Raw genomic sequence first — 72,089 nt, forward strand, 5'->3', positions numbered from 1 at the left:
TAATGCGTTATCATCATACAGTCATCGTCATGTTCATGGGCGACTTGGGCAAGCGAATTTCATCTCAAAATGGGCAAATATAGGAGGCAGCGTTTATCCTACATAGTCGAAGCAACGGGAGTCTCCGGACGACCGCTACATAGTTTTCAAAAAAATGAACCCATCCCATGACACTCTTTGTGAGATGGCTTCCGCCGTAATTTTTCTAAGAATTGTCTTTTCTTTCTGCAACAAAACTTATGGAAAGCTCCGTAGGAATGCGCAAGGGCACACTTTTATTCGTGACAATGGCAAAGACACATGTTTCTATAGAGCGTCGTGCGGCTTTGAAGAACCCCGACTAAGTGCTATTTTCGGTGGACTTACGCGTATGCAGATTTATGCAGCATCCAGTAACAAATAAAAAAAGCAAATAAATGAGACGATGTTACCAGAATGTCACAGTACACTTCCAGTGCTAAATATATATACCTTCTGCACCTCAGACCTTGATTCATTGAACTTTTTGAGTCGCAAGCTTGTACGTAGGCCGATCTGAGCCTTTGCGATTTCGAAACACGACGTGACTGCGAGGAGACGCGAATTCGAAGACACGACCAAAGATAGCAACAACATCAAGAATCAGTTCTCGCAGAAACCTTAGTTGTTTGTACATTTTGATCGCAGAAAGGGGCCTTTGCGTGTACATGGTGGTAATTGTCGGTCTTTCTTTGGCCTTCCAATTCGAAGGGCAAATAAACCTTGAAAAGAGGAAGCCCTATTGGCGTCGTCATATATCATTCGTCCCTACTGTCTGAACGCTTTCACAATATATTCGCTATATTAAAGCCAATGGTTGTGGGGTTGTTCATCGGGAATAGGGGAGGGAGAGAATGGCGTCGTTGCGGATCCTTCCGCCCATCGCGTATATCCGTCGCCCTCTGCGATCCGCACGATCTGTCCAATAAATCGTATTCCACTGACACGCCGAGGCTAAGCTGTAATAAACGAGTCATACGTTAAGGGGTTTCTCGTCTCTCTCTCCTGAGCAACAAAAGTCTGAGTGGTGACGTGTGGTTGAATGGTTCCGCATTTATTTAGAACTCTGCGAGAAAAAGTAGAGAGGAGAGGTCACAGCTACCAAAGTGGACGTTTGATCTAAGCAACTTCATGCAATACAGTAAAACAGATGGACATATCTATACAAGGTCCCCTTGAGCTGCTCTGCCTATTATATTTAGGTCTATAGTGTCATGATGTGTGTAGAGCTGGTTATCGCAGGAAACATGTCTCCCTACCCCCCCCCCCAAAAAAAAAGAAATGAAAGGAAAAGAAAGAAAGCAGATTCCAAAATAAAACTGCGATGAGAACACACGCTTTATTGAGCACCCTTTCTGACGGTTGAGCATTTAGCCTTTCCCAACGCCCTTGTGAAAAATATAAATAGCGTGTCGTTATTTCATGGCGTTTCTATGGTGCCTTGGGCTCTTCGAAATATCCTTATGCTCCATCCGAAATGACATCGCCGGCTTCTAGTGAAATATTCACGAGAATGTCTTGTTTGTTCGCTTTTTTGTTTCATTTTCTTCCTTTCCTTTTTTTATTTTGTGGAAAGTGCAGTCACATAATAACGTCAACCGTTACACAAGCTCCTTTGTCTTTTTTTTTTCCTTTTGCGCTTCGAAAGCAATCTATTTTAGCCCACATCTGATTGCGTCAACGTACACACGCGTCATGGTGACCACGGCTTCGAGAGAAACTTGCGAGGGCATACTTTGCATAACATGGCGCGTGGCCCACCCCGCTTTGCCCAGTGTGTTCTGTTTTGCGTGGCACGTCCGTGATGGGAACTGACAGTTTAAATTGCTCCCAGACGTGAGATGGGCCGACGAGTGAAATAAGAGGGGGAAGGTCACAAGGCGGAAAGGGAGCGGAATCTTTGGTTGGTTAATGCATGCGCTGTGAACGTGATCAGGCTGAAAGCATCTGCGTGCATGACACGTGAGCGCTTCTGTATCTAGACGCGCGTTGAGGCATTTGTATTGGAAAACGACTGAACGAGCGACCACTGTCCGTTGAACAGATTCTCGAGCATAATTTCAACCAGTGAAATCATCATCATCATCATCATCATCATCATCATCATCGGCCTGGTTACGCCCACTGCAGGGCAAAGGACTCTCCCATACTTCTCCAACAACCCCGGTCATGTACTAATTGTGGCCATGCCGTCCCTTCAAACTTCTTACCGCCCACCTAACTTTCTGCCGCCCCCTGCTACGCTTCCCTTCCCTTGGAATCCAGTCCATAACCCTAATGACCATCGGTTATCTTCCCTCCTCATTACATGTCCTGCCCATGCCCATTTCTTTTTCTTGATTTCAGTTAAGATGTCGTTAACTCGCGTTTGTTCCCTCACCCAATCTGCTCTTTTCTTATCCCTTAACATTACACCTATCATTCTTCTTTCCATAGCTCGTTGCGTCTTCCTCACTTTAAGTAGAACCCTTTTCGTACGCCTCCAGGTTTCTGCCCCGTAGGTGAGTACTGGTAAGGCACAGCTATTATACACTTTTCTCTTGAGGGATAATGGCAACCTGCTGTTCATGATCTGAGAATACCTGCGAAACGCACCCCAGCCCATTCTTATCCTTCTGATTATTTCCGTCTCATGATCTGGATCCGCCGTCACTACCTGCCCTAAGTAGATGTATTCCCTTACCACTTCCAGTGCCTCGCTACCTATTGTAAATTGCTGTTCTCTTGCGAGACTGTTAAACATTACTTTAGTTTACTGCAAATTAATTTTTAGACCCACTCTTCTGCTTTGCCTCTCCAGGTCAGTGAGCATGCATTGCAATTGGTCTCCTGAGTTACTAAGCAAGGCAATATCATCAGCGAATCGCAAGTTACTAAGGTATTCTCCATTAACTTTTATCCCCGATTCTTCCCAATCCAGGTCTCTGAATACCTCCTGTAAACAGGCTGTGAATAGCATTGGAGAGATCGTATGTCCCTGCCTGACGCCTTTCTTTATTGGGATTTTGTTGCTTTCTTTATGGAGGACTACGGTGGCTGTGGAGTCACTATAGATATCTTTCACTATTTTTACATACGGCTCGTCTACACCCTGATTCCGTAATGTCTCCATGGCTGCTGAGGTTTCGGCAGAATAAAACGCTTTCTCGTAATCAGTGAAAGCTATATATAAGGGTTGGTTATATTCCGCACATTTCTTTATTACCTATTGATAGTGTGTATATGGTCTATGGTTGAGTAGCCTGTACGGAATCCTGCCTGGTCCTTTGCTTGACAGAAGTATTAGGTGTTCCTGATTCTATTTGCGATTACCTTAGTAAATAGTTTTTAGGCAACGGATAGTAAGCTGATCGGTCTATAATTTTTCAAGTCTTTGGCGTCCCCTTTCTTATGGATTAGGATTATGTGAAATCAGCCACGTGCAATGCGAAATTAGCAGTTCTCTGGTTTTTGACAACGGCTGGCCTGTGTGAATGCCACTGAGGGAAGGCCGCTTGTTTCGAGTGTCTACGTTTTCACCTATATTTTCTATCAAAAGCGGCAATTAAAGGTGTTTTCAATCAATCCCAATATATATTTATCATTTCCTGTACTCTTGTTTCTCTGCTGACTTCCTTCAAACCTCACGTAAAGTAGTCAACTCAATGTCCCTCTACTTCATATATATCGCTTTGCTGCGCTTTTAAAATCTATTTCACTGTCTCGCTTGTCCCTCTCTTTCTCTGTCCATCCCTCTCTGTCTCGCTTGTCTGGGTATGGAGCGTGTCTGTCAAATTTTTATAACCATATTTTGTTATGCCTTTATGGAATACCGCTATGAATAGTTGCAAGTTAACTTCTGTCAAATTAACAATCGAATATGCACCATTATCATCCTTTACGGGAGCTTTCCTTCCGCCTGTTCGCGGCCACCGTGGCTAGGAGTGGAACTCGCGACTTCGTGCTCAGCCTTACTATATCCGGCCTTTGACAATGAGTTGGCTGCGTGGTTTGTTTGGCGGTGAATAACATCTGTGTTCTGCGACTGTGAAGTAGATGGACGTGCAATGCGCACCGCAAAAGAACTGGACCACCCGGAAAGACTAAGGAAAAGTCACATGCTAGCATAAGTCGTCACACTCACTCATGGATACATGAACTTATACCCAGTCACACTTATTTCAAAGCGTGAGAGGACGTAAGTACGAAGCTGGAGTGAATGTCACCGAGTGTGTGTAGGTGTGGGTGTGAACGTGAGCGAGTATCCGTAAGCGTGGGTAGGTGCGCGTGAGCGTAATTTTGCGCAAGTGTAGGAGCGTGTGATTGGACATGAGTGTTAGTGCGATTGAGTAGGTATGCTGAAAAAAATTAAATATTGTTTGTGTGAATGTGACTGAGTGTCCGCTTGTGCCACCAACCACCGACCTGTGCGATCTCCGCAAGCAAACCGGTTGCAGACCTTCTCTCAATGTGCTTTCGATCAGTCACTCTTTCGTCTTGCGTACGTTCCAGCAATATGTCGAAACAGGCACTGTCACTGTTGAGCGACGCAGTTATTTTTCTATTACAAACTCTGCGTAAGTGATGGTCGTCACCCTCAAGTTCACGAAGGGTTAGCATTCGGGGGCTTTAGTCAGCAAGCAAAGGTGAACTAGATCGACCTTTCATTTACCCAGTACAAGTGAACATTCAGCGAACTCAGCAGAAAGGCGTAGTCTGGGCTCGCAGAAAGAAAGAAGCCTGTATAAACCACTAAGAACAGCATAAATCGGATTCCCCGAGAAATGGCCGGGTAATGAACTCCAGTTCAAGTACCGTTTCAGGCCCCCACATTCTTAAACGGGCAACTTGTAGTGGGGAGGCCGGAGAAAAAAATGTAGTAGCATCGACATCCAGTTTCGACGAGAGCAGACTGAGAATGTTTGGGTATGGCCTAAGAATAACATTCACTTTTACGAGCACTGCGAAGCAGTCTAACTCGCCCTTTCAAATGGCTGCTGCTTCACGGGCTTTATTTCTTTTTGTCATCCTCACGAAGCTATAGAAAACTAAGAACGAGATCTGTGAAAAAGCCGAACCCATTGAACGTGAACTACTCTAATGAGGTCGCCCCATTAAGTCGAGGTGAACTAAAAGAAGAGTTTATTAATGTCTCGCAAATGCTTCCTGCCCTAAGTCGTCTGTTAGTATAACGGCGGATCGGAAAGCCACATGATGTCACTGGTCGGTATGGCGATATCGTTCAGAGTTCTAGATTTTAATTTCGAAGACTAAAGAGTCTGAAGACTCAGAAAAAGAGACAGGGCGAAACACAACAGCAGAGGTGCGCTTTTTTTTGTGTACTTAAACCCACTTAGGTATATTGAGGCATCCGTGAGGCAGAAACAGTTTTAAATTTAATAAAGTCTGTCTGAGCAGATGCTGCAAACTCAGAATAATGGTTGTGCTAATTTCGTCATAAGAAGCTTTTCGATAATCATTGGTTAGTACAACCCCTCAATTATGGCTACAAATAGAACCACAAAAATTCAGGAAACTTTCACTTGTATAATATGAGCACAGTCCTAACGCGCGTGTTGCACAGTGAAACATGCACGTGTTACAGCGCACCATAGAGCCCCGTCGCGTGTATTTTACGAGCCGTTGGGACGCCGAGACCTCACAGAACTGCACGAGCTGAACGGGGCATACATACAGAGCAATACGGTTTCGTACGGAGCAGGCAGTGTTGATCAAATAGCTCCCCGCTATGTGTGTGTCCTTAAGAAGGGCATTTAAGGTGCTACTTTCACACCTTCGCAAGTGCTCCTAAAGCGCAAGCTGAATTTTCTTCCCCTCTTATCGTTGTTCTTGCTTATGTAACTTTCATCACAATATAGCAAGAAGTGTTCAGTGACTCTCAGTTCTGCAAATTTTCTGAGGAATACACCTTGTGGACGCAATGCTCACGCGTAATCTACGTTCAAGACTACAGACTGGTGGGTTAGCTGGTACTGCGTAACTTCAAGCAAAACGAAAAAAAAAAAGCGTGAAGACAACAGAAAGGAACCAAGACACAGTGCTGTGTCTTCGTTCCATTCTGTTGTTTTCGTGCTTTCTTGCGCTTTGCCTCGAGTAATTAATGTGCGTGTAGCTGTTTCGACAGAACGGCTGCCTAACAACGAAAAGTCGCATTTTATTTAAGCATCAGCAAGCCTGAAATAAAAAAATCGGCGATCACGTTCAAAGCACGAGTAACCACTAATTAAGCTACACAGACATCTAACATGATATTGCGCCTGTGGCTTTCGCAAAAGGGGAGGATCTTGTTTTACTTTTGTTGCTTTCCACGCACGTAGCTGTCGAGCATTATGCTACTCAAGTGTCGTTGAACTTGGACGAATTGTGCTACTTTGCTGCGAACAACAGTTATGAACTAAAGAAATTGGCTGATCCTCTCTGTTAATTTACTTGTCAGGTTTCAGACACTGTGCGAGATACCTAAACTAAAGAAAAAGATATGTGGATCCCACGCACTATGGGAATCAATGCAAGCGAAGTTTTGTATATTGTTTCCTTTGATTGACGATAATTAGCGGTGATAGTCGGCGGCGAAAGTCTAATTTTCTTTTCAGCCTTTTGTCCAACACTTGACTGGGGAGTCGATGTTAAACGTTACCTTGCGTGCACCACTGCTGTTTGTCTGCATGTCCACAGTACACACAGGGTTGCTTGAGGCGTGGTTGTGCGTCATTGTTCATATTGTCTGAGAGGGTTGAACATCATCGTTGCCTCACATGGCACATCACATCGTGCAGAAGTGTTAAACTTAAATTCAAGTATGGGTCTATTTATCCAAGATAGGCTTGCACTCACAGTCGCGACAGTGCGTGCCTAGATAACCGTGAATAGTGTTGTTAACATTGTTGCGGGGTTCCCTAAGGCGATCGTTAATGCATCGGCCGGTTTGCCCGACAAATTCAAGATTGTATCTAGGAGAAAATCAAGCCTTACTAGGGAAATTACAGAGGCTGCCGCAATTTCAGGTACGGGAATAGCTGTGTCGGGTGTCCAGCCTTGTGTGAAAAAGAGCTGACCTACCTTGAATAAAATGCCAGGGTGCGATAGCCGTATGAGCAGGTTCTGTGCGCATGCGTGATCATTTCTTTTTTTTTTTCTTTTTTTTTTTTTGCCAAGTGCTCACTTTAAAACTAGCTGCGCATCAGCGAAATAAACATTTTTGCTTAAAGTCAGCGCTGTGTCTGTGTACTTTGTGTGCCTCCTCCGTCTCCGTCGGTTCCTGCGCTGTAGCCTTCCACTACGTTCAACCAACAAGCCCAACTATAGTCGCACTGCATTACTCGGAACGTGTATCTTTCACAACTTTGCTAGCACCTGATGTCAGTGAAGAACCAAAGAAGCGGCCTCTCTTTGTACCCTCGCATATTATGCACGCTTTCTGACCAGAACAGACGTGCGCAGCCCTTGTCTGTGAGATGTGCTCTAAGGAATTATGTTTTCTTCGTCTGTGTTCCAAACCAACCGTCTCAACCAAAATGTGAGGAAAATAGAAAGGCGAAGCTCGCGATCTTGACGGCCGCAAAGGAAGTGCCGCCAATTTCAAAGCCTATGAATGCCGGAAGCGCCGAAGAACGAGCGCAGCCATTCCGCGAAGCCTTTATATGGTACGGACGAATACTCTTTCTCCTCTCAAGTGCATCCTTCCGAGGCAACAAGAACCAGACGACAAGACGCGTTTATTTGTTTTTGTCCCTTGCTCTGCACACCCAGCGGCTCCCCCGGTTGAAAAAAAAGGAAAGAGGCGGGAGTGCTAGACAAAGTGGGGCCACCCCTTCTGCGTCCCGCGAGGCGGCTTCAGTAAAAGCGGCTGTTCAACTTCGCAGTCGTCTCGCCAAAAAGGGGCAACGAACCGTGGAGGCCGTGCGAGCTGCTGCCCGCATCTCCACGACCCTAGCTGGCCGTGGGGGCGCCCCTTTGCGGAGCAGAAAGATCAAGGGTGCGCAAACTAAGCCAAAAGGAGACGAAAAGCGAATATACAGAGTGTTGCCGTCGGCCGTCGTCTACAGCCGGCGGAACGCCCCATCTAAGAGCCATTGTGACATTCCGTCTTGCGCGTCAGTGGTCACCAGGTCTCGAAACGCGTGTTTGCCGCTCAAGATGATAATTAAGGGCCAATCACCAGTTTCTTCTTTCTCTCTCTCTCTTTCACTCGCTCTTTCTCGATCTCCTTCTATCACTCGTAGTTTTGAGCGACTCGCTGAAAGTGCCGCCGATGTTCAGGCAGCATGGAAATCAATTTGCCTGGATTGGCTTCTAAAGGTACTGCGGGAGAAAACGTTAAGCTGAACCTTCAGTTTGGGGGCACCTCTCTAAAGACGCGGAAACAAATAAGTCTCTTTTCTCGGCAACCACATCATGTAATTTGTCAAAGTTTGTCGCATTTAAAAAGACAAAAAGAAAATCTAGGCACTGTAGCAAGTAGATGTTTTATTTAAGCCGTCACTTTTTTTTATTAATATATATGCTTGAACATTGCAACATTTTGGAAAATGAAACTGTCAGGTTTACAACTCCATAACTCAGCATTGAAAAAGATATCACAATTTGTAAACTGCAGCTAACGCTATATCTAAAGCGAACCAAATTGATGTATCATAGACGACCTTTAAATTTACGACTGTCTTGTGAGTGGAGCTTTGGCACAACTCTCGTTAACATCGAAAGAAAGTCACTTAACTGTAAAATAATATTAACTTTCCGCTTTAGATGCTCTAACGGATGCAGTGTACAGAACTCTGGTATCTGTTCTTGGTGCATAGTTACTGATTTGTAAAGTTCGTGCTTCTATTATATGGAAACACAGCTATTTTCCGCAATTTCCTGTAAAATTAAAGTGAGACCTTAAATTGCGATTGTGCTCAATATAGTCAATAGAATTTACCTGTTTTTTTCTCAAGTGGAAGAAATTTCGTAAATATTATCCCGAGGTTCTTGCATCAAAGCGTTTCTGCCTTTTACATATATATGAATTGGGGGCATCGTAGTTGGCCCCTACCTAAAGCTTCCTCTTAAGCACCTGCGGATTGTTCGTCTAAGTTATGAAAACGTCTTTCTTGGCTAGGGAGATAGAGAGCGACAGACAGAGAGGTAGAAAGTGCGGGGAGGGCTCTTTAATGGATCCTGTGGACATTTGCTTGGTGCCATGGCTACTCCGGCTACTCCGGATGGATATGATGAAAAACTAAATAACATTCAGTGTACGACACAGGTACATAGTATGCAAAAAACGTATGACAACACTCAGCAGACTAAACTAGATTATTGTCTCTAAATTCTTTCCTACTGTCTGATGTATAATAACGCAACCAGAAGGCAACGCACATAGAAAATTATGGGGCAGGCTCGCCCAACATGCGCAATTGTGAAGACCACCACATGGTCGAAGGTCAGTGCTTCAGATCATACACTTCCCGTCTTACGACAGCCGAGTTTTTCTCACACCTTATGTATGGCGATGCATCTTATGTGCTTGACAAGAGACTTTCGTTACTGTTCAGTAAGTGAGACGAATACATTCATGAGAGGTTCGGCAGAGACAAGGTGGTAATGTTCTGATAAGGAAATGAGACGCTTAATAAATTGCTACGGTAGAGTTCAAATTTATTCTTTTCTCGTCATCAGAGTCCTAAAATAGCTCTCGAGACAGCCGGAGCAGCTGCTCTGCACCGTAATATAGAAGAGCAAGTCTGTACACTTTAGCTCGTAGATTTTACTGTATTCTGGCGAATCCAACACGCTAATTGCATAGGCGACACTTACCGCGCGTTATTTGTATGCATCCCGCTATGTGGTCAGGCAATAATATTCAGCCCATGCGTACCAAAGGAGAACGTTTCACTCGGGGCTTGAATTGGATGCACTGCTTTCTGCTCTTATTCCTAAGAAATGTGGCGCATTTCTGTGGCGTTTACTTCAGTGGAGCAATTTCCCGAGCTCATGAAGGTATCTGTGATCATGAAGCAGCAAGAAAAAGGTCTTAACTTGAGTGGGACGGACTGTCGACGGACTATCTACCTAGTGCAGGCAATATACCTTCATTGTCGGCGGTGGTGTCCAGTGGCAGCTAGCCAGCAAACCAGCATGCCCGACGACTTGGCCCGGTAGCTGGTATCGTTCTAAGCTCGCCCAGAGCCGTTAGACAATTTTGTCAGCCAACATCGCGAGCAGTCACTAGTTGTGCCGCTGCAAGGTTATTGACAATTATCAGAACGATTCTCAGCACATGTGCTTATTGATGTGTCTCCCTTACAATTCTGATAACTAGGGATAGACACCAGATGGTTAGTGCCCCCTCTCAAATCGCGGCGGGGTATCCGTAAATGGCCGTATCCGTGCTATATCCGTAAATTTAACCTATATTTTGTTCTAATTATTGTGATTCTGCTGCGAAAGACACCCCACAGACTATGTCGCAGTTCGTAATGACGTGGTGACAAGTGATATCGCAATCTCAATAAATTATCCCGGGGAAGGTAGTCGGCTTCGAATTAAGGCCCCCTCATGCATTTTCTGAACTGTCGCACACATTTTTGCGCTCGCTGCACGCAACGCGAAACCGTCTGAATCGTTAAAGCACGCCGCTAACGCGCAAAAGATAGCGCAGACGAGTGGGCTTGCAGCGTTCCTCTAAACCCCCAAAGCACTCCTGCGCATGCACATGCAAATGAATCACACCATAACCATACGTACTTCGCGCTGAGTGAACAAGATTGGGATTAGCGAACCTCGGGCATCCGCGCACTCTGCCGTCTGGGACGTAGAGATAAGCACAAAAGCAGGTTTGCATACTGAATGACCAGTTTCGCTTGCAATGAGAACTGCGAAATTTCTTGTGTCAATTTTTTCCTCCGCGCTAGACATTGTACTCTGTGGCGGAATGGTTTGTCACGATCAGGCGTGCAGCCCGACCATTGTTTTCTAGTCTTTACTTCGTTGTTTCTTGTTAGTTTATCCTAATTGTATTATTATTATTATTATTATTATTATTATTATTATTATTATTATTATTATTATTATTATTATTATTATTATTATTATTATTATTATTATTATTATTATTATTATTGTGGTGTTATACATGTCGCTGGTTCTTTTCCGCCTGAGCTGTCTCCGTCTGTATGGACGCCGAAAGAGAGGGAGAGAAAGATATACAGATTAGCTACGGTGTCATATATGTATATAATGGCAACGGTAAGATAAAATATAGTATTAGTGGGGCATACGTAATGACCTTGCGCGCACTATAAAAGTGAGCGTGCAAATTGCGCATCGCTAAAGGCAATGCAGAGTTTTGCGAATTTCGTGCGCACACTTTAATTTCTTATTTATGGTGGCTTTTACGTGACTTGCGTAACTAACATAATACCATTGTGGTGCAAGCACAGGTCGCGCGGGTGAATTTGAGTTTTCGTTCTTGAGGTTTTTATCAAATATGTACGCCACATTACCCGAAAAGGTTAATGCTTTAACATTTCTTAATGCAAACATTTGCCCTAACAAGCGTTGCTTCTGTCGCAACACTGCTGGCCATTTGATTACACGACACACAAATAGAAATAGTTTAATGATTGGAAAATGTAGAGAGGTCGGCCGGAAGATGGAGCATCTGGCCTGCTACTCTACGTGAGGGAAGGGGAAGAGGGGAAGAAAAAGAGTCACGATGGGGGATGATAATGGGAGGAACGAGGGGAAGGACACATTGTGTAACTGTTATCACAAGGGTGAGTCCAGGCCCGTGCCGCCTAAGAAACGTGAAAGAGCACGCATTTTCTCTATCGTCTGCCAACTGTGTGGCCATGCGCCTAGCAAGAGGTCCTCCTACAGTGGTCTATTACAAAAAGTTATTGTATTTTTACGTGAACTGCTCGGGTGATGTGCAGTCCAGTAGTTAAGATATAGGTTTTCCGACCCGTGGATTTTGCGTTCAAATGTTGTCGCTTTAAGGATATTCTTGTTCTTAACAGGATTTCCATTTTTTTAATTATTTTTTTTTATTCTGAGTTTCCTCTCTGGCTACCCATTATTCTGAGTTATGGGTGTCAATCACACAGGGTAAGAACTATTTACTGACACGTAAAGCTAAATGTGAAGTGCAGTAAGGGGATTTTCTAATGTGTTAGACCATAATTTCATTCTGCCTTGTTTCAGTTTACAGCAAGATCAATTAAATCGAAGTACGTATGCCTAAGGTTACGTTTCTCAGCCTTCAGTTCACATTAAAAGCCATCCAGATTACTTATCTACGCGTTTTGTCAAGTTTAACTCTGTACACTCGGTGCGTTCTCTTAGTCAAACGAGGCACGAATAGCGGAGTCTCTTTAATCGGCGCAGCATTACCGTCTTTCCCACTACCGACGTCCTTTCGCATCCGCGTTTCTTCCGGCGAACCCGTGTTTGTGTGTCGTCGCCCACAACGTTCCTTTATCTCTCTCCACTGCCAGGAGGAAGGACCATTCTCTTATCCACCGTGGTTGCGGTTCTAGCGTATTTGCTTGTATAGAGCACGACCAGGGTCTCCTGTCACTGGCATAATAATGACGCACGTGGAATGAGTGCGGGGGCCTTGTGCGCCGCGCGTGCGGTCGCGTGAGGGAACGCGCGTCCTTCTTTTTCCCGCGTCTCCAATGACGTAAGCGTTGACGTCAGCTGCGTATATCCAATCGATGGCCCGCGTTGGCCGGCGCGCACTGCGCCACGTCACGCGAGCTGTCTTTCCTTCTCGAAGGTTCCTCTCCCCGTGGGGAAAAGAGGCGTCCGTCGCGCTATTCTTGTGTGCAGCGTTGGCAACTCGGCGGCAGCGGTCCGGCAGCGGGAAAGTGCGCTGAACCATTGTACAGAACTAGCTTCGAGCGATGCGTGACATAGCGATTCTGTCACCTGCCTTGCTTTTAAATGCAGTTGTAAGATCCTAAATATCCGACGCACGCCTAAATCGAGAGGTGTTCAACTGAGACGCACAAATATTACGAAATTGGCTGTTCCATGATATGTTCGAGTCAGAACGTAAACCTAGATGATTTACACTAAAATCACATGTATAATGTCGCTAAACGTACGAATACTACACTGATGGCAGTGCGCGAAAGGGGAATTACTGTGTGAATTGGCTCTAACGGAATTCCAGAGTATAGTTTCTTTGAATTTGTTTTCTGTTTTTCTAAGACACCGAATCTGGAACTTTTCAACTAAGTATTCAAGATTGCTTTACAGGTTAGTCATTCCTTACAAGGAGTGAACAATGCGAATCGGTAAGGGCGTGCAATTCCAGTATATACTATTGAGCAAACTCGATGGTGCTTACTTTTATTCAGATCATTTCAACGAGAACTGCGCTTCAAATGATCGTTACAAGGGACTCCACCGCGAACATGGAATTGCCTACCTCTGAAATACCCTTGTAATATCTGTTGTAAAATGGATGCTGCGATTAAAATGATTGGCTTAACGATTAAAACAAATCCTGCATGTTCTTGTGCCTGTTTTTTTTTTGCATTTTCTCGCCATCCACGTGGTGAGAAGAACACCGAGAGAGATCTATAGCCTGCGGACACAGCACATTCTTTTTGTAGTTTTTCCGGCTCCGTGGAGCGTTCCTCAAAGTGCGGGTTCGTGAGTCACAGTGCTGGTTTAGTAAGACGACCAACGCATCGGAAAGCGAGCGGCATATTGTCTGAATCATACGTGTAGTTCCCGCAGCGTATTCTTGGCAGAAATCGACCCCACCACCGCGCCTATTTAGGCCAATGAAGGGCGCAAGATAGTCAATAAATAGGTCATTCGGAAAGCCGGAAAGGTGGAGAGAAGCCGTCTGTATTGAAAATTTACCGACCACTGTAGGCGCAGCTTTCAGTTGCCGTACGCTATTTGCCGCAAGAAATTAGTTCGGGAACGCGTACAGCATTTTGAAGTAGTCTTTGTTAAAGAGGGCATATAGGCAGGAATTTTATAACGTTTTTGTCGTAAGTACAAAAGGGAAAGGATATTCCGAAAGAAAGGAGGAATGAAAGAAGCGGTAGTGTAAGGAATAGAAAAATGAAGGGAAATAGAAAAGGAAGAAAGACAAGAAAGTTAGGGAAGGAGAATCGCAAACGAAAGAGTAGAGACCGACAGGGAAAAGGCGATATATTTAGAGAAAGTCACCGAGACAGAAAAGAAAAGAGGGAATCGGACGGATAAATATAGACAAAGAGAGGAAAAGGCTAGAGGGCACTTAAGGTTAATAAAAGAAATTCATGTTATGCAAACAGAATCCTGACTGATTCTTTTAAGGAATGGCACAATTCTATATTTCATGCCCCCTTGATATTTGTTGAAGCTTGGGGTGTTAGACTTTATAGTGCATACACAGAGACTAAGCAGCTTCATCAATTTTTGTTTTGGCTCTTCAAGAGCAACATTTAAGTTCGCCGACAAAAGCAGCCTTGCATGCATTGAACGCAACTACGTTAAAAGCCGGGGGCCATATGCATGACACTCACGCAGGTTGCTTGTTCCTTCGCTGCGGACATTCTTTCGTGTTCTTAGAACTGCGCTGCTTTAAGAGACAGGAACCGCTGGGGATGGCCTACTTCCACTGCGGTGTCCAAGATATATGGACACTTTACGGACATGCGCGTGTGTAACGAGAGGCCAAGGAACCGCCTCACCACTTGCATGTCGTTAAAGCGACATGCAAGCGTTAAAGCGACATTTTTCGTAATTACAAACCAACTACGTGCAATAATGATTCACGTTTGACAAATATGCAAGGCGTTTCGAACAGGACTCTTTTAAAGGGCCAGAAAGAGAAGCAACGTGCTTCCAGCTAATCTATTCATATTTGATGGATGAACGACGGAATCAGTCAATGAATGAAAGAATCTATCTATCTATCTATCTATCTATCTATCTATCTATCTATCTATCTATCTATCTATCTATCTATCTATCTATCTATCTATCTATCTATCTATCTATCTATCTATCTATCTATCTATCTATCTATCTATCTATCTATCTATCTATCTATCTATCTATCTATCTATCTATCTATCTATCTATTTCGCCCCTAATACCCCTCTTGGATTACGTCGTATATTTCAAGTGAAACCACGCACAGTTATGCACCCTCGATGACGTGGATCGTATAACTCGGCGACACGATACGCGGAAGGAACGCTTGAGTGAGTCACACTGTGTTTCCGAGGTTCTCGGCAGAATCGCATTGAGAAACCGCGCTCGCTCGCTGCTGTGTCACGTTAGGGCTTGTTTAACATCTCACGTCGCGTGAGCAACCACGCTGCAGCGGACAGGAACCCCCTGGTGTATCATTCTGTTCCGAAAGCACTACTTTGTTTTATTCTCGCCAGACCTTCCCAGCCCCGCCTGACAGTTCTCGTCGCAGGCGATGGGCTATAATTTGGCGCCGGTAAGTACCTGTCACGACATGCGAAAAGCACCAAAAGCCACGCGAATGTCACGCGTGTGTTTGGAACGACGGCGCGCTCGCCTAGTATGTTTTGACCAAGTGCTCCGACGAAGGGCGTCTGTGTCGGCTGTGTTGTTTGGTCGGAAACATCCATCAGCTGACTCAAGATTGCAGCTCGGTCACTCGTGCTGCATGAAGCGGAACTTCGGCGGCACCCGTTTGCTGCTGGGCATGTCAGAGCATGCCGGCGATTTCTCGTGCGGTGAAAGAATGCATTGGCCGAAACGCTTAAACATGTCGCCGTGCCGTAGATATGGTGAAACAGAACGCGTGATACAGAACGCGTAATGATTACGTCAAAGTGCACAATATTGTAGTACATTTGGTTTGTTGATAGCAGCTGTGAGGGGACGTGAACCGAGGCTTTCCCTAGATACTGCGGGGTTTGGATAATGTAACGGGTCTGTTTCAATTACTTGTCTTTCTGCACTCTGTCAATGTTCTGAGGGGCGCCTCGCCTTCGTTATCACTCCAATCGGCCGTTTGTGAGGGGTGGATGATAAGAAAATATAATCGAGTGAAAGGAACCGCTTCGTTACATGGACTCTACTTTATTTGGTTACTTTCTTTTTCTTTGGTATATTAAGTTCTCTATATTATTTAAAAACATTAACTGCCTCATCTCTGTAGTGTATAAAAACGGCATCAACTCTTGTGCAGTTAGCACATTCTTTTCTTATAAACTAAAACATGAATTCTAATGGAGAATAAAGTTTCGAGAGGAGGGATTCATGACTCAACAAAACAGCTAAAGCAAGCTGCCGCTGATAGTTACTATGGGAGATGGTGTGTGGAAGCTACCATTGTAGGCGCAGTAACCCATGAAAATATTATGAAAGGCCGCCACGAGTGCTCCATTTCTTGTCCTCAGTAAGTCAGCAGGCGCCAGCTAAATTATGTATAAGAAGAAAAAAAACAGCAGTGGCTCTAGCTGCAGCACGCAGAACGAGAAGTTCGGCCGCTTGTCGTACTCATTGTTAATGAGAAAACTGCGTCACTCTTTATATATTATTTACACTCTTGACATCCTTTAACAGTATGTGTACTTGCACCGACGGCAAGTGGGCAAGCCTCCTTGGTGCTCGTGTGTGTGTTTCTTTAATAACGTAATATTAAAGAAATGGCTGGTGCTTTTATGTGGTACCGCTACTACTCGTTGCCTAGAAAACTAAATGGAATCACAAAATTCACGGAACAGTGCTAACCACATTCAAAGGGCACGAACGCATGCACATTTTGGTCCTTTTATCGCAAATGGGAACCGTAAAATCATTGTCATTTGGATGAGATGCGTCCAAAAAGTGATGGCCAGGGAAAGCATTGTCCCCTGCGAAATTTCGGCAATGGACCTCATCCTGAACATGTGCACATACCTGATGGACACGTCCGTGAACGCATCTTAAACTGCAACAATCATTCTGCTGAGTCGTTTCCTGGGAAGTCTGCACCATTCTTACGTTAACTCACTACGGCGCAGTAGTTTTACCAAGACTACGTTAATGTGTAGAGCTTTGAAATGCCAGAGCAAGCTCTTGTGTTTATTTCTTGCTCTTCTACGACTGATGCCCACTGACTCGCTGTCTGTAAGCCTAAATTGTTATTGCTCTTCATACATTCATAACGTGAATAACTATAGATCTTCCTATTTTTATATATAGAAACTTCATTTGACAATTTCTATATGTAAAGGTGGGAAGAGCCTGCATGGTTATACTCGTCTTGAATGTATGACGAGCAATAGCGATTCAGGCTCATGTTGTTGAACTTGTTCTTTATTAACTGTCGAAAAAAGAGTATGCCTATTTAGACGTGCACCAAGTTGGTATTTACTTCCCGCGAAGTGGATCTGCAACAAAAATTAGTGCACAAATGGTAATGGGGAGTTTTGTAGCGCAAGGGAAAGGTATGACCAAATAAAACCAAATACATGGCAATTAGCGGTTCATCATTCGATAAATTATACATGACGCTATCTAAAATTACTGTAAAGAGACCTAAAAGTGCGTTGCTCTAAAGTACGTAAAATACCCCTATCAGAAAATATCATGCGCCACATGCCACATATCCAATAATCTCATATGATCATATGAACACATATGTTTCATACCGGATTTTTCAGCCGAAACTTTCAATTTTTTTTAATTGCCTGTGGCAGATTGCACAGTTCTAGTTTTTGAGCCGGCCTAAGTGAAAAGACGGACATAACTTGCATAAAAAATTGACATGCATAATCAAATAATTAACAAAATGTCACTAATTCACTTTAATCACTTGACGGCACATATTTAAATCTACTAATTATAGCCGGGAAGATCGCAAGGCGGTTCCACTTGGAACGAATTATCAGGATGCCACCAGTTTCGAGATATGAATTCCGGAAATTTGGAGAGAAATACATTGGTGTTCTATACTTTTCTGCTTCAATGCATGAAACAACGTTTTGTTAAGAAAGCAAGTAGAACGACAGCACATTTTTACCGCAAGCTTGACTGCCCATATCTTGTAAATGATGTCATCCACACAATTCTTTTCATGTAGATATGCCTTCCACTCTCACGCACTAGAATTTATAAATTGCAATATGTGCCATAACGTAATTAATTATATACTTAATTAGTGAATTATTGCTAATTAGTCGATTATACATTTCAATATTTTGTGTAAGTAATGTCCGCCTCTTCGTGTAGATCAGCTCACGGATTAGAATTGTGCCACCTGCCACAGACAACTAAAAACATTTCTGAAAGTGTTCGCTGAAACACCTTGCATATGTTCTTATATGACAATACGAGGTTGTTTTTTTTTTCTTGATTCTGAGGTTTAACGTGCCAAAACCGCGATATGATTATGCGTAACAAAAGCATGACAATGGCTGTAGCGAGGTGCGTTGTGAACGCGAAAGATAAGAAGGTTTGAGAAATTGCGAACGTTAAAGTGATAATTAAAACACGAGGAGATTATTAAACGCGAGCCACCTAGATAACTCATAGGTGGCGCAACTGGTGCAAGCACAAAGTTGAAGCAAGCACAAAGACGAAGCAAAATCTAAGCATTTTTTTATTGTAAAGAGGCTGTTTACCATCGTAACAAGTAAATTCTGGAATGTTCATTCACAATTAGTAGCGTGGTTGCGTATCGTTGATCTCGCTACTGAAATCTATTTAATTTCATAAGTATATGTTTAGGTGGATCAAATAAACTGCCCTATGTTATCGCATTATTGATCCAACATCATTGAATTTGTCTATGGCGTTTAGATAATTGTTTCTAGCCCCCATGAAGGCTTCAAAAATCTCGCAACGTTAGTGAAGAACAGGACGTGGAAAAGAAATCATAGCGCAGAAACATGCAATCACTGTATGCATATTTCCTTTCAATTACTTTTTCGCAAATTAAATGGCGGACCAATCTTGTTCACTTCCATGTATTTATTTTTCTGGCACTACGCATGTTCACCAGGAATTAACGTGAACAAACGAACAACACATCAGAAATTGATGAATAAAGGAATGATAAACTGTGTTGCGTCCCCAGAGCATGTGCTGTGGTTAAAAACCTGCATGTTTAAAGAGAAGTTCAATAAAGAGCGCAAATTTACTTCTGTTACGAAACACGGATGTCAAAATTGTCGACTGAAACACTGACCTCACAGAATGTTGGCCGAAAAGCTAATACACATCGCTTTTTTATGGAGCTTTTATGGAGATTGCAGATGAGCGTAAACCCTAACGTGTCAGCAATTCATGTTCAATAGAGCTAGATGATTTTCTGGTGGCCGTATATTACAAAATTATGAATGTCAGTAAACCAGTGCACTTAAATTTACATTCCCGCCAAATTTAATGGCTCGAGTTTTATCGATCGGTGTGTGCAAGAATAGTATTGTATGCCTTCGCTATGTGCCGCCATATAAAATAAATTTCGCAAATATAGTACTGGTGATCATATCACACGTTAACGCTTGTGCACACTGAATAGACGATGTCATTTATTTTTCTATTTTATTGGTTTGTTTCTCAGTTATAAATCTCCAGCAATTATTCTGTGTGCCGCTGGCGTGTTCAAAATAACCGAGAACTGTACCAGGCTTCGTTTAGGTTAAAAAGATGTTAGACCGAACTGGGCCGGGCCCGAAACTTCCGGGTCCGAGGCCAGTACAGGTCAGGTTTGAAAACTACCGAGCCGGGCACGGTTGAACGGTGCGTTGACTGGGGTCGGGCCCGGGTCAGAAGAAAACGGCCCGTCTGGCGCGCTGCCTTATGGAGCTACATTTTTGTGTCAGCGTCGCCGTTCCACTGAAAAAAAAAAACTTTATAGCTCCGACTTCTCTCTTTGTTTCTTTCAAGAGTATTCGTGTCATGAAATAATGATAAATAATGTAAAGAAATCATCATGGTCTAATGGTTACGGCATCGTTTTCCTAGACGCGGAGACCAAGGTTCGATCTCACCAGGAGGGCTGGTATTTCTTTTCTATTTTCCGTGTTTGAGCTATTCGGCATTACAGCAGCAGCAGAGCAACGGCATAAATATCCGGTAGGACTCATCAAGAAATCTTTGCTTTAATAAACGCGAATTTTTTGCTTATTGGCTTGAACATAGCATTCATTATTGAGTCCTGTCTTCGTGAGAACCAATGCAACTTCGCGGAATTGGCGGTGTTCTCTTTGTAGCCCTTGGTGTGACGCGTCACGGTTTCACGCATATGTAAGAGAGCGATTCACTGTAAAAACCGGTTTTCATCGCTACAACTTCGCGTCACGCGCCTGGTTCATTGTGAGTCAGAAGCGAAGTCACAGTCACACAGTCAAAGTTTAAAAAGCAGGTTCCTGAAATGCACGTTCCTGCGAGTTGCGCACCAGCAAGGAGGTATCTCGTAATGAGTGCAGCTTCATTTGTGCGCAACAGCTGATCGCTGGCGGCAAAAAGGCCACGGATTCGTTGGTGAACTCGTGCTTGGGTTTTCGAATCCCTCGTCAACGTACGGGCCGCGAAATATGACGTTTTGTAGGGCTCCATATTTATTTCGACTATGTACTTGGGGTCCTTTCGCGTGCGCCGAAATGTGGGTACTCGAACAAATGTACGTTCCTTCCAACCATGGAAATAGGGACCAACGCTGTTCATCATCAAGCCGGCGACCCTGTGCTCGACAGCTGAAGGGCACAGACACCGATCCACAGCGGTGGTTACGAGTTGAAACGCAGATTTCCACGGGAATTGCACGACGAAACGCCCGCAGCCTTTTCGCCCGATCTTCGCGCACTCAACTGTAACGCCGAAGTGATACGCGAACGGGCCGATTAATTGTTTATTATTTAATTCATTTACTAGATAACTACTTTGGTTTAACGCTGTAATCAACGCTGGGACTACGAGAGCTACGCGTTTCGAAGCAATCAAAATGCGGCTAAATGCGTCTCCCGTGCACGGCCGGCAATCGAAGCCGCCACATCGTGTTCAGCTGCAGAGGGCCATAGGCACTCAGCAACAAAGTGAAGCAAAAGCAACAAAGTGAAGACCATTATCTTTCATCTTATCTTACACTTGCTTTTAATGCCTGAATGATGTGATAAACGACCGATGCGCAAGAAGTATGCGCCTGTGAGGAATACCACCATTGGTACATCATCATCATTGCATCATCATCATCGTCGTCGTCGTCATCGGCAGCTGATGTTTATGCCCGCTGCACGAGGAAGGCCTCTCCCTGTGATACCCAATCACCCCTCTCTTGCGCTAGCTAATTCCTACTAGCGCCGGCAAATTTCCTCATTTGATCACGCCACCTAGTTTCCGGCCGTCCTCGACTGCGCTTGACACCCGTTCTCTAACTCTAACGGTCCACCGGTTATCTACCCTGCGCATTACATGGCCTGCCCAGCTCCATATTTTTTTTCTTTTTGTCGACTAGAATATCGGCTATCCGCGTTTGCTCTCTGATCCACACCACTCTATTCCTGTGTCTTAACGTCTAATATTTTTTGTTCCATCGCTCTTCGTGCACTCCTTAACTTGTTCTCGAGTTTTTTTTGTCAACCTCCAAGTTTCGGCCGCATATGTTAGCACTGGTAGAATACAATGATTGTACACTTTTCTGTTCAACGACAATGGTAAGCTCCCAGTTGGTTCTTTTGTAATGCCTGCTGGGAGCTCTCCAACCCATTTTTATTCTTGTGTAAATTTTCTTTTAATTATTAGACTCCCCTCGGAGTAATTGGCCTAGATAAACGTACTCCTGTACAGACTCTAGAGGTTGACTGGCGATCCTGAATTTTTGCTCCCTTACCAGGCTATTGAACATTACCTTTGTCCCACTCTTACACTTTCTCGGTTAACAGTAGTAAATAGACAGTGGCAAACCCGGATGAATAAATGTGCCTTCTTTCTAGTTTGTTTGTTTTCTCGTTGTGACAATTAATTCCGGTGTGATAGTACAAGTACACAGACGGTGTCGCACCACTGCCGTCACGGAGTAAGGTTGCCGTGCTGTGACAGATTCTCGACTCACGAGCGACTTAATCACGGCTATTCTCCGAGTCCCGCCCTAACGTGAAGAATGTAAAACGAAAGAACAAAAGGGCTTCATTTGTTTTAGTGCAGGCATAACGACACGGACATAGAAAGCACGCGAGGCAATCACACCTCATCGATAGAGAAAATAACCAGTACATAAGGAGTGGTAATGCACAGTAACTCATAAAATTTCTCTGCTATAAACTTGTCCCGTTTACTAAGGAGTCGTTCCCTAAACCGCGCGCGCCTCGAATACCGACATAATTGGAACGTCATATCGATGTCTTGCGTATTTCGTAAGGTATCGTAGTAAAAAAAAAAACAGTTTGCCAAAATTAATTTGCATGTAGAGTTGGAGCTTACTTCATGTCCCATTGCTCACATTTGGAGCGTAAATTTATTAGTTTTCCTGCACAGCGTCAAGTGATAGAGTGCGTATATTTTTTGAGCATATGCAGGGTTTCCCAGGTAATATACATACAGGTCCCACGTGACTTGAGTCGAAATTTAAATATATGCACGTGCCCCATAGATGGGCTGAAAGCAAGGTAATGTGGCTTTGTATCACTTGGAGATATTCAGATTATTTTTTGCAGTCCGCCTATGAGATAATTATTCTTAATTAATTACCTTCTGTATTATTATACTTAGATGAAAAGTGGCGACGAGAAAATTGTAGAGCAATATGAAAAACTCCCGATACTGCTTTCTGTTGCTCGATACCTGCTACACCAAAATGTTTTTTTTCCGAGCGTGAAAGAAGCCCACGATTACACGCAATGTGCATCCAACGGCCAGTCGGGCTGCAATTTTAGTATTTCCCGGTGACGGCAAACAACATTACCTTGGCTAGGTCCAGCTACGTGGCATTTGTGTATTTCTGCAGTTTGACTTAAATTACCTGAAACACCCTCTATGCAGTTGAGCAGGTTGCACCTTTGAGATTACGAGACCCTCACCCTTTACACATAAATACCTAAATAAGCTATGTAGTCGACGAGTATTTTTTTCTTTTTAACTGCAAAAGCATTGAAAAAGCACGCAGCACATGTGGACACCACACCGCCGCCAGACAGCCTGCTGCCTGGCTCTGAGCAACACCATCACTTCAGGGTAGTGCCGTTAGCCTGAAGATCAATTCAGAGATAGTCCGGGTGTCAGGTATCTGTGTGATAACTTTTATTGCAAATCATAATCACTCTGAAAGAAATGCACGATCCGCGAGACATATTTCAATAAATAAGACACGCACGATGGACATATCTGTGCACCGGAGGACAAGTTTCATATCTGTGGCACAAACGTTTTGCTGCGGGCTCGTAGAAGACTGAAAGCACGGCCTGCACAGTATACGCGACTTGCGGGCGACAATTTTTTCTAATCTGAAAAGTCGCATGCTCATTTAATTCTCGATTAGCTGAACTTTTGAGTACGTTGCTAATAATCTGTGCTGCGAGCTGTCTTTAATTGTGTTCACTGCCTAATATGTACTCCTAAAGCTAAGTCCCTAAATACTATAACGCAATTTTGAGTGATTACCATAAATATGCATATGACACGTCGAATAATTGAAAACAGAAAGATATCACGGATGCTACCTGCCACAGCGTAGAACACATGCATGGAACGCCCGACAAGCAAGCGGAAGCGACCATTCAGGTGGACTCCATCGGCCTGCTTCAGCCTCCCCGGTCAGGCGACTGTGGACATATGTAAATTATCTCCTTTCGTGACCATATTCCACAGACCATGCCTTGTCGTTTCAAACGTTTGTCATCTCCACTTACAAAAATACACGTTTTGTGAATTGCTTCCTCGCATATCCAAGGCACTCTCGTCTCACATGAATGACTACCTGAGGCACTCTTCCAAAGCACATGTTCTTTTAAAAACGCTAATTTTAAACTGTTCGCCTGTCTCCTGAAATTCCAATTTGAAGGTACGACAATAGCAGTCTAAAGGCGGTGACGCATTTGGTTCACAGCGAGAGATTCTATACATGCACTGCTGCAGAATAAAAACAATTTTGGCACACAATAGAAGACAGATAATTTTGAGCGTCCTTCTTTTATAGAAGAAGCTGGTCAGAAACTATGCACGAATGGCAGCAAAGGCTTTGGTGTGATAGCGAATAACTTAACAGAAAGGTTTTTATACCTTCATCGTGACAATGTGTAAGTCGCTAAGTCAAGCCATGCAATGATCGCCAACTAGTTCACGTGTGTGCCTTGCTACAGCGCAGAAATGAGTCGGAGTTTGGCGCTCAGTGGTCACGCAATTTTATAGTACGTTAACCGGAAAGAGATGCTAAACGTATTTACACCACGGCTCGTGGTTCCAGTGAAATTGACTAAGCGCTCGCATGTCGTTGATATCAGACCGCGATAAAAACAATGGCACACTTCTATGACATAGCTGCTGCTTAACTCGTTCGTCTTTTGCTAGAAAGAAAGTCTTGACACATGCTACCTCTGGTCTCATGCAGTTGCCACCAGTATGTAAATTTGTCCTGCTGTGCTCGTCTCCTGTTGATTATGAGGCAATAGTTTAAAAGTTAAAATACACCACTTTAGCGTTGCAGGAAAAAGCGCAAAGCTACGCTGGTCACAAATCTTCGCACTCGTGATCTCTCGCAAGTAAACGGGTAGGAATAACAACTAGGAACATTGCAAAACCAACAACAGTGACATTACCCGCACGCGTCGTTCTTTGCAAGAATAGGCATTTTGCATTTTTAGGCACGTTTTTTTTTTACACTTGATAACGAGATGACCGAGGCGTCATTCTTGTAGCGGAAGCTTGAAATGGGGGGTTGTAAGACCAGACAACCTGCGCACGGACAAATACGGTCGAAGCGCAAAACAAGCAACAAATATGTACAGACTATCCCTCGAGATCCCAATGTCTCATATTCCCCAACTCGCTCGCGCGGAAGCAGCCGACCTTGTGCAAACTGGAATGTTCTGGATGCCACACGTATCCCACTCACTAGTCGTCCATCGATGACGTCATCGTGTCGCTGGCATCTCCGATACGCACAATGCCGTTGTTGTAGGACGCACGCAAGTTCAGAGGATGCCACACCACAACACGAAGTCCAGCAGAGTCCGTGGCCGCCAAATGCTCACGCAGAAAGCACCCTGCAGCACGCAGCACTCGTCGCGGCGCGTACGCTGTAATGCTCTCGTCTTTGCGATCGGCCTGCAGCAGGCGGGACGAATAACGACATCGTGGGTGCCGCGGGTCAGTTGTATGTACAGTTGATGGAAGTGCTGCCCGCCCACCAAGAGACGTCCTAGAAAGGACAGCACTCAAGAGTCTTGGATCTTCGGTGCGTTACCGTGGGGAGCATTCTTGCACTCCCCCAGCCACTGGGCGCGCCTCGTCTTGTGGGTCTGTTTGGAACGAAAGAAGAAACAGATGCATATGTTTACCAAGATGCACATTCTTGACGTGCAAGCAGGGCGCTGCCTTGTGTATCATCACGTTCAAATATTGGTAGGCCACGATAGCAAGTGTAAACAAAATTCGTTTCACTAGGTGATTCAATTGTCTTCACAAGATTAAACGACAAGACTGACCCTCATTAGGTCAAAATTTATTTACCTCAAATAAAACGACTGATTACAAAATAAAAAAATGGATCACTCTGCGACCTTGATTTTGTTTCAGCAAGGTCAGCAGACCATCACAGTAAAACTGCGCAAACTTGACAAATTTATTAACAACACATTTGTTGGCTTCCGTAGAACTGATCCGTCATATTTATTGACAACGCATAATAATTCATGACTCAAGGAGATATTGAACAGATGGTTTTGCGAAGAATGCGGATTTAGGCGGAACCAGCAATAATTTGTGTGTCGTATCGAGAAGTAAAGAAGCCTTACAGCATCCAAGTCTCTGCTCCACATTCCGTCGCAGCTGCCATTGCAGTGCGGGCAGGGACGTTGCAGGGCGTATCCTCCACACTCGCTGCAGTCCAAACAAGCCTGATCCTCCGACCAGCTCACCCCACACCTGCAAAATGTACAACACATGTTTTAGTATGATTTTTCTCTGCCAAAGTTTTGATACTATTTTGCATACAGTTTTTTAAAAAATCACCATTAGTCTTGTATGACTTATTGGGAAATGTCTTTATTGTACTGGTAACATCCTAAACATGGAAAAGTTAAGCCAGAATAAAAAAAAGTGTTCGCAGGCAAAAGATTATCACTGTTAACCACCACATATGCCAACGGGTTTTTGGGATTACGAATTCGTCAATAGCAACAAAAACCACTCAGTCCTGTGAGAATTTTATTAATATGTGTCCTGTCGTACCAGTTGTCAGAGCGCCTTGTTTATGAGAAATTATCCGATCCTAGCATTAACCTGGAGTGATCACTGAAAGTTCCGCGAAAATTCACCGATGACATTGAGGCCCCCAGGTGCTGGCATATCGTTTTTGTTCTTGTTGCTACCATAAATATGGCCACTTCCAGTTAACAGCTCTTATAACTCCTGACATTTTATTTTGTGCTATGTTCTCTTTCTCGGCGTCTCCCCCTCCGCCATTTAAGTCCGGAATCCTAAGGCAAATCAAACAGGATGCTCGATGCCAAAACCGATTGATGACACTCTAATGAAGGAGGACATTCGTCTGCTAATACGACGAGCTCATGCTGCGCAATAGAATCACGAGGAACTCACGTGAAACAGCAGTTGTAGTCGCTCTTGAGACCCTCCAGTGTAATCGCGCCGGACGCGTCCGACTGCAGCTGCTGTTGGGCTCGATCCTCGATGCTGTCCCAGCAGTTGTCCCGGTCTGGGCACCGCGCGAACGAGTTGTGCGACAGTGCTACCAGCACAGGGTCCGACTTTGAATGCCGGATGCGTCGGTCTGTAAAGCAAATGAGGCGTCATGAGCGTCATTCCTGCCTATCACAAGTCATGTGCGAATATTGTCAGCCGTTCGGAGCGAATGACAAGTGTAGGTGAAATGTAATCGCGTTCCAAAGAGCACAATGACCCTGACAGCGCAAAACTATAGTACTATAATATATCAGTTACTTCTTTTTTTATTTAAATGAAATTTATTCTGAAGTGTCGTCGTCAAGGTGATCCTAGCTGATGTGCCGAAGTTATAGCAATGGTTCAGCGAGCGAGCGCGAAGTACTAAAAGTAATGATTCAAAATTCATGTCATATCCTAAGTATGCTGGTAACGCCTAAATAACGATGTTCAATAAACTAAGGCACGTTCTTCAAATTATAACGGCGTTTAGGTACACTGCATTTATTTCCTCTTCGCAATTTACAAGAAGGTAACGGTATAACGAGAAGCTGCAGTTTATAAACACGAAGAAAAAACATTTCTGTCACTCTACGACATCTGCTTCAAGCACACGTACTGCGCTTTTCTTTTTTAAATCTTTATTGCGAACTTCCACGAGTTGACCTCACAAACAGCGCAGACTCACTTGACGAGGTAATGAAGACGGAATGTGTATTTTTTTCCTACTTCTTGTCAGCCCATTATACTATGTTGTGGCACTGACAGAAGCTCTCAAAACGCCTTTTCCCAGAAACACCGAGCCGACCGAAACCAAATTACACCATCCGTCATCAAAGTGTTTCCGTGAGTTTATTTTCGAGAGCAGCTCGCGTCATAATGGCTGGCAAAGCCTCTAGAAAGAAGGCAGAAGCGCTGTCATTAAATCCAGTTGAAACCGGAACGTACACGCAGCAGCCATCAGTGCAACGTGCCCACGACGAAGCCCTCCCGGTTTCATCTTGCATCAATCAAACGGCTGTGGCGTTTTTCAGTGTGCAAGTGTCTGTTGTGCAAATTTTCTCCTCTCTCTCTCTCTCTCTTTAGCGATACAGAATATGCACAGTGCGCTGTAAGCAAAAATAGTAAGAACCAAACTTCTTGGGGCTTTTCCTAAAACCACGGCAATGGACAACGCATATTTTTAATAAATACACCCTTACATTAAACAATAATAATGAAAAAGTCTAGTTTGCGATTATAAATCGATGAAATGATGAAGTACTAATAACTTCGGTGTTTTAACACGTCAATCCAGGAGGTCCTTCCTTCGAACGACGTATTTAGTTGGAAACACTGTCAGTACTGCAACACTTCGCCATCTCTGCACAATCAAACCACTGTATAAGATCACTGCAGTCGCTTTCGAAAGGGGACAGTAGTAAGTTTTGGTTTTAGTGTCGGGCGCAGCTCGTGTGGGAGAGAGAAACGACAGAATGGGAGAACGAGAAATTTATCACATCTCTTGTTAGTGAATCATGTAGCTACCTTGAAAGCATGAAAACAGGACAGCCGACGAATCCCCCTCTATCCTCTACAGCACCACTTAAGACGGGGACAAGTACAATACTAGTGATGCAGCACATGTCCTCCGTTCTTTTGCTTCTCCCTCTTGCACATTGGAGCTCACAAATTTTGCCAATTTCCATTACTGATAACTTTGAATCCTACTCGTTTCACAGAGCGGGATACAATCAGGCACAGACAATAAAGTAATGAACCGTCGTAAGGCTAACTGCTCCGCAACCATTGCCTGACCAAACATCCTCCGCGAAGCGCACTTTTAAGTACATATAACCACTAATACTACGTTATTGGGTGACCTGAATAACAATTTCTGCTTGTCAGCTCAGCGACTACAAACGTTGAATTTTTTTGTATTTTTCTTCAAACTTCACCTCTAAGGACTGACTAAGTAGGTGCATCGCAACTACCATGCCGTGTGCACTCCCGACAACAACCGCACAAAAAAGAAGGACCTCGCTCCCAGCAAGTCGTCATTGCTTTAACCGGTACGGATCCTCTGCAGACAAAAACAAGCGCATGGCGCCTGACTGACAGCGCAGTGTGCTCGCAGCTGCCGTCCCTGAAACGCAAGGCACGAATGCGTGATCTCAGCCACCGTCGCACCGTTTGTTCAAACCCTGCCGTTTAGGCGGTGGGGCTCGCCTGCCGCGCGTACAGATAACATCCATCAGAGTTAGCCATAACTTCTTTACTAATACAGCATACAGTCATATGGTCGGGCACATGTGGAGTGACGCACATGTATCGTTCTTTTTCTTTATTGATATCGCTTTGTTTTTTCTCACTTGCTCGTATGTGTTAGTTTCCTCGTGCTAACTTTTCCCCCCCTTATCTTTCTTTATGCTATTTTTGCATTTTTGTTCCTGTTTTCGCCACAGTGAAATGGTGTGGCCAGAAGCGTGCTACCAATAACCTCCCATTTGAACACAGTTTAACAGTGCCTTATCTGCGCTAAAAACATCTCTTTGCGCCTCTCGCAGGTAAGACAACCGGCTTCCTGCGACAGCGCACTACATACGCTAACCCAATCTGCCGCCTTCCAGAAATCCCGCATGTGTGCTTTGTGCTACTGCTATTTCCTAAAAACGAAGAAGAGCGTGAAACCATGTCTGTTATAGAAAAATCAAGCTAAAACGCAACCGTGCTCTCTCACAAGCAAGGTCTCGATCCTGTTAGGAACTCGCAAAATATTGAGTCAATAGGATAACCTTCGAAGTCTCGAGTTTCTTATAAGCAAGTAAGACTAAAAGCAGACGAAGACAAAGAAGAGTGCACGTTGGCGTTCTGCGGGTACCTTTAACACACGGCTTATTCTCCATGAAGCAGAATATATACCAGAACAGAGCAGTAAACAAAATTGTAGGTCGAAAATTATTAAGAAAAACTACGAGATGCCAACGATCTGATGCGCGCAAGGCCTGCATGCCTACGTACACATATACGATATTGCCAATCCGTCCTTTCTTTCCCTCACCAACTTATTTGGCTGCATTCCGTATCCTTCACTCTCTAAGGTGCATTTCGTCGTGCTAAGAGTAAACAGTGCAAAGAACGTACGGTGCTCTGCTATCCTCTGCAGCGGCTGTGTGTTGCTTTTTTATCTACAATTCGGTTTATATGCACCAGCTCTACCCAGTCTCCACAGCGCAATTTCTCTTGCGCCGCCATTGTGGCTGGCCTTACAAGTACAGACTTCCAAAATCTATGGTTTCGTCCCTGCCAAACTACAAGTCAGCGGTAAAACTTCCCTGTTAAGCAAGTACTCGGCCCTTGAACTTAGAGTACTCCTGTTGCAATATTATCCGCACTATCGCTACCGTTGGCCTATTTGAAGGAAGTGCAAGTGAAAAGCCTATCGCAGCAGTTCACGTCATCCCCGTTTTCAGTCAGATGCTAACATCCTATGCCTGAAAATTTCCTTTCATTTCTTCACCTAGACTTCCGCCGCCCTCGACAACACCCATCCCCATTCCTCCCTTTCTTGGAAATAATGTTTAACGTCACGAAGTTTATTTCCAGCAAGCGTTACCAAGCGCGACATCCTTAGCAATGGGGGATCGCGGAAACAAGCAGCCTGTCGGTGACGAGCGGCTTCCCTGACATTTACTCTTACGCGTGTCCTTGAAAATTAGTCTACTTGAACGCGAGCACGCGGCGTCTCACTTGCAGTTAATATAAATAACCGACCATTCGCGGAGTGACTAGCGCTGTAAAAGGCTCGACGACGGCGAACTGCATTGGGAAGCTTCACCCTTAGCGAGAAGCGGCAATAGTATACGCAATGCGCTGTTCCCCTATCTGGGCCCCGCGTGGGACGAGCTCATCGTTCTAGGCCACGGGTTTGACGCAGGGTTGCCAAGCGTACGTATTTCATCATAAGTAGCAACGACGTTATGTCAAGCGTGGCCCTCGAGCGTGGGATGCGCTATGTTGCAGACAGCCGACACGCTCGGGCCTGAACTCTATAGCGAAATATTGCGCACGGAAAGAAAAAAAAATGAGTCAGCGCTTGCATCCGAGATGTTCTACTAAAAAAAAAAAAGAAAGAAATAAAGCGAGTCAGTTCGTTTCCTGAGCTTGGTGACTACACAAAGCGGAATGATTCAAGGATTGACCCAGCGGTCCTCGTGGAGGAGATAGTCAGAACGCTTGATGCGAGTTTAATGTGCCCTAATCTTCAGTCCCGAGATTTCCGACGTTCTAACATCGGTCGACATTGTTTTTAGGCCTTTTCCTACTACTACGCGCCTTTCAGTAACAGTTGCACAAAGAAGCAGTAACGACGACAACGCGCCGTTATCTCCGAAGAGCAATCGAGAATCTTAGAACGAACACCACAAGATTCGAGGTAACGACTACACTATACGTTGGAACCGCTTGTCTCCCAAACCGTCCTCGGAAGAAAGCTTGTTTCTCACTCTTCTTACTGTGCACTCCGCGTTCACAGTAATAAAGAGGATTGCTTTAGAAGGGCGAGAAGCGTGGAATATTTACCCGTGTTCGACTTCCTCGCGCATGTTGCCTATCGCGTACTCTGTGCCCATGGTTTAATAAATTGAAGGTACACATGCAATCATGCTGGGCGTTTTATCTGATTTTCTTTTTATTATTGTGCGCAGCTACCTTTAAGCAGACTTTGTGGCGATCATCTTACGTTCACATGCGCAGGATACTCACGTTCACATCTTTACACCCAAACATCTACCCACTTCTGCGTGTTACGGTGCAACAACCCCTCGATCGAGAGAGGACTATGTCGTATCGGACGTATTCTGAAAAGCGTCGCAGTCTTTCAAGGTCGTCGGTCGCGTCGGCACGCCTTTCTCTTTTTTTTTTTTTTTTTTTCGAAAGCGAGGAATGTCTGACGCCTACGTATACCATACGCACTAGGTGCACGCGGACTATGCGTGATCTCTGGAACCTGAAGAGACGCGCTGTTCTGCGTAACCTGCTCTGTGGCTTCGCTGGCTGTGTTTTTCCTGTTGGCATGATTTTAGTTTCTGCACTACAGCACGGCGTAGGAACGGCTGACAAGCGGACGGCTCAAGTTAGCTTGGCAGGGGGCCACGTAGGCTGACCTGCGATCGCCGAGTTCGCGGCCTCGCATGACGCCACGCGAGGACCAACTATCGCGCCAAAAGCACGCGGAGTCGCCTGTCTCGGCGGATAAGCCAGGCACCGTGATAGGCTCGTTGCTGCGTGTGGGACGAAGGGTTTTCGCATTTTCAGCGCGCTGTGGTATCTGTACTTCAGCCGAGCCACGACTGCACCTGGCGATTCTAGGGCACGCGTGGTGCAATGGTGCCAGGTCGCGCGCTTGACACAGTTGAAAGTTGCAGAGGAGCAAGCTGTCTCGTTAAATCCCCAGTACTATCCTGGTACCGTAACGGTACCAAGGTAACAGTGACCGCTTGTGCCGTTTCGTACCCGGATACCAACTAGGACGGCAAGTCAACGACGCCATTTCCAAGAAAGAGACAGAGAAAGAGAGAGGCAATTGTGCTTTCTTAATATCGTTACTACAAAGTATCTCATTATTGTATCTATGACTGCCACAGCTGTTATCGACGTCAGTCGTGAAATCCGAACGGAAGTAGTACCAGGGGCTCTCACCTTTCTTGAAGACCGTGGGGCGCGACTCGTGAAGCACCGGAGATGGGTAGCTCACTATAACTCCGCTGGCCATCGAATTATCCCACTTGGTGGACACAGGAACGTCAGGAAGAGCTGAACGAATTAGCGACAGGTGTCGACGAGGTACCGCCTTCGTGATTTCCTGCGATACTATCGACACTATAATCAATCCAAATTTCGTCTCAGAAAGCACGCGCGATCAAAACTGTCGGTTTTCTTGAAATTATCACGTGCGCGCTCAACGCTGGCTAGCAGACAACTGACGCACCGCGAGCGGAGCAGACGATTCATTTCGAGCGCGCTACTCGCGCCACGTCGCGGAGGATCGTGAAGCGCATGCGTAGCTACTCTTAGCAGGGCTGCGCCCTCTCCGACAGCCGGCGCCCCCCAACCGGAGTTCTCGGTGAGAAACGCGTGGTGTACGTAATAAGCTTCTACAGCATCTATTTTTTCATGGCCCAAAACCGGGAAAGACCGATCACGCCGGGAATTCTTTTCTTTTTCATTATTATTAATTTATTTCTATTTTTTTATTTTTCTGTTTTCTTTTCCTTTATTTATTTATTTATTTATTTATTTATTTTTTGTTAGTGAGAGAGGCGTAGTGGGGTCTTTCCCTCGATGTTGAAAGCTTTCGGTGTTAACGCCAGCTGCGACGGTTCGTTGACAACGTCAGCGCCTGGAGTCTGCACGTGTCGTTGGAGCGCCTCCCAACTATTACATGCTTCCGACAGAGAAACTGTGAAAGAGCACGCCTATTCTCAATACTGCTAGCTAGCAGTGTCGCACTAGCGGTCGTGGCAGTTTGTTCTGGAATGGTTTGGTTGAGTCAAGTTGCCGTGTGCACAAAATAAAAGCCTTCACATGGTTCGTTTCCCTACCTTATTTCCCCTTTCTCTGCCTCTGCCGCTTTGTTCTCTCATTTCACACATTATATTGTTTTCTGTCTGTTGGTCTGTCATTGCCAATCATCGTTTTGCATGCTAGAGCGCGCAAGCTGGCTGCGTTCTTGAATGCTCTTTGGCAACATTGAGCACGCTTTAAGTTTCCGCCCATTAGCACTGACGGGATTTTCCTTTTCCTGGGTTGCACGACTGGCAGAAATGACGTAGAAGCAAGGTATTAAATTCTCTCCAGCGTTTAAAAACACATTTATTGGCATAAAGGAACCAGAACAAATAAAAAAACGGGTACAATGCATCTGCAGAGCAACCATTAGGTTTTGTGTCATGCTGGCCTCGTCTTTAAGATGGCTACCTCGCCTACTTCCCCGCTTTCTTATTTCGTTTTGCTTCGGATCGTTCTGCCGCTCATTTACTCTCCTCCACTTTCCTTTTTTATATAGGATTCTGTTGACATTAAGAACAGAGGTGCCTAGTTTGTACTCCTTATCTGATGTTTTCGTTGTTGATGATGATGTGATGTTTTTGATGTTTTGCACTCCTTGTCGCATTTTTCTTGTTAAAGCGCTGAGAGTATCAAGAATATGACCATCTCTCACTGCGAGTTTTGACCGCAACACTAATTCTACGGGCAGTGGACAGTAATTCCACAGTGGCGCTCAGATCAGGAGGCTTGTGATACTGAAGGCGAGAACGCGCCTACAGAAAGACACTTGACCTGCGATCGAACCAACAATCTTACGCTTACAAGCCCAGTATTCCACCACTAATGCCACCACTATTTATAGTGCAGCCGAGTAGGTAACTGGGCGCTCAGGGACGCCTTTGGTTTTCTGTCGGGTTCGGCACACATGTACTACAGCGTCCAGTCGTACAAGCCAGCTGTTGTACGTTCATCTAGACGCAGTAATTTCGTTTAATGTGAATTGATTTCCCATTCACGACAGCGAGCATATTGTTAGGTCGAAACTTTGGAACGTTAAACTCCCTCGAATATCCTCCAAAGGAGTTGAGCGTATCAGTTTCTTAAATTTTATTCGTGCGTTCGACTGCTTACCGTTTCTGAAACCTCACTTTTCAACTTTTTCTCTCCGTTGTTAAAGGCTTTTTCACACTTACTAGAATCAAAAGAGTCAGCGACTTTGACTGAAGTAAAAATTAAACTAGCGCAATCTTGTTAGACTGCAGGAGGCCTTGTCGCCAGTTGCCTGCATATTGAATGGTAGGACAAGACATAATGGCTTATATTCAACGGTACAGAGATTGTTCTTTATTACAGATATACTCTGTATAAGGCGCAGCGCAATGTCGCTGCAGCAGAGTGAAGTGGTTGACGCAGCTGCTTCACAATTAAGAGTTCGTGAATCCCACGAGTCCGACAATATATGTCAGCATTCTTTCAGAATGCGGCGGTGAGTCGACATTTCATTAACGACGTGTTCTATCATCAGAGAACACTTCCCTCTCTTTTGACTGTAATCGAAGAAGACGCGAACACTGTTGCAGGTGAATGCTTTCTGGAGCTCATACACAGGTTCGCGTCCAGAGGTTTCATTCCTCTTAAATGCCCCACCGGCAAACCTTTCGTGGCCTTCGTTTCAAAGCGGGCCAGCTGAACGCACGCGACGATCTTGAGCATTGTCACGGCAATACCTTCATGCAATAACTATGTGCTTCGAACAGCACGGATTCACGGGCAGACATGCCACTTCTACCATGTATTACATGCTGACGCAGCGACTAGGTGAAACGCCGTGAGTGAAGTACCTAATCGAACAGCGAAACCACCTCTCGGAATGCGTACTCAGCGAGGAAATGACAGAGTGAGCATGTAGGCGTATTCGAGTGCGTGCGTGCGTGCGTGCGCGCGCGCGCGCGTGTGTGTGTGTGTTTGTGTGTGTGTGTGTGTGTGTTTTTAAAGCGCTGAGTTTGTCAAGATGATGATCATCTCCGTGCGTGCATGCGTGCTTGTGTGCGTACGCGTGTGTGTGCTAGTGTTAGAGCCCAGGTACGAAACAATGCCAAAGTATAGGTTACGGGAAGCGCCGTCTACTTAGGCGGGATGCTGCAGACGTATTTCGCGTAACTCGCACGAAGCAAGAGGACGTGCTGCCGGAACAGTGCGAAATATGAGCGCTGTCTGATATGGTAACTCGCGCAGTGTGCACTCTTACACGACTCGATAGGCGATGAGGCAGGCGCGAGCGGCCGATTACTCAACGAGCTGCCAGCGCGTTGACTGAAAAAGAAGAAGAAAGAAACCGTACTTGAGTCACGCCAGCTCGTTCCGCATTGGCAGCTGGCGGGTCTTGTGGACGATGTTATCGGCCGTGTTATACTGTTGCATTATGCTATACGAACACTTCTGATAGCACACATTGAACATGTCGAATTCTGAGAAAAAGATCGGCTAAGATCACGGTGGCTGTGTAAAAGAGTGTCTATATAATAGCCATTTAGGGGTTGTTCACGTGGACCTAGCTGCTCGATCAACAAAATGCATATCATCCTCTCGTGCTGAACAGCCGCCACTACAAGAAACTTTAATGTTTTCGCACATTCCATAGGAACCACACTTTTGCTGACCAGAGTACAATCACAGGTGTGGCTACTCCCCCTCGCCCAACCCCTCCTCCGAGGACTCCGCCGAAAATCTTGCTCTTTTGCCCGTCAGGCGCATAGCTTTGTATCACAATAAAGCGGGTTTTTTTTCAAATGGTGTGTTTATTTCTAAAATGAGACAGCATCAAATAAAATAATCATGCAGCTCATCCCAAGGACCAAGTAAGGACACCAGCTGGTTTGTACAGTAGAAGAAAAACTAAAGTAGAAATTAGGTGCCCGCACTACCGATATGAATAGGATTTCATATTGGAGCAAGCTTCGCGCATGCATGCGCATTACGTGATGTTCATTATCACGTATATTTTTTATAGTAGAAATCGGTTGATACTTTGATGTGCTCATGTGTCATGTTTTCTTTGTGTGTTTCGGCACTTGTTTCTTTTCTTTAAGTCCATAAAGTACTAGCTCTCTTGCGTTGCCTAACCTTGTTACCACCGCAAACTTACACACAATCATCAATGTAAGAAATATCCTTTCTTTTCATGAGCCATTACTAGCACAGATTTCATTTTTGAGAACGTAGGTTGCTGTTGGAGAAATATGGGAGAGGCCTTTGCCCTGCAGTGGGCGTAACCAGGCTGATGATGATGATGATGATGATGAGGTTGCAACACTTGCTTCCTTCTTGTCTTCACTTTTCTTCTCATTGATTTCTCCGCTGATCTCCGACCCTCTTCTCCATCGTGGCCATAAGTGCGTAGTGAGCTAATATTTTCCCTCGCAACCTGCATTTCTTGGAAACACATAGAGTGTTAAATTGATAGAGATCTCTAACTTATTGAATGACATTTTTGCACCAGTCATTTGCTCATGCAAGTCTTACGCAGAAGCTGATACGAGCCTGGCTTCGTTGAAATGCTTGCGCATGTAGATTTGTCTTCATAATTTCTCACATTAGGCCAACCCAGCCCGAAGCTTCCATGACAGTACAGGGCGGATCCTACGATGGCGCAGGATCATGCGCCCACGATGTCAATGTATTTAATCGCACGGATTCACTGTTCCGTTCTCGTCTGTGCCACCGTGCGTCACGCACTGTGGGACGCGGCCTTGCCAGTACTTTCGGAACTGTTTTACTAAACAAATTTTAGTGTCCCACAACTTCGACGGTGCGTTGGTGACGATGCGTCGTAGTCAAGAACTCAAAATAATTGACTGACATGATAGGTACAAATCCAAACAACGTAGCTACATCGCAAGGAGATGCAAACTTTTCCCGAAATCGAAGTTGATTGCCACAGCCACCACCGTTAATGACAATTTTGAGGTGAGAGGCCGACTGACTGGGCGAGTGCTCTAGGGGTCTAATCTGCGAGTTACTCTACGAGGGAAGTTCATGTCAATCTGGGACCATTTAAAAAAAACAAATAGAAGAACGAATTTTAAAGTGAGGAAAAGGAATTTATTTTTCCACATATCCTCCAGCTACAGTTATACACATATCCCAGCCTTTAACTAACGCTTGGAATGCTTCGGCATAGAAAAATTTCTTATTACCACGGAACCATTGTAGGACACCATTCATCACTTCATCATCAGTGTTGAAATGTTTTCCTCCAAGGAATTCCTTCAAGGACCAAAACAGGTGGAATCGCTTGGTGATAATTCATGACTATATAGGGAGGTGTGGTAATATCTCCAAGCCAAGTTTCTAGATTGTTTGGAACGTGCGTTGAGCGGTATGCGGTCGTGCATTGTCTTGCAAAAGGACCACACCCTTTGTGATAAAACCCGGACTTTTCTTCCGCAAACTCTTGTGCACCTCACACAGAACAAGGCAGCAATACTCACTGTTGATAGTGATACCATTGGGTAAGAAATTAACGTGAATAATTCCCTGTTTATCCCAGAATACAGTTGCCATCACTTTGCCAGCAGACGCAAGTGTTCGAAATTTCTTGGGAAGTGGTGATTCCGTATTATTCCACTGCATCGATGCTCTTTTGGGTTCTGGGGTGAAATGGTGAACCCATGTTTCGTCACATGTCATGATACGATTCAGAAAATCCTGGCCTTCCCTTTCATAGCGTTCCTTCAGTTCTTTACAGATTTCAACTCTTCTGTTGTCTGTCAAAAGAAGACAGCTGCTTTGGGACCCAGCGTGCTCTCACTTTTCGGAACAACGAATGATCATGAATGAACAGTGTTTATTGTTCCTAACGACAAATTACACACCCTTGCAATTTTATGACAGGTTATGCGACGATTGTCCACGATCAGCTGCTCCACGCACTGAATGTTCTCAGGAATGACTACCGTGGGCTGTGATCCACCACCACCGGGATCTTCAGTAATAGAGATACGGCCATCTTTGAAGCGCTTACATCATTCAAATGTCATACTGCAACTGAGTGGCTCATCACCGTACTGAGCCTGAAGCCTTCTGTAAATTTCAGCAGGTTTAATGCCCTCCTTCACTAAAAACTTCATCACAACACGCTGTTCCACGTAGACGTTCACACTGTTGGCCGCCATCTTGAATAACAACCTATTCAGAAGCGCAGGAAATGAGCGCCGTCTACCAGTAACAGGACACAGGTGAAAGCTTCTACTGGATACAAAACCTCCAGCTTAGGCGTACATTTAAACCTGGAAAGAAAGAAAAGTCACGGATTGAGTTGAACGACCCTCGTATTTAGGAAAGAAATTTGATGCGGCACAATTGTGTTGAAAGAAAAAAAGACGTCAGTTTTCTATGTACACAAGAACTAGCAAGCGTGCATCCTTAGTAAAATGCATATCGTTCAAGACCAGATACCATGCGATTGATTGATTGATTGATTGATTGATTGATTGATTGATTGATTGATTGATTCATTCATTCATTCATTCATTCATTCATTCATTCGGTGAATTAGACATTTCTTCGTTAATATATTTTTTTCTTTCTCGCTTTCTTGGTCGTTTATTCGAGGGTCGTGACACACTGCCCCGGGCCAGCCGTATTTTTTCCATCCTTCGCATGCGAACGCTGTTGCAAAATGTAGTGACCATTCGCGCCTCAGTCTCTCCCGACGAGGCTTCGAGCGCCTGCGAGTGTACAGTTGACGACAATGGGTCACGAGAAACGACTTTTCTCCGCCCTCTCTGCCTGTAACCCGGTTGCCTTTATGACTGCCGTTCGTCACGCTCACTCCGTTTGCATGCATGCCCGGCGGTCGATTTCGGCCACGACGCGTTGCGCGGACGACCCCATTCGTGGAACGCGTCGCAGTTTTTTTCCGAACGTCAATCTGTGACGCCCTACGCTCCCGATGACGTCACAGTGCGGGGCGTACCATAGCTGGAAAAATCGCAGTGCGTCTTCCACCCTCGTTCCCTCTATGTTTCACTGTTGCAACAGTCAACATATCGGCATTGGATTCGCACTGTCGGTTTCTGCCCACCGTTACGGTGTGGCGTGAACAATCGTTGTCACCGCCATAGCAGCTCCTCATCCTCAGCATACAGTGAAGGAAAACAAAGCACCGAAGAAAACCATTGTCCCTGAGGGTCGAACTGTTTTAGTGGGTCCCCATGTGTCGAAGACACGACGAGAGGTTGCCGGGTTATCAGCTGGATACGCACTTTCGGACTGCGGAATTTTTTAGCTGACTTGGAAGCCAGGCGAAGTAATGATACGTTGAACTTCACATCCATTGTGCAATATCGCTCAAAGGTATTCATGCGAGCCACGCATAACGTGTAGCCTGACTTTAAGGGATATCAAAGATGGGAAAGTTCTGAAAATACGACAGTAACATTTTTATCACATCGTACAGTTTCAGAGTACCACATATATGCTTGAAGTAGCCGCCCCGACTTCAGCTCAAAACGTTTCCAGAGTAATAATTTTGCTCACGCTGAAGCCTTTGAACGTTTGAGCGAAAAGATACGCAATGCCTTGCAAATGTTGCTTTGGACACTTTAGTGGCCGCAGCTTCGAGACGATGCCGCCCGCATCAACAGCAAAATATCCTACGTTCCTCCCTCCCGCCCGCAAATATCCTCCCTCCCGCCCGCAGTTCAAAAAAAATTGAAATTTAAACCCTTTCATAGTATAAAAAGAAATAAAAAAAAATATAAAGTGATTAATTGATTCCGAAATCCCTCTAAGCGGAAATCTGAAGCTACGGACCTTCTAATATTCTCATCAAAGTAATTATAATGTGCCAACTTAACGGAGCAAGACAGTTCAAGTCTCCACCACAAGTTTAGTGAGTTCCTGCCCAACATTTTGGCAGGAAAGGTACGTGAAAATTGGCCATAGAACGTGACTGCGTTTAGGAGAGTGATAAGGCTAATAAGCAAATGCAGATTATGCATAATTAGGGTTATTTATTGGTGTTTTACGGAAACATCTGTCGAGTCCCATCGGGAAAATGAAGCGATGGGATGGCTCACCCGCACAGTAAAGCGCTTTTGCTTCGCGCGATCGCTCTCATCTAAATACCTATCGTCCATACGGCGCACATGTGTTGTGCGCGTGATATTTCTTTCCCACCAATCTTGCAGCATGTACTGTAATTTTCAATCAGTTTACAGAATGCGCAAGTTCCTCCGTTCAAGCGGTTATACTGCGTACCGTCGCGCAGTATAATCGCTTGAATGGAACTCCCATCCATGTCTCTGACCACTGGTATTTTCCCGGGAAAAAAAGTGGCCCGCGTGGGAAGTTTCGTTCAGCGCCACGGGACGGACACGGAAACACGCCTGCTTCAGTCGGCGTGTAGGCATTGTGTGCAGACTCTCTTCTGTTTGCATCTGTGCACTCAGTGCCTTCTGCATAGGCGCCGGCGCATTTGATCCACTCGCGCAGCCACACGCGCCATCTTTGTTTTTTTTTCTCTTGTCGTGCGTCATTTGTGACGCACTTATACCCTCCCCGTCCGTGTGGAAAGGGACCATAAATACAGGTCCTTCTCTTTCGGCAGCGAATTTTTTCCCTTACTTTATTTAGCCTTGTGTTCATGTCTATATTTCTTGCCCTGTACGTTTATCTGCGTTTTCAACCGCCTATACTTAGTAAAATATTATTTACTTTTATGTATCTTTGCCATTTATTTCGAGAATTCAGGCTAGCAGGTTTAGTAAGCGCAGCTTTGTAAAGATCGGAAGAATAAAGTGGCACTCAAGGCTTTTATCGTTGTGACGAAGCTAAGCTATTACGATTCTTTAGAGCAATCTGGAAGTACCTTCGCGTAGCGTCCTCGGCCTATACGCAGCGTACATGGAAGGGTCGCAAAAAACTGCGCAGTTGCTATCATATACACGGGCCGTTTTCATTTGTCATATATATATATATATATATATATATATATATATATATATATATATATATATATATATATATCGGCAGTTGTAGGCTGCGGACGCACGTATGGAAAAAAGAACGATGCTTTATTTCCAACGTTGCCACCGGCGTCCGGCCTTTGTCAGGGAAAATGGCAAAGGCTGGACCCCAGCCTTCGCCATCGCCATATATATATATATATACATACGTTCCTGCACTTGAACAAACTTCGTGTGAACTTGAAATGACGACCTTATGTGAGAATTTCACAGCCACCGTCTATCAAAAATCTGGCGTCCCTCGGTGGTGTGATCTTCCTTCGGGTAATTTCGTGATGTTCCTTCGTGTAATTGCTTCAGATATTTCTACCGTCTACGTGTCATCGCGTTCAGATCATAACTATAAAGTTGGTGTGCCATTTTGTCGGACTAATTCCTACAGCGAATCTTTCATTCCAAAGACTAGCAAAGAATGGAACCACCTTCCCGCTTCCATTGTCGCCATCACCGACATCAACAGCTTCAAGACTGCCATTCACGAAACATTTTGTTAACTAGTTTTTCTTGCTTGTTATAACTGCATTTTTTCTCTCGTTTAGTGTGCAAATATTTTTATTCACCCCTCCTTCCTGTAGTGCCCTCGGGCCTTGGAAGTATGCTAAATAAATAAATAAATTGCCGTACAGTTCGCTATCACTTATACTGCTTCGGCTTTACAGCGAAACTGCAACCCCCCCCCCTCTCTCTCTCTCTCTCTCTCTCTCTCTCTCTCTCTCTCTCTCTCTCTCTCATTTTTATTTATATGCAAGTCCAACTATAAGCGTTCCTGCGCATGACTGCTGTTAATTCTGACTTCGAGTGAATCTGGCTTGGCCCCGTTTCGGTTAAGAGTGAATTATACAGGGTGCCCCAACGATCCTGCACCAAGACATAGAAAAGAGCAGTTGCGTTACTGGAAGGAGACATAGTGCATATTCTTTCCTGTAGAGTGGAGTAACCGCCAGTAATTCTTTCGTTAGTCAGATTTGATTCGGTAGTTGCAATGAGTTATCTAACTCGCCAAGTACTGTCATAATTATCAGTGTCAATGAGGCATTTGTAGGTACCCCCAAATGACATCCAAGTGCGGTGTTTTCAGCGACGTACTATTGCGTACAATTTTTTTCCAACTGTGAGAGACCCCACGAAATATGAAAAATACCACGAGGCTGCGCTCCCACCCGCCATTATAAGCAGCGCCCTTAAATAAACTGGTTGAAAGCAACTGCATTGCCTGTCGCAATCCGAAGAGACGGCGCATCACCTTGACTATGGTACGGAAGAAGCACCAACAGCAGGTCTCACGACTTCGCAACTGTTCCTTCCTCTCATTTATATGTCACACGTAATATTCGTCTCTCAAGGCCGACTGATCACATTGATAACAAAAGCCCCTTGATAATGTGGCCGAAGTGCCGCTCTGACCACGCACTAAGCGCGAAAAGCAATGCAATAGGCATAGAATGTTTCAAAATCCCGGCTTTGCTCGCACCGCATCGAAAAAGTGCGCGCGCAGCTATATTTGGCGCCAGAAACTTGCTTCAGACCAAAGCCAAATTAAAGTGACAGTATTATTTTTCATGAGAGTGTATACGTGCTGCAAAAACTGGTTCGTGGCAAAAAATAAAAGCGAAATAAACCGACCGGGAAGCGACCCTTGTGTAGAGAAAAGGCAAAACCGATGCGTTCAAGAAAGTAAACATACCTCTTCTAAATGAGCCCAGTTGGCAATCCGGACGTTTGCGCAAAAAACAAAACGAAAAAAAAAACATCAGATTTCGGTGTGCCCTTATGATCTATGAATTCGTAAGTGCCGTTGAACACCATCTGCTGCCTGGAGAACGTGTTCGAATAGGCCTCCTTCTGCAGCTACGCAATACTGAGTCCGATTTATCACGTCTTCAGTAGCTTTCTTGATGCCCGACGCTGGAATTCTACGGCAGACATCCGTTGTCCTTGCCTTGAGCTAATCTGACGGCTATCTCGATCACGTAAGCACTATCTTTCACATAACCCGAAAGAAAGAAATCGAGTGGAGAGAGGTCCCGGCCAATTTTCAGGCACGTGCCTTCCAATCTATTGCGCAGGAAAATTCGCATCCAGCTACCTTCGTGCTGGCTGCTGCTGTGTGCTGGTGCTCCATCTTACTGATACTACAGAAGTGAAATACGTGACAGCGGGACTTCGCTGAAAAACTCATCCACCACCCCTTCAAGGATTTCCTCTACTTAACGATGTCCAGTCAGTGTTTGGTCGGAGAATATGGGACCGATTATAACACCGGTGTAAATTCGACACCACACATTGAACGGCCTCTGGTATTGGTGCCGATTACACTTTACCCATTGTGGATTGGAGCCACTCAAACATTGCGCATTATGGTATCTACCTGCCCGTTTCTGCAAAAATTGGCTTCACCTGGGCACATGATGTTTCTCAAAAAGTTCGGTGACTCATCGGCTTTCGAGAGGACGCAATTCGAGAGATCTAGACGATATTACAGGTCCTTATCTTCCATTCTTCGAGCATTGGTGCCGGTTAAGGTAGTACGGTCGAGAGACCGTCATTTAGACTGTTTAAAACTGATGAGTTGGAAACTGATACCTGTGCTGCCACGTCCTGCACTCTAGCATGAGGGTTTGAGGCCATGAATGCTAGAAAATTCATGCGTAGGCTAGGACCCCAAGATGGAGTGCCCTCCCGTAGTCGGTGCCTATGGCTGCTATAATATTATAGGCACAAGGAATAAAGCCATACAAGAGACGTTGAAAAAAGGACAATAAATGCGCAAATTCATTGCGCAATACTTGTGTCACACTGGTCTGAATGCGTTTTTAAAGTACATATCTGCGACCTTAATACTGCATATTCGCGCGGCAATTTCCCAAATAAATAAGAGAGCAAGACTATGAGAGCCGCCGTTTACGTAGCAACAAGTCTGCACTGTACACAATAAAACCTAAAAAAAGCCAGAGCATGGTGTTATGCATAACTTGTGCGCGACATCACGCTACTCTGCCGATATTTTAGATTCATGAAACCTTTGAAGCAACTTGTTCGAATGAGCGCATGCTGCTGCATGCCTTATGGTCGTCTCTTAAGCACGCATGTTTCACGGAGAGCAAAGGTGTGTCTAAAATGACGTCACGGTGTTTGACGCTTTTCCTTACTGCCTACAATTATCCAGCGCGTCTTCCCTGAAAGGACGCGCCTCTGGCGCAGCTTCCGCACGACTGCGCACGACTAGACCGACAGAGAAATCCCGTCTCCTGGGAAAAAGAACCTGGCGGAGAAGCATCGGGCAGCGCTGTGGGACGGTGCGGACGAGCAAGGAGGCCATCGATTGCGGAAGCTGAGGGTGACGTCAATGCCCACGTCACACGAGACGAGGGAAGCGAGGTGGGGAAGAAAAGGACGCGGCGCTGGTAGGACGCGGCTGTCGTGCCGCGGAAGCTCCACAGGTGGCCGCCACTGAGATAAAAAGAAAAATATCCACAGCAAGGAAGCTTGAATCGAATATTAACGCCGTGCGTGCGGGAGAATCGGGTTGGCCGCGCGGTAAGGCGCGCGTTAGCACTGAGAATTAAAACAAAGTGATATCGACTGTAATCTAGAAGTGACGAACTGATAAGATAATTAAGGTGTGTGTGTGTGTGTGTGTGTGTTTGTGTGTGTGTGTGTGTGTGTGTGTGTGTGTGTGTGTATGCGTGTGTGGGCACGAACATGCATACACCTACAAACAAGCCCACACGCACATAGAAAAGCAGGCGCATAGACACCCGTACATGTTCTGTACGCATTCACACACACGCAAGGACGCCTGCACGGAACTGCGTAAAAGCCCAGGCGGATAGTACTCCCACTATATTCACGCGGAAATAATCAGCACCACTCTCAGCTTTGGGTCGTGTATGCGCATTGATACTTAGTGGTTTCGGCTGCCTTTTGAGAATTCCCTTTCTGTGCTTGAAGCTGTTTGCGCGTAGACAGAGCTGGCAGCAGAGTTTTCCCGACGTAGGTGGCTTCACTGTCGCCTGCTGCTGTGTTCACTTGCCTCTGTCTCTGCCCGATCTTTTCCATTAGCGTTGGCGCAGAAAGCGTGGGCACTCGGACACAAAGTTGGAGTGAAAGTCCCTGGCGAAGCGTCAGCGTATGGGCATTGCTTACAATAAGAGGATAAAATGAAAGTTCTCTTCGTTGTGGAAATGAAAAAGGAAAGGAAGAAAGAAAAAAGAAAATACCCTTTTAGCAAGAGATGTTTCCAACATAGCATCTAATTGTTGAAGGATATAATACAAACTCCTTCTTAATCAAGACAGCTACTAGAGTGGTGTTCCGAAATTGTATTCCGAGACTTGAAAGACATGGAATCGTAATATCCATTGATTAGGTTCGTTATACGTTCATTTTTATTGAACATGGTTGTGGCACGAAGGCGACTTTCCAGCGTCTACGCGGAAGCAAGAAAAGAAGTTACTGAAAGTATTATGAAAAAGAAGCCATTCAATAAAGACTAGTCATTCTAAATTAGGATTCCGGACTGCTTATCCGTATTTCAGGCTGAATTTCTAGCTGTGGTATTAGTCTTACATTAGCTAAATTCATCAATATCGACGGTAGTGATAATAACGCATTCTTTATCTTTGTGTACATTGCTCACAACAAATAGGGGTGCTAGCCTTTTACGTACACTTCATTTTCTAGTGCCTGGTCATAGGGGATTATACATGAACAAGATGGCTCACAGCCTCGCGAGAGCGGCCCTCAATGGCCCTGCACTATCATTACTTCCGGCATCAGCTTACCTAACTACTACTAGATACAGGAGATATGCAATTGCTGTAGACTTTTTGAATCCAGCGATAGCAGACTTTTCAGAATATCGACGCCTCATATTCCCTTGGCACAAAAATTCATTTCACACCAGAAAAACTGAACTAATTTATTCGCGAAGTGCAGTGCGGAATTATGCAAAGGGTAAAGTGTGTGGTGAGGCTGTGCGCGTTCTGTGCTCGGCTGACCTGAAACGACAGAATCTGTATGTTAGAATCAAGTGGTTCCCGGCGCACGCGGGCAACGATGCGTCCGAGAGGCACGATAACCACAACGAGACGGCACACGCAGTGGCGCGAGCGCTAACCAACCGCGCCGCTGCAACCGACCGTCCGACGTGGTGTAGTGCCAAGGACCGCATGACGACGTTCAATGAACTTACACAGTTCCACCGCCTGGCTCGAAGGACTTTCCCACCCCCGCACCCGGGGCTGAGCCGAGCGGAGGCGGTGCTGTTCAGACAGTTGCAAACTGGTTCTTTACCCACCCCAGTGTTAATGACTCATCTATACCCTAAATTATATGTGAGTGATGTGTGCCGCGTGTGCCAGCGGGAGAGGGCCACCCTGACGCACATCCTATGGGATTACACCAAGTTCCCCAATGAGGCTTCGACAAGTACAACGATTCCGCCGCGACTCGCGGCTGCGGCGGAATGCTACGACCACGAAAGTCAAACCTGGGCCGTCCAGCAGGTCTCGGCGGCTCTTGAAAGACAAAGGCCGAGCGAAACCGATGGAACCTTGCCCCTCAGGGCGACCGACCGCGGGAGTAACACGCGCTGGAGTTGAGTAGAGACCACCCGCTGAGAAGACGTCAGGGCCCGCGTCACGGCGCCATTTAGTCATGGTGTCGTTCTGCAGGCGACTACATGAAGTTGTCTCTCTCTTACCCGGTTACGCTGTCGAATACCATTATTAAACTTTTATCGTCACAGGGCTGGTCTGGCGCCCTCCCCTCTGTGTCCCTTCTGTGCAGTAGATGAAACCAGCGGTGATCTTTTCTTATTCTGCTGCCGTTTTTCCGCTTTAAGGAAAAACATTTTAGAGCCAATGTTCATGAAACTTGATTTGAATTTCTCCATTTTAAATAACCTTTCTCTAAGAGCCTCCTCTCTTGGAAACAACCACAGGGATTTTGTGCTCAGCCGTAGAGGAATTCATAGTTGTTTCAAGACGTTTTTCTTAAGTTTCTCAAACATTATTTTTATCCGTTTCCACATGACACTTTTGCCAATTTTGGTACTACCAATATCTTCCTAATACTGTCTAAATCTGGGCCAATCCTCTCAGTTGGTAAGCAGAAGTAAATTCAAACCAATCCAATCCAAAACCGGAGAAGTTTACCTGACACCACGCCTAGAATGATATACTCTGGATGAAAACGATCGGAAATGAAATTATAAGCGCTCATAATAACACCGAGAGTTGCCAACTGTACCGAATTTTTCCGGAAAGTCTCTAATATGGAAACTATGACCTGGGGCCCCATAACGTAAAATTATTCCAATATGTTTTCATTCCAATCTCCTGACGTCAAATGTGCGTAACCGCCGACGCAAGCATTGGGCGGTGACACGCAGGGTTGTTTAAAGAGACCACTCAAATGCTTTCCTCGTTTATAGGAGGTCACTTTTGTTTGCTTTAAAAACGAATAACATTGCCTACACTGAGCGGCTGGTCTTATCTAATTGGATGATAAGAGGCGAGGAGCACGGCTCCAGTGGAGACAGATTCGATGGGGCCGAGCGAGTGCACTGAAGATCGATAACCGGATGAAGAGGGTGGTGCGGCGTCTGCGATTGGTCCGCTTTCCCTTACTTAGCTCGGGTTGGCTCGTGAAAAATCGCGGCGGCAGGCAACGGAAGGTTAGGAATGCCGCTAAAAATGACCATCAGCAAAGAAAAGTTGACTGAGCGAGGTTGTAAACGTGCCAGAAGTGCTCGAAAACATTACAGAGCCACGCAAAAAGTATTGTGCGCAAACAAACCTATGCTCTCCGGCAGGTGCGAGTAGTCACTGTCTGAGCGATCGGCGGCAGCCGTCTTTTATTCCTTTCGGAACGGGACAGCCTGCGGCTATTCAGAGAAAAATTCAGTTTTGTTCGGCATTTTATTGCATTTTTAACGCGTACACGTCACTCTGACGCGGTGAGTTTTCGCGGTTTTGTGACGTCGCGTGACAGGCAGGTGAAGTGAGTGCAGCCCGAAAACTTTTTATCAATATCCGAGGGCTAATCGCGAACCAGGGTAGAATCACAAATACCTATTTTTCTTTTGTTCTTTGCAGTCATGCATAATCACTGTGTTCACATCACATCAGATGGGGAATTACCGCGGTTTTCGGGACGTCGCGTGACAGACAGGGGAAGTGGGAGTGGTTAAAAAAAAGTTGTTGGCCAATGGCGGAGGGATGATTTCAGAATTGGAATAGAAAAGTTGGGAATAGCTTTACGTTATAGCACCCCTGAGTCCCGACTTGATTCATCCGGGATGGCAAAATGTCCCGACTTTTTCTTTTTACTACTGAATAACAACAACAAATAAAGGAGATTTCCTTTTTGTAAAGCCTGACAATTTAGTTCCTCCTTCTGTTTTGTTTTCTCTTGCATTAGCCCAAACGTAAAGGCGGTTTCGTTTTAAATGCGATTAGAGTACTTTACCCATTTTGCGGCATGTCTGTTTGTATCTAACCTTTCAAACCCAGTGACCAAGTTGTCCGCTAGCTTGCGCCACTACGTAAGTGCTGGCTGCTGTCTACCGAAGCAGGCACTTCATGGAGAGCCATTAAAATGAAGTTGCAGCCAGAATACTAGAGATAATACGGAGTTTCAACTAGCGTGTAGCTATTATACTACATATACTGTGTCGGGGTGTCATTTGGTATTGTGATTGGGAGCCAGGTTGCTACGTCCTGCGTCTGCCTTAGCAATACGTGCGTCGCTACATTACTTTAATGCTAATGACATTAACGTCAACATTCATCATCGTGAGATTGATACTGCCAGAATTTTTTTTATCGTGATGCTTTAGCTGTGTTGTATGCTCTAATCGTTCACATCCCACCGCCTGTAATAGTAGCGGTGGCAGACGGGCGCTACTGTAAATTTATTCTAAGAAATCGCAACTATCTAGGACGGAAGAAATTGTGCAACATTATGGCACGTACAGGCTGGTAGCTCCTGGCACTGACAGGGTCGGCCATCGCCAACCGTGCTTTGTAACGACTGATTTGATTTTCATTTTTCTACTTTTGTAATCTGTCTTGCCGAGTGGTCACTGCTCGTACTAACAGCATCACGGCGATGGCTGTGTCGATGAGGAACGGCGAAGAATAACAGAAAATGAGACCGATGACACAGAATGTGTGCGGGACTTCGGCATACTACACCGGGAAACACTTTGGCGAGACGAAACCCTGCTCTGACGCAAGGTGAAACATGTTGCTTGCACCTCGTTTTGTAGTTACTTGATGCTCAGTTTTCTGCCTGCTATATTCAATTGAAGCCTTATTCGAGAAGCGTTAACAAAACCCTATGCGCATCTTCTTATCGATTTGTGAACAGGGCACGCTTGCTTTTTATATTGTAGGCATTCAAAGTGGTTGTTGTTCGCCCTATTATGGAGCAGAATTACAGAAGCAACATACTCAGGTCGGAGCTTACTTCTTAGATGAGGCAATGTGCAATGCTCACAACCCGAAACTGACGTTCAATAGCATGGCCTTTATTGTGTCGCTATGCCTGCCTGCGAGATCTCAAAGTTACTCGAACACTACGACAGAGTCATCTCCGGCTGATCATCGACGCGTGATTTTGATTAAGCGATTTACAATTAGATGTTTTTACTCAACTGCGCGACCACATCGATGACAGCAGGGCCACCGGCGAGTGGCACACAAAACGCATCTGGCGCCGGCACAGAGAGCGGAACGAGCTACCGAGACGCCGTGCGGCACGACCGCCCTTCCATGTGCTCCGATTAGCGCGATGCTTCACATAGCAGGAGTGGCAGCAGGCAGCGCAGCCGGAGCAACAGCCAGCCTCGCAACCACTCCAACTCCAAACAACGCAGTGACCAAGTGGTATCGCGGAAGGTCGCCTGGTCAGCCAATCCCGAGCCCAAGCCCACACCCACACGACCTCAACAGGACGCAAACCAGGTAAGGGAGCTCGCTGAAGATATTAGAGCACTGAGGCAACAGCTAGAGGCAGCCAAAGCCAAAATCAGGGCCCTAGGAAGTAGGCAGCCAATTGGAGGCGCCTCTATGACACCGGGTGTACGCGAAATAGTGGCCTGTGTTCGGAAAGATGAGCTTGAATTGATCGAAGCTGGGCAGACAAACAAACGCAAAACGTCAGTGCGGGACATACCCAAGGAGTCCGAAGTCTCAAACCCTACGGACAGAGTAGATAAGTAGAAGGAGCAATTGCTCAGCTAGCTGAGACAGTCTCCAATCACATAAAATCCACCGCAGAATTTCAGCAGGTGGTAGCCCACGAGCTTACCAGGATAAGCGCTGTGTATGGAGCCGAATGTACCCAGGGCCTTATACAAACCCCGGAACACGAACAACTTGCCACCACAGCCACCAAAGTGCTCAACACTACGGGCTTCAAAATGACATCTGTATTGCCGGCAAGGGCAGAACCATACACAAAAAAAAATGGCTGAAACCATTAAGATTATACAATGGAATTGCAGATCCTTTAAGAAAAATGGCTGTGGCTTAGCTAAGGTTAAGCCCAGGATGCGAAGCATACTGGCCTTTATTTTAGTTGTTGAACCACTGTTTAGCCTGGTGAACTGCTGTTGCTTGGCTATATTTGGTTGAGCTAGACGAAGAAACAACTCATGCGTTACTCTGCTTCGCCTTCAAGAGTGGAACGCGACAGCGTTCCCGTCGACCCGCCAAGGGGTGTAAGACAATGGGCTACGGCGCAGCGACTACGCGCCCCGCATTGGACGCGGTGAGCGTCGAGCAACGCAGCGTTCGGCGCGGCAACAAAATGTGCGCCTGAGCAAGCGACGCACGCCTGAGCCTTAGAAACAGCTCTTTTCTAAGGCAACACCGCATTCACTAGAGGCGCTTTTGTACCGCTTTGAATCATCGTACTCGTGGCTCAGTGGTAGCGTCTCCGTCTCACACTCCGGAGACCCTGGTTCGATTCCCTCCCAGCCCATCTTGCAAGAGTTGAGCCAAAGCCACCTAGAAACAAGCGCAGCTGCTTATATACCGCCGCGACGGCGCGAGCGACGGCGCGAGTTGGAGCCCTGTTTCTCCTCTGTCATGACGTCACGGTGTCACGTGGTATTGAAGGCGACACCGCCGCGCCTGAGGAGCTGGGTTGAGCTCTAGTAATATGCTTCGCATAAAAGCGTGCAGCACTGTAGCTCCAACTCGCTAGCTTTGATACTAAGGTAGATGTTGTAGCCTTACAGGAAACAGGCACGCAAGTCAAAATTACTGGGCATACAACGTTCAATGAATTAACTGAAGCCGACAAAAGACCTTCTACGGCATTTGCGATACAACGCAACCTTACGGCAATGCAAATCGTTCTGGAGGAAGACAAAATTCCTTACATGTTTGTACAGCTACTGCCTAGAAAAAAGGAACACAGATGTGTATTCATCCTTAACTTGTACAGCTCCCCGAAATGTAAAAGCAACAGAGTTATTGCCCTCCTGAAAAAAAAGCATGCAAAGCCGCAGAAAAGGAACAAATCGTTGTTGTAGGAGATTTTAACGCTCCGCACACAGTCTGGGGATGCCAAAATTGCACTAGAAAAGGCAATGCGCTATATTCAGTGATAAATGACTTAGAACTTACACTCACCACTGACCCAGATAGGCCCCCGCGTATTGGCAACAGTGTAAGCAGGAATACCACACCCGACTTCTGGTTCGTCAAAAATGCAAATGAGGCTCTTTGACATAACACCGAAACTAGTCTTGAGAGCGATCGCTATATCGTTGTTATCACTATCCCTTCCAAAAGGCATAAAAGGAAAATGAAGCTAACTCCACATACCAAATGGGATGTAGTCCGATATGTAAGTAACCGCAAACAGCTAACCGACATGGCAGACCTCACTGTGTGGACGAATGAGCTTATCCAGGATCTGGACAATGCCACCACCATGGCACCGATAGAAGAGGAAAGCCCCGTGCCAGACTCAAAACTCCTAGGTCTATGGGAAAAGCATCAAGACCTTCAGCAGAGATGGCTAAAGAATAAGATCAACCGCACGCTGCTCCATGAACTCGCCGCGCTAGAGAAAGAGATTCAGGACTACTCTAGCGAGCTCAGCATTATGCAATGGAACCAATTATGCGACAGCATGAATGGACAGTTGAGCAAAAGGAACTCCTGGACCCTGCTTAGACACATGCTAGATCCATAACACTCTAAAAGTGCTGCTCATAAAACGATTAAGAAAATCGTACACAGCTTCCCGGGAACAGGCTCTGATCTCGTCAACCTCTTGACCGGGCAATATCTTAACACAGAACGGGAGCCGGGTGCATATATAGAGTACAGAGGAGACAAAAACACAACATTAGACGAAGACATCACCAAGGCCGAAGTACGCGCCGCTCTCAGCTGCCTACGCGCGACATCGTCAGCCGGTAAAGATAAGGTCACCAACAAAATTCTCAGGAATCTAGATGACCCTACCATAACAATGATCACCAAGCTTTTTAATCAGCACTGACAAAAAGGTACACTCCCGCAAGAGTGGGAGCACGCTAGCGTCGTCTTCATTCCTAAACCGGACAAGTCACTCAGTCTAGAGAACCTCAGGCCCCTTACCTCTTGTCTTGGTAAGGCTTTGGAGCATGTGGTTCTCAATAGGCTGGTTGACTATGCCGAAACCAACCAACTCTTCCCAGAGACAATGATCGGCTTTCGACCCAAACTGTGCACACAAGACATACTGTGGCAAGTACAAAATGATATCCTTAACCCAGCGCCTATACACGCAACTCGAACAGTGTTAGCATTAGACATACACAAAGCGTTTGACAATGTCTCACATCGAGCCATTATAGAAAACGTGTTCAACATGAACGTAGGTAAGAGAACATATACATATATTACCACATTCCTCAAGGGGCGTTCTGCCACCGTAAACATGGGATATATTGAAAGCAAAACCATAGAGCTCGGTACTAGAGGTACACCACAGGGAGCAGTACTTTCTCCTTTCCTCTTTAATAGCACCATGAGTGGCTTATCCCGACAGCTCAAAGAGATTCCTCATATCAGGCATGCCATCTACGCCGATGACGTAATGATCTGGACGGGCACTGGGCCGGATGGAGAAATTTCAGAACCACTGCAGGCAGCGGCTGACGCAGTGCAGAAACACGTTCGCAACAATGGCCTCAGGTGTTCGCCGAAAAAATCAGAACTGCTTATAGTCCGGAACAAAAATCCCGCAAATCCGGCTGCCCATATGTCCGCATATATTCAGGTGCAGGTAGCTGCGCAACCGGGATAGGTGGGCTGCGCTCTTGGGCAGCCCCGAACTCAACGACCAAACCCTGGCCATCCAGAGTGCCCGCGATCGGGCCGTCAAGCTCGGCTTGGCGGTCCCTACGTGGGACTAGCCGGGTGGCGCGGGGTCTTCCCTGCGTCTTCTCTGGACCGAAATAAGGTTACTTCACTCACTCACTCACTCACTCACTCACCGGTCCCACCCGTTCCTAAAATCAGACCGTTAGGATTGTGGATCCAGCAAAACACGCACAACCAAGAAGCCGTAGCAGGACTCCAAACTATAGCTGGGAAATTACAGAACCTTCTCAAGAGGGTCTCCAACCGACGGCACGGAGTTAACGAGAAAGATGCCTGCAGACTAATCCAGGCTTTTTTTCTGAGCCGAGTGGCGTATGTCTGCCTTTACTTGCATCTCAGGAAGAGGGACTTGTAAGGCATTAGCGGTCTAATCCGAACGTTATTCAGTCAAGCTCTTGGGCTACCAAAATGGACTAATACGAAGGCACTCTTGAGTCTAGGGGTGCATAATAACGTTGAGAAAATCATAGAGGCTCACAAATGGACTCAAACAGTTCGATTATCCGGCGCACACGCGGGACAGCGGATCTTGGACAACTTGGAGTATCGCCCAGCCTTAGGCATCCCGCAGCGACAGCGGATACCTAACACTATCCGGACTGTTACGTTTCGCCTACGACGCGCGGTTTAGCCGGCGCGGCTGCAACAAAGCGGCAGACATTTTGGCCCGCTCGGCGTCGCCGCTACGCCTCCCCGCCAAGCGCGTCCAGGCATGTTCCGATGCCACGTGTCTTCATGTGCGTGTGTGAGTGTATGTGCATATTGGTGCCCACGCTTGTCGAAGCGCGGCAGCCGGGGAGAGGAGCTCCCAACAACTGTGAAGCGAGGGGGTCTGACAGGCGCCGACACGACAGTGTGAGCCACCTTCCCCTCCCCATTGTGCCCGACCGGCGGCGACACGACAGTGTGAGCCACCTTCTCCTCCCCATTGTGCCCGACCGGCGGCGACACGACAGTGTGAGCCACCTTCTCCTCCCCATTGTGCCCGACCGGCGGCGACACGACAGTGTGAGCCACCTTCTCCTCCCCATTGTGCCCGACCGGCGGCGACACGACAGTATGCGTCACCTTATCCCATTGTACCCGAGCGGCACAGCCACGTGCTCGTCTATAGAGGGGTTCCTTCTTGCCCTCAACTGCGAGAGTATAAAAGCAGCTGCCCCCGGACGCCAAAGGAAGGGCTCCGATTTCTTCTGTTGAGTAAAGTGCACTCCCGTCTCTCTACTTCGGTCAACCTGACCGCCAACTCTTTGCGATGTTAGAATAAACAAGTTGTTTTGTTGTTACCAGTCGACTCATGCTTTGCCGGGACCTTCGGATGCTTCCAGTTGTACCCCAGGCCGCCAGGCCAACGCTACCCTTGGGGCTTGCGACCCAGGTGCAACCACGGGCGTCAGCGCCGAGTTCCCAACAACTCGCGCCACCGGTGCGACTACAACAACTGTCTGCCAGCGGTGAGATCGCGACAACGGAGGCCAGCAGCGAAGAGATGCAGTTGACTGTATGCTGAGCAGCTCAACAACGATCCGGGAGCAGTGCAACGAGCCCTGTGTGATGACTGGTTGCCTGCAGCGGAACGACTGCGCTGAACTCTTGGCTGCGAGGTTTGGTGAGTGCGGGACTTTCTTCTTCTGAGCTTTGCCAGGCTTTTGTTAGTGTCAGAAACAGAGCTGGTAATTGTGGTTGTCGTTGCTGCCGGGTTAGATTGCGGCAAGACAATAATAGGCAGTAGAGAAAGCAGCATTCAGAGCAGCCATGGATTTGAAGTCGTTGCGCAAACCGAAATTGCTGGAGCTTGCAAGAGAGTTGGGTCTGGATGTCTCAGACAAACTCAGAAAACCTGAACTGCTAAGGGCAATTCTTGAGTTAGAAGCTGAGGATGACGAGCTGTCGGAATGCCTTGAGACCATTGAGGAGAGGGAGACTGCAAAAAAACAGGAGCGAGAACGTAAAGAACAAAAAGAGAAAGAAAAAGAAGAGCGTGAACGTAAAGAACAGAAAGAGCGAGAGCAACAAGAGCGCGACCGTGAACACGCTTTGGAAATGAAGCGTCTTGAGGTAGAGATGGAACGCCCTCGTAATGGAAGTCAGGCACACGGTGCAGGAGAACGAGTATTGTTCAAAATGACTGACCTGATGCGGCCGTTTAAGCTTGGAGAGGACATTGGTTTGTTCCTGGTTAACTTTGAGCGAACGTGCGAGAAGCAGGGGTTCTCTCGGGAAACGTGGCCACAGCGCTTGCTCACTTTGTTACCCGGCGAGGCGGCCGACGTAGTCGCTCGCTTGGATAGAGAGGAGGCAGAGGATTTCGACAAAGTGAAATCGAGTCTGCTAAAAAAGTACCGGCTGTCAGCGGAGGCGTTCCGTCGGAAGTTTCGGGAAAATGAGAAAGGCAGAAGTGAGTCATATACGGAGTTTGCGTACAGGCTTATGTCAAACATGCAGGAGTGGCTCAAAGAAGAGAAAGCGTTCGGTGACCACGATAAAGTTCTGCAGTGTTTCGGGCTAGAACAGTTTTATAGTCGGTTACCTGAGAACGTGCGGTACTGGGTCTTGGATAGGCCAGACGTTTGTACGGTGGCTAAAGCCGCTGAGCTAGCCGAGGAGTTTGTGACGCGTCGGGCTCGCGGAGCTAAGGACGGTCAAAAGGGTGAATTTGGCTCGAAGTTTGAGAGGCCGAAGTTCACACCCATGAGAGCAAAGGGGAACACACGTAGTGCGGATGCGAGTGAAAGCAGTGCGACCGAACCTAAGGAGACGGCGGCAGCCGAAGCCGAACGCAGAAAGCGGTTCGAGATGAGGCAAGCGCGCGTTTGGTATACATGCCAGAAGCCGGGTCACTTTTCGGCGCAGTGTCCGGAAACAACACCAAAAGTTGTGTTTTTTTCATTATGCAGCACTGACGAGAACATGAAGCTTCTCGAGCCTTACATGCGAGACCTCCTCGTGAACGGGAAAGAGTGCCGAGTGCTTCGCGATTCCGCAGCAACGATGGATGTAGTTCACCCCTCTTACGTAGAGCCCCATATGTTCACGGGCGAGTGCGCATGGATCAAGCAAGCCGTGGAAGCTCATAGCGTGTGTCTGCCGGTAGCAAAAGTGCTTATTGAAGGACCTTTCGGAGCGCTTGAGACGGAGGCGGCAGTGTCATCTATGCTGCCCCCCCAGTACCCGTACCTATTTTCAAACAGGTCCGATCACCTCCTGCGCGAGAAGGGGCTTTTGTTTGGTGAGGCTAGCGTTCAGGCCTTAACCAGATCGAAGGTTCGGGAGCTCGCTGCAAAGGCGGTAGTTGCGGGGCCGACGTTATCAAACAATGAGAAAGGGTCAGAGGCGCAGCAAGCCGATATTCAGAGCACGCCCGAACTGAATAAACTTGAGTCTGTAACGTTAAAGGCACCAGATACCGGAGAGGAAAATCCCGATGCGGGAAAGTTAGAAAAGCTATCTGCAGATTTGCTCATCGCGCCTACGTCAGACGGACTTGATAGGTTGCTAAAAGTCAGCCTGTCGGCTTTGATAGCCGAGCAAAAGAAGGATGGTAGCCTAGAAAACATACGCTGCAATGTCAAGGAAGGTATCGCCAGGAAAAATGCGCGTTTTATGGAAAGAGGTGGAGTCCTGTACCGGAAGTATCTAGACCGCAGAGGAGTGGAGTTCGATCAGCTGATCGTTCCTCAATGCTATCGTCAGGATCTGTTGCGCTTGACGCATGGGGGTTCGTGGTCCGGACACCTTGGAGTTAAGAAAACTAAGGACCGTCTCTTGCAAGAGTACTATTGGCCAGGGTGTTTTCGGGACGCAGACCATTTCGTGAGGACATGTGACACCTGTCAGCGGGTGGGCAAACCAGGGGACAAATCGAGGGCGCCGTTGAAGTTGGTACCTATCATTACGGAGCCTTTTAGACGGCTCGTTATTGATACAGTGGGACCTCTGCCGGTAACAGCCACGGGGTACAGACACATTTTGACTGTGATCTGCCCAGCGACAAAGTTCCCTGAAGCAATGCCGCTTAAAGAACTCAGCTGAGTTGAGATAGTCAATGCACTACTGTCCATATTTGCGCGAGTTGGTTTCCCTGCGGAAATCCAATCAGATCAGGGCACAGTGTTTACTAGCGCTTTGACGACAACTTTTCTCGAAAGGTGTGGGGTAAAGCTGTTACACAGCTCAGTGTACCACCCACAGTCGAATTCCGTTGAGAAGCTCCACTCCGTCATGAAGCGCGTGTTGAGAGCATTGTGTTTTGAACATCAAACTGACTGGGAGCTGTGTCTGCCTGGGGTGATGTTTGCATTAAGGACCGCGCCGCATGCGGCTACGAGGTTTTCGCCAGCTGAGCTGGTGTACGGTCGCTCGCTTCGGTCTCCGCTTCGCATGCTTCGAGAATCGTGGGAAGGCAGGGGCGACGACCCAGTCGTGGTGGAGTACGTGCTTAAGCTCCTCGAACGCTTAAGAAGGGCACAGGAGTTGTCAGGTGAAGCAATGGCAAAGGCCCAGCAGAGGGCCAAGGTTTATTATGATCGGACAGCCAGGGCCCGTCGTTTTGAGGTGGGCGATGAGGTCATGATATTGCGCACATCGCTAAACAACAAACTAGACGTGCAGTGGGAGGGCCCAGCACGAATTGTTCAGAAACTGTCGGACGTTAACTACGTGGTAAGTCTGCCAGGAAAGCGGAAAGCACAGCAAGTTTACCACTGTAATCTGCTCAAACCTTATAGACAAAGGGAAGCAGTGGTGTGCATGATGGTAAACGTTCCTGAAGAGCTTCCGGTCGAGCTTCCGGGACTAGGCTCAGTGACGAACAGGGAAGACACCGGTCAAGTCATTAGTGACTTAGTCAGTGGAGCATCGCTGTCGCGTGAGCAGAAAACCGAACTACACCAGCTCTTACAAGAGTTTCAAGGTCTGTTCTCTGAGAGGCCTGGTAGGACTTCTGTCCTTACTCATGACATAGAACTTACCTCCCCAGAGCCGGTACGATCCAAGGCGTATCGGGTGTCACCCCGCCAGAACGATATTATGGAGGCTGAGGTAAAGAAAATGCTACAGCTCGGTGTTATTGAGGCAGGTGAGAGTGATTATACCTCCCCTTTGATTTTAGTTGAGGTACCGGGCAAGGAACCTCGTCCTTGCGTCGACTACCGCAGGCTTAATTCCATCACTAAGGATCAAATTTATCCGATCCCTAACATCGAGGAGCGCCTTGAGAAAGTTAGTAGCGCTCAGTTTATTTCCACCCTAGATCTTGTCAGGGGTTATTGGCAGGTTCCACTTACAGAAGAGGCTAGTAGGTATGCGGCGTTCATTTCCCCAATGGGAACATTCCGTCCTAAAGTGTTGAGTTTTGGTTTGAAGAACGCGCCATACTGCTTTTCAAGCCTCATGGATAAAGTGTTGCGGGGACAGCAAGAATTCGCTTTACCGTATCTAGACGACGTAGCGATATTCTCCGCATCCTGGTCTGAGCATATGGCACACTTGCGGGCAGTGCTAACCCGCCTGCGCGAAGCGGGCTTGACAGTAAAGGCTCCTAAGTGCCAGTTAGCACAGGCCGAGGTTGTCTACCTCGGTCACGTGATTGGTCAGGGTCGTCGCCGCCCCTCTGAAATAAAGGTGGCCGCTGTGCGAGACTTCCCGCAACCGCGCACGAAGACCGATATTCGGTCGTTCTTAGGTGTCGCCGGCTACTATCAGAGGTACATCCCCAGGTACTCTGATATCGCGGCTCCCCTGACGGATGCTCTAAGAAAGACAGAGCCGCAAACAGTCGTCTGGGACGAGACAAAGGAAAGAGCTTTTAGCACCCTAAAGAGCGCCCTAACAAGCCAGCCTGTGCTACGATCGCCAGACTACACAAAAGGGTTCGTAGTTCAGTGCGATGCTAGTGAGCGAGGCATGGGCGTTGTACTGTGCCAACGGGAAAAGGGAGAAGTAGAACACCCCGTCCTGTATGCTAGTCGTAAGCTGACCAGTCGTGAGCAGGCGTATAGCGCCACCGAGAAAGAGTGTGCATGTCTCGTGTGGGCCGTTCAGAAATTGTCATGCTATCTAGCCGGCTCGAGGTTTATCATTGAGACGGATCACTGCCCTCTCCAATGGCTGCAGACCATCTCTCCCAAAAATGGCCGCCTCCTGCGCTGGAGCCTCGCTTTGCAACAATATTCCTTTGAGGTGCGTTACAAAAAGGGGAGTCTCAACGGTAATGCCGATGGCTTAAGTCGAAGCCCCTAACGTAGGAATCAGCCTCAAAATTGTTTGTTACTGATGTTTTTCTTCCTGAGGCAGGATTTTTAACATATTGTTTTTGTGTAGTGTTTCAAAGTGATGATATGCTTTCTAGTGCAATTTTCCAATTTGTGGACGCGTTCTGAGTGCTGCTAGAGTACTGTAAGGAACTAGGCAGTGGTATAAAAGGGGAAAGAGCCTGGCAGGGCTTAGTGAGGGTTGTGCCGTGCTTGCTGACTGAGCGGTTGAGTTTGAGCGTAGTTCTAACGCTTGCCGGGAACGAGAACAAAAATGTGAACTCTCCCGAAGTCACTTTGCAGTGTCCCGTGCGAACCTGAACGAGAGAACGAGGCCTTCTCTGTGCGCTGCGCTCAAGAAACGTCGAGGGACGCCCGACTTCGGTTATGAGCATCATCGAGCGACATCCCTCCGGACAGCGGATGCAGTCCCCTGTCCATCGGGATCTCCTTCCCCCGGCGGGGCGGTCTGTTACGTTTCGCCTACGACGCGCGGTTTAGCCGGCGCGGCTGCAACAAAGCGGCAGACATTTTGGCCCGTTCGGCGTCGCCGCTACGCCTCCCCGCCAAGCGCGTCCAGGCATGTTCCGATGCCACGTGTCTTCATGTGCGTGTGTGAGTGTATGTGCATATTGGTGCCCACGCTTGTCGAAGCGCGGCAGCCGGGGAGAGGAGCTCCCAACAACTGTGAAGCGAGGGGGTCTGACAGGCGCCGACACGACAGTGTGAGCCACCTTCTCCTCCCCATTGTGCCCGACCGGCGGCGACACGACCGTGTGAGCCACCTTCTCCTCCCCATTGTGCCCGACCGGCGGCGACACGACAGTGTGAGCCACCTTCTCCTCCCCATTGTGCCCGACCGGCGGCGACACGACAGTATGCGTCACCTTATCCCATTGTGCCCGAGCGGCACAGCCACGTGCTCGTCTATAGAGGGGTTCCTTCTTGCCCTCAACTGCGAGAGTATAAAAGCAGCTGCCCCCGGACGCCAAAGGAAGGGCTCCGATTTCTTCTGTTGAGTAAAGTGCACTCCCGTCTCTCTACTTCGGTCAACCTGACCGCCAACTCTTTGCGATGTTAGAATAAACAAGTTGTTTTGTTGTTACCAGTCGACTCATGCTTTGCCGGGACCTTCGGATGCTTCCAGTTGTACCCCAGGCCGCCAGGCCAACGCTACCCTTGGGGCTTGCGACCCAGGTGCAACCACGGGCGTCAGCGCCGAGTTCCCAACAACTCGCGCCAGCGGTGCGAGTACAACAGGACCAAGATTATTATCCCCCTTCTTCTGAAAAACATGAGCACTGAAAACAGCGGTAGACTCAAAGCTAGAGCGGCGACACTCTGGCAATGCTACAAAAACCAAACCGCCGTATACGTGGATGCTGCTCGCACCAGTGATGGTCGACACTCCATAGCCGTCACTACTGGCGACGGACACACCATCATCTGTGCAACGGTAAACACATCTTCCATTGTGGAGGCGGAAAGGCCGCCATTGCCATGGCACCTCCATCCCGGGCACCAAGGTTACTATGTCCGACTCGAAAACAGCGATTCGTAACTATACCTCGGGTTTCATTTCCCCTCGAGCATTCAGAATCATCAACAAAGAACTCAATCAATTGAAGTTTGTGTGGGATACCCGCTCGTGCAGCAACCCTGGCAATGAGGCAGCCCACCTAGCCACCCGAGCAGCGAGTAACCAGGAGGTGGGCTTGTCCGACGGGGTTCACCGACATGAAGGTATCCACACCTTTAACGAAATGATCGTTTATTACCGCGAATCGAGGCGAATATATCAATCCCCGAACGAGACACTGAAAATAAAGAATACCGGCCACTAACCTCAGGAGAGTACAGACTAGGTCTGTACTTAGTCCAAAAAGACTAGCTGAAATGACCGGTGCTGAATATGCACCAAACTGCAAGCAATGTAACTGCCCCCTGGTGGACCAACATCGCATCTTGTGGGGATGCCAAAAGAACCCTCCCCGAGAGAACGCTTTACACGAGCTCCTTCACACGAAGAGTGGGAGGTGAAGACGAAAATGTCCAACCCGGAAGGCCAGATACGGTTGGCGGAATGGGCTGATAGCGTCGCGGAGAAGCAGACGCCACGCTAGCCCGCACCGATGAGAAAGAAAACTCCACTCAACCTTGACAACAAAAGCTTTTACCTCTCTTCTCTCTCTCTACTCAACTGCCATGCGAAGTTACATATCAACATGCAAATGCCAGCGTAGTCCACGCGACGTGTGCTATAGAAACAATATTTCTACGTAATTTTATATGCATAATTAATCGAATAGTTATATCGATCGCAAGAGATCGCACGATTGATCTCCGGTCCCTTTTGGGCTTCTTGCCAGTGGCTAGGGTGCGGCGGTATTTTCCGTATCCCAGCTGGCTGTTCATACCTATATGCGGTGTGTCATGTGCAATTCTGGTTACGACGCGAGCGGGGAGCATGACGTTCACCTACGTTTTCGAAATGACTTAACGACTGGCCTAAGTACTGACCACCGTACAGCCGAGAGGAAATTCTGCCTGGTAGCCGCAAGGTCATTTCTTCGTTTCTTTCCGTCTTTTCTTTCTTTATTGGTTTATTTAAGCCAGAATCGGTAAAAATTAGTAAACCATCGCCTTGGGAAACAGGGCTAAAGCGTGAGGAAAATCCTGACTGGGCCGTGCCACCCTGGCAGCAAGGCAACTGCAGCATACAGTATGTTGCACAGGCAATCAATTTGGGCAGCAGTACAAACGAATCCTGTATTAGCAAGGGGTAGCTTTTTTCAGCTATCCTGAACTGTAATTCAGTGCACTGTTCCTTCTCTGCATATTCTGTAACCTTAAGAGAGGCCACTGTAACCATGGTGAAATGGTTGTTTTCAGACAGCAAATTTATGGCTACTGGATCTACTGCTGGCACACCTTATCGGCAATGTACAGTGGCATGCTCTATGTACCTTTGAAGTTTCCAACGTTAACTGGCACACAAACATGCAATACAACTGGTTCATAAAACTTTGTAAAAACAAAGAACAAATGAAACAGACCGGACCAGCAGACCTCGGGTGAGGGTCACCTTCCTTAAGTCGACATTCACAGTGTTTAATCATGTGAGCAAGCCCTTCTTTAGCGAACCGCCTTACAGAGAGAGCTTCGCTGAAAGAAACGCTTCATGATGTATCCTGTTCTTTCTTGTTTAGCAGCGTTGCCAAAAAACGCCGTAACGGTTATCGCCCTAATAAATCCCCAACGGACAAATCAACGGACTGTTCTTGGTGTGTTCTGCGGCACTGCCATGGCTTTCTTTCGTTTAAAGGAAATGTAACCAAATTATCCATGCTCACAAACCACCTGCTCGACAGGCAAGCAGGCTCCTATAAAGTTCCACGGCCATCATTTCTAAATACGTTTATAGCAACATACACCCGGAGACCTGCGCTGAAAACAGATCAGCTTCTTTCAGAGCGTGAAAAGACCTGCGACGGCTTGATTTACGCCGCTGCCTTTACTCGCACTCATTTTGTATCACTCATATGTTATCGTAGATGTAACGTTTATTTTTGACCTGATAGTAATGTTATGGACACCCAAGGCGCATTCGGACCACCGGCGCTACCATGCCGTCATGCTTTCAACAGTAAAAGGAAGGTTTGAGAGTGGCCTGAGGCGTGAAAAATTGCAGTACATGCGGCTGCAAAAAGAACGAAGCCCAATGGGCCTACTGTCACGCTCCGCTCAATCAGCTCTATAGTGTAGGCAAGGCCACGTTCTGCTTTCCGTTGCTTGTATTATCGTTGTGCACACAAAAATTAGCGTTTGTGTGCGCACTAATTTGTGCATGGACCAAGATCGCATCTTGTGGGGATGCCAAAAGAACCCGTGTGCACGCAAAACGCTAGCGTTTTGAGATGCTTGGTATAGCTCCCGAGGGTCTGTTCCTGCTGCACCGCAGCAGTTTCCTGGCACTACGTCACGGCAAAATGTCCCCGTGTACTGTAACATCGTCCGACTAGCTCGAGCACAACACAAAGCCTTGCTATCGGTGTCTGTGCTTCGCCCTTTGGGGTTTGTTTTTTTTTTCATGTTTTATAGTGTAGCAGCCTAGAAATACGGCAATTGGTTCTGACGTTCTTCGTAATGCTAGATTAACTTTTGCTTCTTTCTTTTATATTTTACTGAGCTGAAGAGCGAGAGCATTTCAATTTAGATTCATTTCTTTATTGCGAAGCTAATTTGGTATCCGTTCTCGAAATTGTCGAGCGCAGCGACGACGGCTGCCGAAAGCCGATTTTAATCCCACCATATGCAATTGTACACGTAGGGAGCGCGCTCGGCGAATAAACTCAATATAAGCAGTTAGCAAGACCGGGACAACGAGAGAAGGTTACAAACAAAATAAAGTGCTCACAAACTTTATGCAGAACTTGTAGCTACGTCCAATCTCGGAAGCCGCGCTGCAACGTTCCCCTGCCAAGCGCGCAAATAATTAGATTGTCGATCGTAGATAGGCCATTGCGAGCGAAAGCACTTATTTAAAGCAGATTTGTGTCCGCTTATTCTGCCCCTCATATCATTCTCGGAGGCAGTCGCGACAGGCGACTACGTTTCGTAATTTTTTTTTCTTTTGGACATTTCGCACTGTCACAATTATTTTCATTTGCATATATAAACCTTATCTAGCTGCTTGCAGACGAAGCGGGCTCCAAGAGTTTTTGTGCCCTTCATTTTTTCTACCCCCCCCCCCCCCGATGCCCCCCTAAGGGAAAAGCATTTACCAAGCGCACTCTTTATTTGTGTGGTGGAAGGATATCCTTTAGTTATATTGTGACGAAGACGGGAGGCGCAAGATAATAGTTCTGCACAATACAGAGGGTACAAGGAAAAGAAAATTACCAACCAGAGAGAAGCTTCCGTGTCTTCACTGCTGCTGTCCCTTAAATATTATGTTCCCTAGTTGAACAAAGCGCGAATTTTGTCTCGTTTTACTGAGGAAGTACTAAGAGTACTGTACGCTTGCTTCGACGATACCTCCAGTCAAGGTTTTATTTTTCCAGACTCCGCAATCAGCCAGAAATTCCCAAATCTCACCGATAGTTGAAAGTTCTCTCGGCATTTCAGACGCTCCATGATGTTGGCAGTGGAATTCCAATGTAAGTATTTAACAACACGTACAAAAACTGTCGAACAGTTTCTACATTCGATTTCTACAGCTGTGACAACGAAAGAGTTAACGAAACGAAGTTGCCAATATATTTTCTTCTCTCACGTCTCCAAAGCGAACCACTCACAAACGAACGCGTTAGAGTTGTAGGAACAACTTTCAAAGCGAGCAATGATGCATAAACTTTAAATGAAAGTTGCTGAAATAGATAACTGAGTTTCTATGAGGGAATGCGCCTTGATTTTTTTTCCTTTTTACTACACTACGGCTTGATGGCAGTGCTTTATTTTCGTTTATTACATCAGATTATGCATATCGCATCGGCTTTCATTTGACTGCCTTTCTCACGTATATTCATCTCTGTCTCTATTTCACTTTCGCGAGAGGCGCAGCGTGTCGCTTCTGAAGCGAGGCACCACTGGTCGCTAACTCGTTTTAAATTAAAACTCTTCCCTATGTTTTTCGGGCATCTTTTATTCAGCTTGCTGACAGCCCATGTGGAATGCCTGCAATCCCAACAATGCCACTTTAACGAACTTTAGTCCATACAGAAAGCGTTCAGGATGAAGCGACGGCTAAGTAGAAAGCAACTCTACTCATTTATCGTCATACTATAGTGAGGCGTCCACACGTCCGTGTTAAGCTGTGCGTTAACTATACTGTAATCTCATCCGAAATGTTTGCCACGTGGTTACGTAGCAGTTCAAAAAATACCTGATAGCATAATCAGAATAACTCTTTTCCAATATCTAACACCATGCTGAGAGGTGGAGGCGGAAATCACAGACGTCTTGAGAGAACCCTACACACTGGAAGTGATTTTAACTGCGATACCGGCGTTCTTATCATGGCTACCGTAACCCAGCGTGCGTACAGGATACGCCTGCACCCTATCAGGGCCGATATCTTCACCATTTCCTATCACATTGCAGCTGTTGAGTGCGTTACATTGTAACGCCACGTATGTATATCGCATCTCTATATTCCAGATGTCAGTTCCAGTGCACATAGGTCACGTGATGTCGACAGTTAACAATTGGCACAGAGCGCTTACTGAGCCAAGAGTTATCCGCATATTGACGTCATAACTTTTAGCGCTTGGTGTCCTCCTACTTGGTCTTTTGAATGAGAGCAGTAGACGTGGTCCTATACTGTAAGCCTCCTTTCTTTAACAGGTGCGCGACCGTCACCTAACTCATGACCTTCACCAGTGTGGCTTTTGTAATGTAGGCTTAACTACGACACTGTCGGCTTAAATGTGTTACTTTCGGGAGCTTTATCTTTCAGCGTAGCTGTTAGGCAAAGCCGTCTTCCGCCGTCTAATTATTTGCAGATCGTGTTTTTCTTCGAATATGCCAGCAGAGCCTGAGTATGAGAACTGGAAGTAGTCACGTAATTTCATGGAAAGTAGTTAGTTATGGTGGGCTTAACTACGACACTGTCGGTTTAATTATGTTGCTTTCGGGAGCTTTATACTATCAGTCTAGCTGTTAGGTTAATCCAGCTTCTGCCGTCAAACTGCCGCAGATCGTGTTTTTCTTCGGATGTGCCAAGCAACTTTAGTATGAGAACAGAAGGTAGTCATCAGCTGATTTTCAACACCTATGTGGGGTGCTTCTATTAATAACTGCACGATTACAGAGCGTATTAAGTAGTGAGCATACTAAAAAGGCGGCGCAAGTGCTGGCAACATTTGCAAAGCTTGGTCCACCTGCAACAATCAAACCTCTCCTCCTCCTAAGAAGTCATAGGTACTCGTAAATAATCGCAAAATTTCTATATAGAAGTCATAAACCGAACATATACGGGGACAAACGTTTGTGCAGAGTGATGATATTTGGATATTTAACAACTTTAAGTAATAATTTTGCTCTTCTCAGTGTTTTGTCATCGGTCAAATACTATGGTAAAATAGGATATCGCATTACTTGTAAATTAATAAAACGTTCAGACCAGTTTGTCCACTTCAACTAAACATTCTGTTTCCGACTGTCAGCTAAACAAGTCAAGGTTTCGCATGCAACCAAAAAGTACAATCTTATTGCTAACTTCAAGCAAGAACAGTGCTGCGGAAAGGTTAATGCTTCTAAATCTGGTAGAATGAATAAAAAAATTGTCATACTTCGGCGATTTTTCGTCACCTCAACTCTTCTATACTTGGCAGGGCAACGTCTTACGCCTGCCGAAAGGGTTCACAAATGTTATAGCGCCTCGTAGAAACTTATATTATACGTAACTCAATTCGTTTTACCGGACAGATCCAAGTAGCCATTGCCAGAGTGATGGGTGGGCAGACGTCTTCTGTTCCTTGTGTAACGGGACAGTCTCCTGCTATTCCGAAAAAAGTTCAGTTTTGTTCAGCATATTAATGCACTTTTGATGCGTACACATCACTTTGACGTGTGAGCTTTCGCGACTTTGTGACGTCGCATGGTAAAAAAGCAAATTGGCCGCAGCTCGAAAACATTTTACCAATATCGGAGGGCTAAAGGCAAGAAAGATGCGGAATCAGAAATAATTACTTTTCTTTTGTTCAGTATAGTCATGAATAATCAGTGGGAACACGTCATATCAAATGGGGAGTTTTCGCAGTTTTCATGATGTCACGTGACAGGCCGGCGAAGCAGGAGTAGTCCGAAAAAGGTTTGACCAATCGTAAAGGGCTGATTGCAAAAACGGAATACAAACTGTTTGGGGTTGCTTTAAGTTATAGCTCCCCTCATTTTCGACGCACACTGCGTTGGCATCGTCCATGCAGTGGCTATTGCGTCTAGCAAAGAATTGCGCAATGGCCCACAGGCATGGTAGGAGTTCGAGTGATTATGGTGGGTAAGTTTGCTTTCCCTTGCTCTGGTCGTGAGGACACCTTAGCAATATTGCGCTAGATTTAGCTATTTTCTTGTCTGTTTAGCGGTAACTTTTTCTGTTCAATATAAAAGGCATTGTTAGCGCCATGACAGAACCATCAGCGACATTTTAGTCACTTAGAGACCACTCAATGCAGAGCGGAGGAGCTACCTATTCTCCCTTCGCTCACGCGCATTTCTGTATAAAGTTTATTTTCTCGAAGTGAGGAAAGCTCCTTCAAAAAGGTTTTCCAGGACGCACTTGATTATTCAAAATCTACAAGTAAGCGGACCAAAATTTCTGTACGGCTCGTGGACTCTGTGACCATGATGAACCAATGGTTGTCTTCACATCATTGGTGCTTACATCGTGCTTGTGCTTCACAGCATACTGGTTTGACAGGCTTAACATTGGGCTCAGAAAATGCATAACCTTTTCCTAACTTTACAAAATAGATTTTAATTCGGATTAGCGCTGCAGGTTCTACACTTCCACTAGATATGTTAGACTGGTGAACGTTCGAAACCGTAGCTATAAATTAATTTACCAAAACTATAATGGCAATCACGTGTATGACGAGATTTTTATCTCACGAGGTGCATAATAAGACTCGCTCTATTGATAGGTGGAGATGTCAGAGAGGCTGGGCTTGTCCACGAGAACCCGAGCACTCCGCTTACGGCTTTGGTACAAATGAACACTGCATGAAACTTTCTGGTGAATAAAAGGGCAAAAGCGTAGTATTTGACCTACATAAATGTGAGGCATTAGTCGTTGCTGCGTCTATAACGTGCAACCAAGCGTGTAAAAAAAATTTGTTCTCATTTCCCAAGTGCCGACACTACAAAGTTTGCAGGGATAATCTGGTCAATGTGCCTTAATACTTGTGACAAGAAAATCAGGTTACCTTTGATTTTTTAATTGTCCTGGATTTGTAACCTTACAAACTGGGGGTAAAGGCGAAATTTTAGTTTGTCTTATCTTTGTTATGTGCATATATTAGTCGAATAAAAGTCCTACACATTGTCAGTAAATTTACTGTTTATTACTCACCTGCACTCACACCAGAGAAACGTCAAACGCTTGGGAAGATTATGTACGCTACGTTAGCTTACGTTATAGTGTTCTGAAATGCCTGCATTATTAAATGTTCACTTAACCATTCTGGCGACAATTTTAGCGACTGGTAGCAGAAATTAGCCAACATTGGGTGATTTTAGGTTTCAGTTTACTAAACTGCGCGATGATAAGATTTGGCGAAATTACGTGACCTTGATGATGCCGTGAGCATAACGGAAAGACACAGCAAACGTACTTTCGGCTTTTCGACTGTTTTAGTAGTAAAGAAAACCTGCGGCACACGACCGCGCTAACTGTGTTTGGATCCAAACAATACTGCGCCGCCAGAGATAAACGGTCCCCCTCAAAACCTCATTAGCTTACCTATAAATTCCTCTGTTTTTAACGCATATTTTATTGCCATTAGAAAAAAAAACATCAGCCTCGAGAGCATCAGAAACTTCAGGCCAACCGTCTTTGCGCACTGTGCCTCTCTCAGGTCAGGTTACGCACCTGCGGCAAGACCTTCGATTCATCCATGGTGTGGCAGCCGTACTCAAGTAAACCTCACAATCCCAGGACTTCAGAAGTCGGACTTACTGCCATCTCCACTCAAGCAACTTACTTTACTCCTCTCGTACGAGAACTACAGCGACTGAACGCATGTCTATACTGATGGCTCAACTACATCAACCAGTTCCGGTGGCGCTGTAGCTATACCAACAATGGGAATAACCCAACGGTTCAAAACTTCCCATATCACTTCTTGTACAGCTGCAGAACTCACTGCTCTCCGCGGTGCATTTCATGCGATGAATACATAGAGTCCTAAAAAATGAGCGGTCTTCGGCGCTTCAAGTACGGCCTTACAATGGGTACAGTCGCTGCTCCGATATAGAACTCATGATTAGCTGACGTGCGAAATCGTGCAATTCATTGATCACTTTAGAGAAAAAGGCCATGATATCTATTTTCGATAGATACCAGGCCATTGTGGTATCATTGGAACTGATGACCCAGACAAGGCAGCTCTGACGTCAAACGAAGAAGACTGCTGCATCCCCATTCCTATTTCAAGAACCGACGCTGCGAGACGAGCTCGCATTATAGCAAACACGCTTTCCTTAGCAGAGTGGAATACTGCACATACAATGCGCACCAGACTGCACGGACGAAACCCTTCACTGCAACTCAGACCTCTGGCCGGACTGCACCGACGCAAAGCGCCTCTTCTTTGTCGGTTGTGGCTGGGAGTTGCCTTCGCGAAGGCTTATTCAGCACTAATTGGAATTGCTCGCTGTCCTGCATGGGATGTTTGCGGATGCAAGGAGAACACTGACCACTTATTGTGCCACTGTCCTCAATTAGAAGCACAAAAATAATCTTTATCCAGCGCATTGAGGAAATTAAATGATCGTCCTCTGAGTGACCAGACGGCACTAGAGCACCGTCCCCACCGATCACAGGCTCAGAAGGCAGTGAAGGCACTTTTGTGCTTTCTGAGAACGTCTCGTTTGCACGAGCGGCTTTGACTCAATACTGTCCATGCACGTCTCTATACCCCCATCTCTCCCCCTTATCTCTCTTCTGCTTCTCCCTTCCCCCAGCGTAGAGTAGCGAACCTGACTCCTGACTGCTTAAGATCTTTGCTTTCCTTCTCTCTCTCTCTCTCTCTCTCAAGCCAACCCCATATCTTTGTAGCAAGCATTGGCAAAATGAGGAACATTAAATCGAAAGAACCAGATTCTTGTCTGAGAACACTGAGATTTTACAGCTACGGAAGTGGTTCTGTTCAATACTAACAATTAGCAGTGCAGCTGATGACGACGCTATTGCCTTCGCGAATATTAAAGAAAATCGCTTACGGTACTGTTACATTCATCACTGTATTCACGTGTTGAGCCCAACGCTTCTCTGCTTTCGACATGACGAGATGTTAGAGAAGCGCCAGTGCATTTGAACAATGCTATTTGGAAATTTCTGGGTTAAATATCCATTACCACTACTAGAAGAAAGTTTAGAGGGCGAAGTTCTGCTCAAGTGACTCCGAATTAGGAATTGTCTAGACGCTTCGTTGGAGGCCGTCGCCTGCTTTAACTGAAGAACAGGCTCTTGCAGAAGTGAGCAGGAACTCTCTCTCGGAGATTCAGTTTTGGATACCTGCAGGGTAACATGCTTGAGGTGGTTTTTCAGAAATAGCACGTTTGACAGTAGGCTGCAACCACAGTGAGCGGTTGCAGCCTGCTGTCATCCTATACCCCTAATGCCTCAGGGCATATAGGGGTATGGGATGCGGGTGAATAAGGATGATTAAATGAATCATCCTCATTGTTTACGGGGTCTGAGCCACTCAGAAGGTGACGTGTTTTTTTTTTTCTACAACTCGACTAGACGCCGCGTTTCTGTACGTTGTATGCGTGATTCCAATGAATGTATGCACCGTGCGCTTCACTTTCCTGAGTGCTTGTAGCCTCTGCATTACGAGACGGATGAGCTACTGCATTTTTTCCTTGCTTAGGGGTGTATGAGCCATTGAGATGATGGTAGTTCTTGTACAATTGGACCAGATGACGCGTTTTTTTCAAGGCCATCGGGTATATGAGCCACTTCAGGCTTTCACCTTTAAAAAACATGTTCTTAATGAAGGGTACTATCAGTTTTAGTTGACCTTTCTGCAAAGGAATGCATGACATTGGTTTGTCCAGGTAATTTCACGGCACTTGGACGAGGGAAGTGATGACAAATCTATACGGCCACAGGTGCCTCTATCAAAGCTGCGTTCAAATACACGTATTGACGATCAGAAGGTTGTTAGCTGGTACTGGGCTATCTGAAGTTGTGCTGTTACTGATTATCGGCGAGGTTTCGATTCTGAAACAGGCGACCGAAGGCACTCGGCACCGAAAGTGCATTTTCTCGCATATGAATTAACCTAGAGTGGCATTTCTATTAGTGTTAACAGAATTCATAAATGAATACAATTATCTACGTATTT

General features: G+C 46.2%; 1 protein-coding gene across 1 annotated transcript; it reads right to left on the reverse strand.

Moving 5' to 3' along the window:
• Positions 1–23,195: 23,195 nt before the first annotated feature.
• LOC142579487 (protein pinocchio-like) lies at positions 23,196–32,783 on the reverse strand. Its single transcript, XM_075689728.1, has 4 exons — positions 32,494–32,783; positions 26,734–26,923; positions 25,929–26,058; positions 23,196–25,433 (listed from the first exon to the last, which is right to left on the reverse strand). Exons 1-4 carry the CDS (start codon positions 32,564–32,566, stop codon positions 25,350–25,352), a joined length of 477 nt encoding a protein of 158 aa, XP_075545843.1. The 5' UTR covers positions 32,567–32,783; the 3' UTR covers positions 23,196–25,349.
• Positions 32,784–72,089: the final 39,306 nt, after the last annotated feature.

The sequence above is a fragment of the Dermacentor variabilis genome, chromosome 4 (genome assembly GCF_050947875.1).
Source record: "Dermacentor variabilis isolate Ectoservices chromosome 4, ASM5094787v1, whole genome shotgun sequence".
NCBI lineage: Eukaryota > Metazoa > Arthropoda > Arachnida > Ixodida > Ixodidae > Dermacentor > Dermacentor variabilis.

Coding starts and splice junctions, on each gene's coding strand:
- LOC142579487 (XM_075689728.1), bottom strand. CDS start 32,566: ATGGCCAGCGGAGTTATAGTGAGCTACCCATCTCCGGTGCTTCACGAG. Junction 26,059..26,733: donor GACTACAACTGCTGTTTCAC/GTGAGTTCCTCG, acceptor TACATTTTGCAG/GTGTGGGGTGAGCTGGTCGG. Junction 25,434..25,928: donor GGAGCAGAGACTTGGATGCT/GTAAGGCTTCTT, acceptor CGTTCCAAACAG/ACCCACAAGACGAGGCGCGC.